Source organism: Vitis vinifera, chromosome 8 (genome assembly GCF_030704535.1).
Source record: "Vitis vinifera cultivar Pinot Noir 40024 chromosome 8, ASM3070453v1".
Classification (NCBI taxonomy): Eukaryota; Viridiplantae; Streptophyta; class Magnoliopsida; order Vitales; family Vitaceae; genus Vitis; species Vitis vinifera.
Genome location: NC_081812.1, coordinates 671,324 through 732,271, shown reverse-complemented (window position 1 = coordinate 732,271; position 60,948 = coordinate 671,324). Strand labels below are relative to the sequence as shown.

Sequence of the window (60,948 nt, the reverse complement as noted above, 5' to 3'; positions counted from 1 at the left end):
AAAAAAATAGGAAACAATAGAAAACCTAAAATATTAAAAAAATATTTTAAAATTGGTTGATTTGGTTGGTTTTGTCGATTGGATTGATTCTTTCCACTACTCTAATCCAAATAATTTTGTTTGGTTTGTTGTGAAGAGTATGAATGAAGATAAAATATAATAAAAGTTATTTGAAAACTTAAATTTAATTTAAATTTTTTTTCTTTATACAAGAAAGGAAATGAGACAAATAGATATGGATAAAAATTTATTAAATTTAAACTTATTTGTTTTTTTTTTCCATTGTAAAAAAGAAAAAAAAAATCAAAGGAAAATAAAAATAGGTCTAAACTCAATAAATTTTGTTTACATGCTTATCCAAATTTATGTCTCAATCTAATGGTCTATTTGACAATGTTTTCAAAAATAATGATTAAAAATAATATATTTAAAAATTTTTTTAATTACTTTTATAAATAAAATTTTGTTTAAAAACTTAAATATGAAAAATAGTTTTTTTGGCTTTATTCTCATAGAGCATGAACACTACAAAAACGCCTCAAATTTTTTTTTAAGTAACTTAATGTCATACAAATTCTCAAAAATTTGTTTTCAATAAAAAATTTTGCAGGCCTAAAAGTTTAAAAATTATTAAATAATTTCTATTGTACTTAATTTCTATTTATAGTTTCTTAAATTATATAAGAAATTTGAATTTCTTTTTATTTATTTTTCTTTTCTGGCTACTTTTGTATGATCCAAAAAAATTCTCCTTACACTAATAGAAGTAAAGATTATAAAGGAGACAAGTATTTCTATCGGACAAAACTATCTTGTCTTTCTTTTTTTTTTTTTAAATTTATTTTTTGGCTTTTCATTCAACTATTTATAGAGTTCATAGTCAAATTATTACATAAAAATGAATTTAGTTTCTAAACAACTTTAGACATGATAAGTGTCATCCTTATAAAATTGCATCATCGTAAATGGTCTTTAGGCACGATATGTGTCATCCTTACCAGAAAACATCACACTTAACTTTTCTATATATTTATAACATGGATCTTGTTTGCACACCCGTTAGGCTAGTTTTTGTTTTTTGTCATAATCATGAATAATGGTTATCACGCTTTTTATGATGCAAACAATCTAATAGTCATTGTGGTAACCATCATAACTAGGGTGTTGGCTGGTTATGTTACGTTGTGCTTGCCAACTATGGTACATTGTATTTGCCAGCAATGCTATGTCATGTTTACCAACTATACCATGTTGTGTTTGCCAACTATGCCACCCCGTGCATTGCTAGGATTCTAAGAAACTTGATGCTTCATCCGTGTTTTCATCAAGTGGAAACTACACATTATATATGAATAAGGACCGTAATTGAAAAAGGGTATATAATGAAATGATGCATGTTCTCCTTAGAGAAACTTAATGAAATGGGAAAATTTGCTCACATTACATAAAAGAGAATTTGATCATAATCATCTATGATTTTGGTTATGAAGGGTATATTTATCTATTTCTAATATATATATATTTTTAAATTTTTTTGTTAGGAGGAGTTTTTGCTCCTACTTTTTAAGAAAGATGAGCAAAAAGTCATCTTCATGAGAGTGTAGAACAATGCAAGGGCTTATGTTGATAGTTGGAGTGCAAAGGAGTCCACTCTTAATCTCACATAGTAAAAACTAAAAACAATATATCATTCCTCTAAAGGGGTAGTTGTGTTGCAACCACCATAAACAGGATGAACCCTTCATCTTTGAAACTCTATTCGCTAATTATGCCATGCTCTGTTTGTCAACTACATCTCACAACACTTGAGTTTTGAACTTCCCCTTTTCATGTGACAAGGAAAAAAAAATTCTTATATGAAGAAGAATCTTGCAAGAACTCGAGAGAGGGGGTGGGTGACCCCTATGCTCTATAACTCTGGTCATGAAAGGATATTTATCCACTTCTAATATTTTTTTTCTTTTCTTTAATTATTATTTGGACATTTTGCTCCTAGAGTAATCATTCAACAACATGATATGTCCTATAAATAACTAAAAATAAAATAAAATCAGAAACCCTCTCTATATTTTCATAATTCCAAAAATAGAAATATTTAAAAACTAAAATCGATTAGAAAAAATGAGGGGGATGGTGCTTCTCTTTTGTATCGGAGGGTAGACCCAAAAAATAATTATATCATTGTAAATGATAATATATTGGGTGTTTATGGGTGTGGTTGGTGGGTATCGTTTGTCAGATAGTGGAAAAAGCAATACGCCAAAAAGTAAAAGGGAGGCTGTGAGAGCTCTGCAGACGACACTCTCATTCCCAACCATCCCATTTCTCTATTTATGACTCTTTCTCTCTTTTTCTTCTCCTGTCATTGATTTTTGGACTGGAATCCCCTAAACGACGCGTTTTGGTCACCCAGGAATTCCCCCAAACGACGCGTTTTGATCGGCCCCAGGGTTCAATTGCTGTCCCTCAGTCCATCCCGGATGAATTGATCGATTGATTTGGGGCCGGGAAGGAAGTGGGGCGCAGCTGCTTTCTTCTTCTTCTTCTTCTTTTTCTTCTGTTTCTTGGAGTTGTTGATTTGGTAAAAGGTTCTCGGAACGACGCGTTTTGGACAGGGTCGTCGTGAGCGTGGGGTTCTGAAATAGTGGATCGGTTTGGGGTTTTGGTGGGATGAGTAATTTGAAGAACAGCGACAAGGGGTTTTGTTTTGGTTCTAATGCGACTCTCTGTATTGACTTTTCCGCAATCGGTTCGTGGGTTTGATGATTTTAGGGGTGTTTAGGGTTTTTCTAGGATGAATAATCGGTCCTGATTTGGAGGGCTTGGACGGAGATTCGTGAGATTTTGGATGACCCATTTGTGTTTTCTCAAATGGGTTTCTATTGTTCTTAGGGATTAAGGAATTTGAGATTAGGGTTTTGTTGGTTGATTCTCGGTGGGGTAGGGTTAAGGCATTAGTGCAAATGGAAGCTCCCGGTGGAAATTACAGGGGGTCTTCGGAGATAGGGAATGGTAATTCGAGAAGATACGGTATGCAGCTATCGGCTTCGAATATCATACAGGCGCCATTGTCGGCGTTGTTGGAGTATTCAGGTCTGCTGCGTGGCCGCTCAAGCCATCAAGAAACGGAGAGTTTGATCTATGGAAGTGGTTTTCGGGATCGGGTAGAGGAGTCAGCGCCAGTGAGCAATGGTGGGGAGGTATCAATTAGGATAATTGGTGCAGGCGAGCAAGAAAATGAGAGGGTGGGGGCTGGATTGGCATCGTTGGCGGTTGGTCCAGTGCGGGATAATGAGGCTTCTGTACAGCAGATTGCGGGGCAGGGGTCGGGGACGGTGACATTGGAGGGTCATGGTCAGGGTCAGGGGGAGTCTAGGGCGGGAGAGGGCATCTCTCAATCGGGAAATGGGAATGGGGATGGGGAAGCTGCTGATGGGGCTGGGGCCAATGGGAGGGATTCGTCTTATCAGAGATACGATATTCAGCAGGCTGCCAGGTGGATTGAGCAGGTGCTTCCTTTCACTTTGCTGCTGTTGGTGGTTTTCATCCGGCAACATTTGCAAGGTATTATTCCTTATTTATTTCAATGTAGCAGTAGTTTTTAGCATCTATAAATTTGTGCTATGCGAAAGCAACAACTAGTTATGGTTCTTTGATTTTGACAATTGTTCGTTTTGCGTGGATTTCTTGGGATTGAGTATATGATTTTTTTTCATATGCATTAGTTAGAAGTATGCACCCCTCCAACCTCCTTTTAGAAAATGCTAAAACTTATGTGGAATTATTTGGGAATCTAATTAATATTGAAATGTAATTCAGTGTGTTTCCATGCATACTTTTGAGATAGAGTTATCGTCATTCTGATTATTTCCAGCTATTTGCTTTTGGTTTTAAAGCTCATTAAAGGCTCATGTTAAAGGGATGATGTATATGCGTCTTACTGTAGGCAGTTGTAGTAAATATTAGTTTGCAAAGGCAATTAAGCTGGCTTGAAGGAAGCTTTTTCAGAGCAAAGATTGATGAAAATTATTAAATTCTTAAGAGTGTGATTTCAATGTGAATGAACCTTATGGAGCTAATGGTGTTGCATAGCTGCTGTTTTGTGGATGTGTCTGAGGATCTTCTATATCGAGTATTTGTTTTATCTCATTGCGTTTTCATTATTTTCATTTATTCTCTTCTTTTAAGTTTCTAGGGGAAATCAAATGCCCTCTAAGGTAATTTTTTCCCCTTCTTTCTCAGTTGGCATGTCACTGTCAGTGAGTTGATTAATCAGCCAGAATAATCTTTTACTGCTATTAGTATGTACAACTTCATAATAAAATTATGGTTGCAAAGAATGGGTGATGAAACTGTTGAGTTGATTTTTTTTTTTGTTATTTTTTCTTATGTCAAGAGTTATTTTATTCATTGGTTTTCGGGGGTATTATTGTAGTCGTGGTTAATACCACAAATATATGAGATGTATAGGGAAGTCTATTTAGACAAAACTAAATCATTTCCATACTATTTTTTTTTCCTTCTCCTTCCTGATCTCACAAGTTCTACTTCTAACTAGGTATCAAGGGATTGATTGATCATAGAGATAATTTTAGATTGGCAAGATCAAACCAATATATAAATAAATAAAATACAATAAACTCTCACAAAACCTTTTTCTTCCTTTACTTTTCGGGAAATTTCTGTTAGTTCTTAGTTCTTACCAAGTTTTACTGGTTTAATGAAGCTTGTATATGGCTCCTTAGACCATGTCTTGGTCCATTTGACGCTGAATCATTGAGTTGGCTTTTCATCCTAATGATTAATATGTTGTGCGCCATTGAATTTTTGTTCTCCTCTCTTATATGCATGTGTGCGTGCATGCGTGTGTATGAGGATTCTATTACTTCTTACAGAATGTTGGAAAAAACAGAAATGATAAAACAAATAATATTACACATGTTGAAGTGATAATACATAAAAAAACAATATATATGGGGTAAAATTTGTAAAGTTGGGTGCCCTTGAGGCTTGGTTCAAGTGGTGAAGGGACGGGGAGGGTTTGTGGGAGGTTCCAGGTTCAAGTCTTATGGGGACAAAAATTTACCTATAAAAAAAAAGGAAAATTGGGTAATAATGTGATGGGGATTTGATTAAAGGAGGGAGTATTTTTTTTATTTTTTTATTTGTTTTTTGCAATGTTTTAAACTTGGATCGGACTGGTAGGTTGGACTGGTTCAACCGCCGATTGGACCACTTTTTGGTTTGAGTCATTAATTGGCTTGGTTTTGTATTGAACCAGTATTGAATTGACCAACTTGACGATTAAACCCAGGATGTGCTAGATGACTTTTAGGAAATCAATTGAGCTAAAATTTAGTTCAAAAGGAGGGGTTTTAGTGAGGCCCAAACCATTGGCTACCTTCTTAGTGGTCGAGTGCCTTGTATGATAAGAGGAATGTCTTGAGATTTAGACCTCCACATTGTCCTTGGTTTTCAATGTGAGATGAGATAGTTAGAGAAATGCCAAAAATATCCTATTGCAATGGTTAGGCTCCAGCTTGGGTCTCCAAGGTGAACAAGTAAAGTGATAACCATTAGGCCACTAAAGTGATAACCATTAGGCCACTTACACTTTCTGTTAAAAATTGTTGCAAAATCATATATAAAGTTATCTATTTTTTTTTTCAAACTTTCGATTACTTTAGTGATACCTTTAAATAAACATAAATATTTAACTCATCATTTATTTTCATTGTAATAAATATGTAAACAATGTAAGTTAAATAATATAATAATTTTTAAAATTATAAAATAATAGGATATATAATTTTTTACAAGTAAAATTAAATAATAAAATTTCTCTTCAATGTTAAATATATATTTATTCTTAAATATTACACAAGTTTAATTTGATAAAATTAAAAATATTAATACATTTATATTTATCCTTATCATGATTTAGTTTGATAATATAAAAAATAAACAATGAAATATTATTAAGATTTTTAATTATTTATTTATATTTTAAATTTCTTATAATTATTTTTTAAATTTAATAAGATATAAATTATATATTTATGAAGTTATACTGATGTCATAATTCAATGACCATTGAACAAGAAAAGTTAATTCATTAGTCATATGAACCATGATATTAGTATGATTTTATAAATATATAATTTATATCTTATTAAATTTAAAAAATAATTATAAGAAATTTAAAATATAAATAAAAAGTTAAAAATCTTAATAATATTTTATTATTTATTTTTTATAATATCAAACTAAATCATGGTAAGGATAAATATTAATGTATTATTATTTTTAATTTTATTAAATAAAACATATATAATATTTGAGTGTGAAGATATATGCAAGATGGAAGGAAAATTCTATTGTTTAATTTTATTTACATGCCAAAAGATATATATATATATATATATATCCAAAACAAAGAAGAGGAATTAGAAAATACAAAAGATATCCAACAGGAAATTTAAAGAGAAGGAACCAAAAAACTTGTTAGTTCATGATAAGCTTAAAACCGGCCATGATAGGCGGTACAAGAATAAAAAACATAAAATTAAAAACAAAGCTTAATTAAAACCATCCATGTAGGAGGTACAAGAACATAAAATGAAATGAAAACAAAACTTAATTAAAAACCATCCATATAGGAGGTAGTTAAAACATATTTATTTTATACATAAGGAGAAATATCTTACAATGGACGAGGGTAGGAAAGCTTGAAGAAAGCTTGAAGGCTTGAGAGCTTACATGATGAGAGAGAAAGAAGAGAGAAGGAGGAACATATGGAATGGAAAAATTACATTCTACTCACAAATGAGGACCGAGCCCCCTTAAATAGGCAAAATGGAATCTTAAATAGTAAAAATGAACAGTAGACCCGTGCTTGAATAGTAAAAGTGAACAGTAAAAGGGAACTGTAGCACTTTTGATTTTTGACCCGGAATCTTGCTTTCGGCTGAAATGACGTCTGAGAGGCTAAAAACCTTGAACTGTAAATTCGAATGCTGGAAAACACTGCAGTAGAGGATAATCTGGCAGGTGGAGAATCATTATTTGTATTTTCTTATTGGTGGGAGAATACCTTCACAGTCATCACCATTGTCAGGAAGGTAACTTGTTGAATCATCAGATTCTGCATATGAGTTGTCTTATGAAAAGCTTGAGCTTCCTTCATCCAGGATTTTTTGGAATTCTTGAGGGGTTTTTGCTGCAGCTAGCATGGCTTGGAGCTGTTGCTTCTTAAGCAAAAATTGTGACATTTCATCATTAGTTGAGGCTTGTGTGGGGTGCTTGAGAAAGTACTGCTTAACTGCATTAAGAGATGCATCATTTTTTAATGCGTCCCACCATTTTGTCTTAAAAGTCCTTCTGAGGGTTGGAAAGACTGCTGATTCATCTGCTATGATTAAATAATCCCACTGGACAATCCAAGCTAGACCAAAATTGCTGAAGAAGAATAATAAAGGTGGAAAGGCTGAAAGTTCTTTTGGGATAATAAAAGAGCTGCTAAATAGTTCAAACCCCTCCAAAACAGGCTTAGGGAGAATCTTAATAGAGGGATCAAAGTATGTCCACCAATTGTGAAACCAAAATGGGAAAGAGGAAAGCTGATTTTTAGAGGGGAAGTAGAACATCCATGAATGATGGAAGTCCCTGTTCTGGATTAAAAAAGTATTAAACCAGGCTTTCTGATAATCCTAATAGTTAAAAAACCTTGGCTTTGATGGTTCAGAAAATTCTCTTGAAAAATTAGGATTTCCACCCCACTGCTTGATAGTGAGAATCTTATAGATATGGCAGGTGGAAAATGCCAAATCTAAATTGCTGAATTTATTTGCATTATGCTTGATCTTAACAGATCCAGTCTCAATGAGAACTGCTTCATAAAATTCCCTTGTTTTTGAAAGATCACTAGAGGGATAATGAAAATTTTCATGAAAAGCTTTTGCTGCAATCTCTCTAAGATTTTCAGAAAAAAATTCTCTTTCAATAGCCAAAAGAGGTTGATTTAAATCCTTTTGCCAATATCTAGATTTTATTGAAAGAGGTGTGGGGTTGGCTGCCACCACAATTTGTTTGCTTGTAGAAGAAATTGTTGCTAATTCCTTTTGAGAGGGATTAGCCATAGTAACCTGCTTAAAGGTCTGAGACCCTGAGATAGCTGGATGTTGGGTTGCCTTGACTGGTTTAGAATGATCCGAATGATCATAGTACAAAGTCAACATCTTGTTAGGCATATAAATAGATTCATGCATAGGTTTAGAAGAATGAAGCTTTGCCAAAAAGAAAATACAAATAATGATTCTCCACCTACCAGATTATCCTCTACTGCAGTGTTTTCCAGCATTCGAATTTACAGTTCAAGGTTTTTAGCCTCTTAGACGTCATTTCAGCCGAAAGCAAGATTCCGGGTCAAAAGTCAAAAGTGCTATAGTTCCCTTTTACTGTTCACTTTTACTATTCAAGCACGGGTCTACTGTTCATTTTTACTATTTAAGATTCCATTTTGCCTATTTAAGGGGGCTCGGTCCTCATTTGTGATTAGAATGTAATTTTTCCATTCCATATGTTCCTCCTTCTCTCTTCTTTCTCTCTCATCATGTAAGCTCTCAAGCCTTCAAGCTTTCTTCAAGCTTTCCTACCCTCGTCCATTGTAAGATATTTCTCCTTATGTATAAAATAAATATGTTTTAATTACCTCCTATATGGATGGTTTTTAATTAAGTTTTGTTTTCATTTCATTTTATGTTCTTGTACCTCCTACATGGATGGTTTTAATTAAACTTTGTTTTTAATTTTATGTTTTTTATTCTTGTACCGCCTATCATGGTCGGTTTTAAGCTTATCATGAACTATCAAGTTTTTTGGTTCCTTCTCTTTAAATTTCTTGTTGGATATCTTTTGTATTTTCTAATTCCTCTTCTTTGTTTTGAATTTTAAGATAATTCATGTCTCCATTGCATATGACCTTGTCCTGGGTGTTGTTGGTATCAGAGCCATGGGAAGGGAAGTCGGGTTTGTTTTGGTAAGTTTTGACCTACCCTAGGAGAAGTAGCAGTGTGCCTAGGAGCGCGAGCCCTGCCGGGTTGAGCCGTTGTTAGCCGTGGATAGGCGTTTGTTAGGCTGTAAAGTGGTTGGGGTGATGTCTCATCAGGTCTGTTAATTTGCTATTAGGCTCTAGTTCAAAACCCTAAAATGAATTCTATTTTCAGAACCATGTCTAGGAGATCCAGTGATTCTCAAGATACTGTTGTAAACAGTGAAGAGATCAATTATCCTAAGATCCAAAATGATCTAGATGATTGGAAGCTACCTAAGGTATCTACCCAAGAAATTTACAAGAAAGGAACCTTTAAGTTTTTCACAGACTACACCATTAGAACCTCTGAAATGTCAGTAAGCTTAGAACAAGATAATCAAATTATAAGACTCTTAGATGGTAATTCCATTGATAAGCATAAGAAAGATGGGTATAATTTCATACACTTGGGTATGATCCAAGTAGCAGTTTAGCCTTTGAGAAGATTAGGTTTAAACACCTCTATTGTCATGTGTTTATAAGAGATAATAGGCATCTCGATTATTGAGATTCTATTATTGGAGCAGTCCAAGCTGGATTAAATGATGACCCAGTTTATTTCCAGTGTTTCCATAACTTCACTGTTAGATTAAGAGACGCAGACATCTTAGATACTGTTGTCCTGCACGTTAAGACTCATGGTTTTAAGTTTAAGGAAGGAAACAGTCCTGTTTCCATCATTACCAGGTTTGCCTATAAGAGTATGACTACAAGCGTTGGATCTGGGGCTTTATGCACCAGTCCTAAGGGAGAAACTACTCTCTTTCATTCAGACGACATAAATAAGTCCAACATCATCATCCCCATGAAAATAAGATGGGATGAAGTTGAATTCCCAGAAAGCTGGCATTTCTCTAATGCCGTTCCAACCATAGAGCAGAGATCTGAAAGGATTGAACAAATTGTTCAATATCCTGATGGGGGTGGAGATCTTATTTTCTCCAATTCTTTTCGCCATTCTAGTAACCCTAGAGTTTCAGGTTATGAACCAGCTAAATCTTCAAGCTCATCTATCCCAGTAAAGATCACTAGGGAAGATGAAGGTACCAGTTCAAATCCTAAGAACATCAAGCTAACAGGTGTTAGAAGTCACACCAATTTGGCCAGACCCTTTTACATTGAGGAAAAAGATTCTACTCATGAATCTCAACAGGATGAGTCTCCTCAAATGTCTCCTACATATTCTCAGATGATCAACACCATAAGTTATGGTGATGATAACTTTAAGATCAACAAGGAACTCTTAAGGAAGGACTTCTATTCTGAAGTCAATAAGGAAAAGAAAGATTGGTTTTTTTAGAACTATTCCTAAAGTTTTTAGAACCATTCTCCAAGAGGAATTTTATTCCTACTTAAGACAAGAAAAGAAAAATATTAAGTTCTGGATTTGGTTTGAACTCTTCAAACAAGAGGAATATCCAGATTATCCCTTTAAGAGTATAAAGGTTACCAACACTAATAAAGAGAATAAGATATATGAATTCTCTAAGGAATTCCAGAAAAAACCCCAAGTCAACCAAACCTTTATGAATAGAATTAACCAGATGGTTAAGGATAATATTACTGTCTCAATCTAGCCTCATAAGCAAATTAATATGGTTAAAGGTGATATTAGTTCAAAAGAAGAAGCTGATGAACTAATTAAAATGTTTAAAGAACCTCATAATCAAACTGTTTTAAGCAATATTAACAACTTAGAAACTTTTAAGACTAGGAATTATTATCCTAGACCTACCTTTCCTGACATGCAGTTTGAGGAAAGAAACCAATATACTCAAGCTTCGTATACCAGTGGCACTATTTATGAATGGAACATAGATGGTATGATCGAGTATAACATTCTCACTAAGCTCCAAGAAATGACCATGGTAAGTACAGCCTATAAGTTAAACAATAGGTTACCTGACCATGCTGTAGCCCAAACAATTGTTGCTGGGTTTATAGGTCAACTTAAAGGATGGTGGGATAATTATCTCACTTTTGAGGATAGAAATGGTATCCTAAAAGCCTACAGGATTAATGAGAAAAATGAAGTGGTTAAGGACGAAGATGGTCATGATATAGAGGATGCAGTGGCTACTCTTATATATTCAATCTCAAAACACTTCATTGGCGATCCTGCAAAAATTAAGGATAAGACTGCAGATCTTTTAACCAACCTTAAGTGTCCAAAGCTTCATGACTTTAGGTGGTATAAGGAAGTTTTTCTAACCAAAGTCATGTTAAGATCAGACTGTAACCAATCCTTTTGGAAAGAGAAATTCATCTCTGGATTGCCTAGACTTTTCTCTGAAAGAATTAGGATTAAGATAAGGGAACGGTTTAATGGTCAAATCTCTTATGATAAGCTCACCTATGGTGAAATTATAAGCATTGTCACTGCTGAAGGAATTAAACTATGTAATGATTTTAAGCTAAAACAACAAATGAAGAATGAATAAAAAATCTACAAGAATGAATTTGGGTCATTCTGTAGCCAGTTTGGTTTCAGCCAGAAAGAAACTAAGCCCCCCTCTAAGAATTTAAATTCTTAAAATATCATTGATGAAATTATGCATGAGCAAGATTTCATTAAGGTTATAAGGGTTTATAGTCTTCTTGACTTCTGGCTTAACAACTGATTTCTTAAAAACTTCATAAAGATCTTGCTTAGTCTTATCATCTTCAATTTTTCTCAAAATATCTAAGACTAATTCTTGGTCTTGACTTATGACATTTATGGTTTTAGGTCGGGAATTACAATTTCCCTTAATACAAACATCTTGGTCATTAGAAGATTGGCTAGAAACATCGCCACTACTATCTAGTTGATTAATATCATCTTCATTATCTGAATCAGTCCTTGATTCAGATTCTGAGGTTTTTAATAAAACTTCACATAACATGTCTTTTAAGTCTTTTGACACATCAAGATTGTTAATTTTTTGCTTAACTCTACAATCTTTCTTTAAGTGACCAAGCCTGCCACACTTATAGCAAATGATTGGCTTAGCTTCTAAAGGAGCACTATCTTTTTTCTGGGCATCCTTGCTCATTCTCCTTTGGACGTGTCTTGAATGCTTGGTTTCATTCATCCTATAATTACCATGAGTACCTCTTTTACTATGGTAAAATTTATCCTTGCTAGGTTTCCTGTTGGTTTGTTGCTTAGAGGGGGGCTTAGTTTCTTTCAGCCTATATCTTGTTATTTTATAATTTTAAAAATCATTGCATTATTTAACTTATATTATTTTCATCATTTCATGCTTATCATTATAAAATAAATGTGGAGTTAAATATTTATATTTATTTAAGGGTTTTAAATAATGAAAAAAAAAAACCAACATTTTATAATTTTTCGTAGCATTTTTTAACAAAAGCATAAGTGACCTAGTGGTCACCCATTGGCTTGCTCACAACAGAGGCCAAAACTTGGGCCTGCACCACAACAATAGGCATTTTTTGGCAATTATCTAAGTCTAAGCTATTCCATCCCAATTTGAAAACAAATGGAAATGATGAGGTCTTAAAATCTGAAGTCTAATGATTTGGGCTTGTTGTTCATTAGAAGGCATCAAGTGAGACTGAGACTGGCCCAGTGGTTTGGGCCCTCCCCACCCTAATACCCGTTTCAGATGGAATTAAAAATCTGGTCGTTTTCTAGAAAACCTGCTGGTCCACCCGATTTGGCGGTTTGACTGCCGAGTTGGTCGGTTCAATGGAAAAATGAGTCACTTACATGAATCAAACCTAAAAGTGGTCTGGTCAGTGGTTGAACTGGTCCCACTGGCTGGTACGGTCTGAGTTTGAAAATACTGCTATTTACACTCTTGAGTCGTCTATTTTATTAGGGCAGTATGCATTCCCCTCTATTTTTTTTTTGTTTATATTTTGAATCTAATAATTATTGTTTTCTTTGAGTTAGTTGACTTTTGCCTTTTTGTAAGCACTTGCAGGATTCTTTGTTACTATTTGGATATCCGCTGTAATGTTCAAGTCCAATGAAATTCTTCGGAAGCAAACAGCATTGAAGGTGTTTTATTTTATTTCAAAAGACTTGGTTTGTTGAATCAGAATTTTGAATATCTACTGTTGCTTTTCATTATTAAGCATAGAAACTGTTGGTGTCTGCAGGGAGAGAGGAAAATATCTGTTCTGGTTGGGATCTCTCTTGTGTTCACACTTCACGTTGCTGGTGTTTACTGGTGGTATCATAATGGTGATCTTTTATATCCTTTGATCATGCTGCCTCCAAAAGCTATTCCACCTTTCTGGCATGCTATTTTCATCATCATGGTGAATGGTTTGTTCTTTTACCTTATTAATCTGTCTTTTTCATTTCATACAGTTTACACTGTGGTGTGGTAGGAAAATCTATTGTAGCAAATCTCATCTAACTTGCTTTGGATGACATCTTTCTCTAGATAATTGCAAAAATGTGTCAGGGTTTAATGATTCACATGATAGCTTTTCAATTTTCTGGTAGTTTGGGAATATTACTTGTGCACAATTTTTGAGCTTCTTGTTGTCTCATGTTAACTAGTTGTATCCCTTCATTCATTTTCAAACAAATCGAGGAGATATGTACATTCATAAACTTATACATGTGTTTGTATTTATCAAGTTATTGAGCATATTAAGTGTTGCAACTATTTTCCTCTCAAAATTTATTTATTTATTTAAGTGCTGAGAGTGCATGTTGAAGTGCCAAAAGGGGGGTGAAACATGCTATATAGGAAGTATACAGAGAGTCACCCAACCTAATGCAGCTGAGAAAAAAGGAGAAAACAAGATTAATGGAAAAAAGAAACTGCAGAAAACAGTAACTCCACAACCCACTCCCACTTTATCCTCAAAATCACTAAGAGACACCCTTCTGTCTCCAGCATATCTGCAGACCACAAAAAACTGAGCTTCGCGAAACACATCTTTGAGATCAAAATAGGATGCTTCTCCTTGAAAAACAGTCCTATTCATTTCTTTGAAATGGCACCAAAAGAAGAATAAAAAAATAAAAAAAACCAACAAAGTGGATATAATATATATATATTTTTTCCCCACGAAACACTTTCCAAAACCATGGAGCGTTATTGATTGAAGAGTCAGGAGCCAAGAAACTCCAAATGAACAAAATACCAGAGAGCAAAGATATCAGACCACCAAAATGCTTTTGCCTTTTTCTTTTTCTCTTTTAGAAACCTCCATTTTGTTTACATCTTTTAAAAATTACTCGATGGATGTAATTTCCTATGTTAAATAGATAAATGGATGTATGTTAATGTTTCACTGCCTTGGGAAGTCTCTTAGGATTGGTTTTCTTTCAGATACTTTGGTGAGGCAGGCAGCAATGGTTTTCAAGTGTATTCTATTGATGTACTACAAGAACAGCAGAGGCAGAAATTATCGTAAACAGGTAAGGTAATATGAAATTATGTGTTAAAGTAGATTTATTTAGGTTAGTATCATTTGCATTTATATTCTTTTTGTCTGCCATTACACACTGACTCCAGACATTTATTTTCCAGGGTCAACTGCTAACTTTGGTTGAATATACATTACTGTTGTATCGTGCCTTGTTGCCAGCACCTGTCTGGTATCGTTTTTTCTTGAACAAAGAATATGGGAGCCTATTTTCATCACTAATGACAGGGTTGTATTTAACTTTCAAGCTCACCTCTGTTGTTGAGAAGGTATGATGTTCTCTTGATGTAAATATTCTATGGATTGATGCCTCTGTTTCTGCTTTTGCTTTGGGTCTTTTTTTCTTCCTAATTTTTAATCCTCCTCATGAAGATTAACTTCTTGGTTCTGTGGATCTTATGCTTATTTTTTTCCTCCCTCTCTACCTTGATTGGTGATGTTCAGGTCCAGTCTTTCTTTGCTGCATTGAAGGCATTGTCACGGAAAGAGGTTCATTATGGAGCTTATGCTACGTCAGAGCAGGTAGTGTGGGTATTGTAAAAGAAAAAAAAAATAATGGACTTGAGATAAATAGTTGTCATAATATTAAATTCCATGCCTACAAATAACATCCTCCATCTTGGAATGACATACAACATAGTGTTTCACTTGCTTTTATCTGATAATGATAACTAGAAGATATCCTAAGATATCTCAATTAGTTTATGAATGCAAAGGCTAAGGAAAAGAGAATGTGGGGAATGGTTTATTTCTTATATCAAACTTTATAATCATTATAAAATGAAAACTATAAGAAGATTATGCTAGGTATTTGAGTTGAGATACTGTCTGCAGAGAGTTACAAAGTTTGGAATTGGTGCAATGGACTGTTTTTTGTTTAAAAGGAAAATCAAATATGAAATAAAGAATGCTATTAATTTCTGCTAAGCTATTCTGAAAATTCCTGAAATGATGAGGACTTCATATTGGCATTTTTGTCCCTCATGCATTATGCAATTGTGGCATAATCTGTCATCACTAGTGCTGCATGCCTGCTTGCCATATCACAGCCTTACTGTTATTTGCTAGGGCAAGGGATTAGTATATTCTAAGATGTCAATGGTCTAATGTAGGTCAATGCAGCTGGGGATCTGTGCGCTATTTGCCAGGAGAAGATGCATGCTCCAATCTTACTTCGTTGTAAACACATCTTTTGTGAAGACTGTGTATCTGAGTGGTTAGTTTCTTGCCTCTTCCTCCTGCTGTGACTGGGTTGTCCTCCTGTTTGCTGTATGAAATTGGAGTTGGTAGTGATGCAAAAGTCATTTGTTCTTTTTATAAATAGAATTTAATTTTATTGCATGGGGAGGATAGGTGGCTGAAGAACCATTTAGAAGTAAATAACAATCTTAATAAAGCTTGCAATAAAAAAACCTAGTTTCCCATCTCATCACAATCAAAATGTCTTATCATAAAAAAAAAAAAGATCCAATTCTAATCCTTCCGAGTTTATGTTGTTTGGGACATTATATTTCTGTACGGTGGTGTATATTTTCATATGAGTGGTGTGTCCTGTAGGTCTTAAGCTCCTGTAAGGACTGTTAGAAAATGGCCATGGCTTTTGGCATGTGTATTGTCCTTTGTTGTTCCGTGCATTGGAGTCGATATCTGCATTAAGATAGTAAGAAGGGAATGAATACGTGTGTTTCTCGCATGCAATTTTTATGTATGCCACGATTCTGTGTTGGATAATTGATAGTCCACTTGGCTCCAGGTTTGAGAGGGAAAGGACGTGCCCGTTGTGCAGGGCTTTGGTCAAGCCTGCAGATCTAAGATCATATGGCGATGGATCAACTAGTCTCTTTTTCCAGCTATTCTAAGAATCAGTTGCTGCAAAAACCATGCAGTTTTTCCACTTTGAAGAAGAAGCTCTAAATCCTCATTGGAGAGGACGGGAACCTACCTACCTCTCATGGTCTCATCCACAGGTAAAACTTGAACTGTATTTTTGTCACCCTCTCTTGTTCATGGGGCTGCTGCTAGAAATCACACCTGAAGTGCGTGGATAACATACTGGTTTCACCATCTGTTCATAGCTTGTATTGAAAAATGTTGAATGTAATCCCAATGGAATGTATGTAATGGGTCATTTAAGCTACAGACACAGTTGATCTTAAGCTCTAACCATATACACAACTGTTCATTTATCGGAAATGAAAGTTATTTTTTTTCCTCTCAAAGTTATTTTCTCAGTTCTCAGAAAGGTCACTTCAATCCTCTATGCCTTCCCATATGTATATGTTCCACCCTAAAAATCAAACATTTAGGGGGCTGAAATTTCACATTTTCCAAATATAGGATTTGTATGTTGATGAGGGTTTCTCTCTCTCTCTCTCTCAACTTTAGGTTTGAATTTGTCTGGAAAATTGTCATTAAGATTTGAAGTTTACTAAGATTTCAGAGTATGGAAAATTTGGAAGAAACTTTGGTAAATGATAAAATAATTGATATGGTAATATTAGACAATATACAAATGTATTCTTGTATTAGTAAACATGATTCCTCTATCATGAATGCAAAATTGTTTGGATTTTATCTTTCCATTTCAATGGAAATATACACAAAATATTCATAAAAACTTTTATTGATCTTATTTTCAACAGGAACCAATTAGCTCAATATTATATATATCATATTTTATTGGCGAAAATTTTGGTTAATTTTTAAAATGATGTCATTTTGATCACAAAATGTTACATATGGGGACTTTTTACATGTGAATGTTTTAGAAAAATCTTAATAAAGAGAGGAGATGGTTTAAAAGTTTCAATTATAAAAACTTATATAATTATTTTTAAATTTAATAACATATAATCCTATAAATTATATACTTGTGATACAATACTGGGATGAAAGTTGAGTCTACTGTCCAATCTCTTAGCAAATTGAAGAACCAAAAACTACTCAATCCACTCTTCTAAACAACCAATTGTAAACCCAAAAAAGAAAACAATCAAAGATGATTCATGTTTTAAGCTTTCAAAACTTGATGTCTATATACCTATTACAATTACAGATCAACAAGCATTGGAAAACCTGCATTCTGGCAATTATTCAATGACAAATCCAGAACGGTTATACACAAAACCACAACAAATTTAGGAACCAAAAAGAATTCCCTTCCCACACCCCCATCCGAAAAAAGGGACAAAGGTGAAAAAAATGAACTAATGTTACACAATAACAATAGACCTTGGCTGGAAACAGAACAGAGGACTCAAGTTTTAGGCAGAGGTTAGCTGTCTGGTTGAGTCCTCTGCTGAAGAACTGGGGAGAGTGGAATTCGATGGGGCCTGGCTCCCTGCAGTGGTCGCAGTTTCTTCTGATGGGGTGTGGGGAGGTGATGCCTCATTTGTCACCGGTGGGCTGAGAGGAGGGTCCATGTCAAGAGGTGAGGGTGGGGATGTAGGTGAGGGTGGAGAAATTGACAGCATCTTGGAGATGGGGTATACTTCTGTGACCTCTTCAACTCCCTCGTCTAAATAGACAACATCCTGCATGGTGAGTTGGTGGTATTCGACAATTTCCCTTAGGAAGCGATTCTCACGGGCATAAACAGAGTTCTCATGGGCTAAACGAGCCTTCTCAGCCAAAAGTGTCTCAAGTTGAAGGCGAATCTAAGGTCACAAATATTTATATCAGAAACTGTCACTGATGAACAATTACATATAGACGAGCAAATAAAAGTACATTATTTGAAAGTATATTGTGAATGGAAATGCATATAGGAATAGTAAATTAATAAAAACCGAGCCTTTGAATTACCAGCTTGCATGCTTTTCATATACGAAAAATAGATACATACAAGTAGGAATAAATAAGTACAATGCCCTGATCTATTTAAGGGGGAAGTATGAATACCAGATCATCATCTGCAGGGTTGTCTCCCTTTTCACGACTCTCTCTAAGGATTTTATTTTCTTCTTCTAGCTGAGCACATCGCTCCTTTGCAAAAGCCAGATCTGCTTTAACAGTTTTCAGCTCCCGAAGAAGAAGCTTTGCCTTGGCAGCCGTTGCCATTGCCACCTGTGACACAAAGCAAAGGCCAATGATGCATTCACCAGCTAAGAGATCCAAGAAACCCTTAAAGTCTCCCATCTATAAATAATATAAAATGCAACAAACAGATTTGAGTAACCAAAATCTCGTGCTCTTAACCACACAAATGAACTCCAAATATCAGGGATTATATCAAGTAACTTAATCCATACTGAGTTGTGTGTGGACATGCTCTTTTTCATTTTTCTATTTCTTTTCCATAAACCTCATTCATGCACTGAAGTCAGATTTGTGTATATATATTAATAACTTTGTATCACTTAAGTTGAAGTTGAGAGAAGTGACAAAACACGGTATTCATGTCCTGCTGAGTAACTCTAAGTGGTTTGAAAACTTCTGAATACAGTATATTGGTTTAGATTAAAAACCCGACACAATTACACATTTGCCACCTTACGTCGCGAGATGCCTTGATTTGATTTTCTTGGTTGGGTCGTAGCTGCAGTTGTGCAGGTGGTTGCCATTGGCCTTGTAGACCAGAAGCCTGATTTGCTTCCTCAGAATTGCCTTTTCTCCTGATTTGTAGTCTGCGAGTTTCTTGGATGATGTCTGCAGTCTTGTTCTCCACAATATTTCTACCTTCCTGAAAAATAACAGTAAGTGTTGAGCAACACAATTCCCATTTCTATACTCATCAACTGTTTTATGAGGGAAACATATGGAGGTTCAGCCCTGCTGCAATCTACCTTAATTTTTTCTGTTGCAGGTTCTGTAATTGTTCAAAGTAAGAAAAATTGCAATGCCAAGAGCATATATCATGTTGGTAAGAACCAATTAAACATGAGGAGGAACGCATAAGGAATCATGAATGGATACCTACCTAAGTTCAGAACTCAATCCTCTGTAAAAACCAAAAAAATCCTGAGCACAACATTGGGGTCTGAACCTAAATTACAGTATGGAGGTTGACTTCTATAACCAACTACTAAGATTAGAGACCATTAACATATTCCAAGTAACAGATAATCATACAAAAAACAAAGATAAGAAATATAATCATGTTAAGAAATTAGTGCAGGCAAGGCCAATGAACATCACAATTTGAGCATTTTATTGTATTCCCTCAAGTAGTCAGACAAGCATAAAAATCAAGATTTCAAAAGCATACTCTGCTAACAAGACAAGGTCCAAAGCTTTTTACCTCGAAAGCATTCCCAAGGGTGTCACCGATATGATTAAGAGAGGATGTGATTGCATCCAAGCCCTTCCGTAATCTCGGATTCTCTATTTTTCTGTTGTTCTCAGATGATTGATATGGTTGGTGGTTCTGTGATGATGGAAGGACATAAAGAGGAAAGAGAATAGAGCTCAGTAAATGAACACAGAATAAGATAATGAAAGGGAAACTATGAGAACACCAACAATGGTTTTAAACGTTGAATTCAAAGTGTAATAAACATCTATCTATACTTAAAGCTATATGTTAGAGACAATATTGAAAGTTGATATTCACCTGGCTGCCTGTTGATGTATCTGGGGTCTGTGTCCTCATTCTGCCTTGGGTTTCAAGGTTTTGGAATCCATTATCCTCCTCAAGAATGGCTTTAGCTTTCCGAGCAAGAACACCCCAAAACCCATATTTAGACTCGTTTGAAATGTTCATTGATGTGTACTCATAGCGGCCAGGGCCCTATATTATCACACATCAAATCAGCAAAAAAAAAAAAAAAAGGTTAAACAACTCTGAAACTTTAGTTGATAAACACATCAAGGCACTAAAAAAACACAAATGATCCAAATAACCAGAAAGGAAGAACCGAAAAAAACTGATTAGCCACCTCCAAAACTACACAGTTAGCTACAATCTTTGACACACTAGTGGTGGGGCTTAATGAGAGAATGTCTGCAACACTTAAGGGACTTTGAAAGACAGTTGGGTACCATGCATAAGGAGACAGATTAAAGAGAAGTTTAGTTAGCCAAAATACAAATACTACTGAAAAATGTTCTTGTTCTTGAAAATGAACACAACCAATATGTTCACAATCTTTATCATGTTTAGATTGTTGAAACATGAAAAGCAAAACTTCCCAGGGTTATAAGCTTCAGAGAAAGAAAATGTTGAGGAAAATTAGAAGGAAAAAAAAAAAATGTAAAGAGTACTTTTTTTTCCCTCTTTTCTTAGTACTTTCCCAACTTAAAAGCAAATCATTGCTAATTCTTGAATAATGCTTCTGCTACTTTGCAACAAAAAATCCCCTTGTTACAGGAAAAAGACCCTTATCAATAGTTTTGATTTTTTACATACAGACAATTCCACCAGGTATCTAGCTACAAATCTTTCCATTTTCCAATTCGATTGCATGACTCATCGGAATTGAATTGCATATCTTCTGTTTTCTAAAACAATTCCCATTTTCACTACCACATTGATCCTAAAATTCTATGGAGGGATTTCACTGCATCATCCCAATTTCTTCTTCATTACTAGTAACATTAAAGGTTTTCTTAGGAGGATCAAAATCTAGAATCCTTCAAACATTGTTCTAAATTTCTACAACTTCCACGAAATCAAAGAATCCACAACCAATCATTTCCCAAATTCGAATTCCATAACATCCCATTCAGATGATCATACCAATAAATCAAAACCTCAAAAATCAGAGAAAAGAACCTTGGATTTGCTAGGATTGGCGGTGGAGAAAGCGGAGTCGCCGTAGGCGGAGGAGAGGGAGGAGTCGCGGTGGGCGGCGGAGGCTCGGATGGCCTGGGAGGCGAGGGAGGAGGATCCGGAGAAGGAAGAGGAAGATGAAAAGAAAGATGAGGAAGATGAAAGATCATCGCCGTCATGGCGAACCTCCTCCTTGAAGGTGGAGGCTCTGGTGATTCCCTGCCTTCTCCTGTAGGCCATGGTGGATTTGGAGGATGATGAAAAGAGAGGGTCTTTCTTTCTTTCTTTCTTTTTTTTTTTTGTTTACAGAAGAGGGACCGACCACCACCTCCGCCGAAAATGGCTGCCTCACAGGGACGCTTAACGAACTCCAACCTTTTTTCAAACGCGGAAATAACAGCTGGTATGACGACAGGGTTGGTTCAACGGTTTTGGTGGGCCGGGCTGGCTGTCATGGGCCTTCAAGGATTGATTTTCGCGGTTTATATCCATAACTCTTTGATGTGTAAAACCTTTGAGGAAAGATAACTTTAAAAAAATATATATATATGGGTTGAATCTTTATTCTCCTATACCACCATGTATTTGTGAATCTAACAAAACTATAGAAGCTAGTAAAGACAAAGATCTTACCATACAATTTTTAATGGGTCTAAATGAAACATATATGGGTGTATATGATCAAGTATTGTTAATGGGCCCAATTCCGATTGTTGGAAAAGTCTCCTCTTTGTTGCTTTAAGAAGAAAGGCAATGAGGAATCTTAGGGGCACCACCATTAGCACAAGACAACAAGACTTTCAATGTGAAAAGAAATAACTATTGGAAAATCCGAGAAGCAAAACGACTTGGGTAGCTCAAAACCAAGCTGTGATATTTGTGGGAGGCAAAGACATGTTAAAGAAAAATGTTACAATCCTACATAAGTATCCTTCAAGCCACAAGCTCTACAAGAGAGCGAACCAACAAAATCAGCCCCTTCCAAATCAAGCATCAACCAACTAAGTTCTGTTTTCATGTCCATCATTCAGGTTTTTCCCTTGACTCCAGAGTAATGCTAACAAATTTTGGTCCTCATTGGTTCATAACCAAGTTCAAACTTTGTAGGTAACACCCTTCCACAAAGTAATCTATTTGGTATTGCTTTAAATGTCATCTCTTCTCCAAACTCTATTTGGATTGTTGATTCCAGTGAAACTGAACATAGTGTCTTCTCTTTCATTACTTTTTCGTATCACCTTACTTTTTCGTACTACTAAATGGTTCACAAGCATCCATAACTCACATTGGAATCGTTCATTTAACTTCCAATATTGTTTTAAAAATGTGTTATGTGTGCTAAGTTTTAATGTCAACTTGATATCTGTTGTGAAAATTGTCCAAGATGCTAATTGTGTGGTTGTTTTTGATGTTGATTGTTGTCTTTTATAAAACCAGTCCTTGAAGAAGGCAATTGAAGCGGGTAGATTACATAATGGCTTGTTTGTTGTGAAACCATTTCTTGATACACCCAAATGTTCTCAAGTCACATTTTCTTCAAATCCTACCTTTTGGCATCAATGTTTAGGACACCCTAGTTAGTTTTACTTGTTTCAAATTATTTTCCAAATATATTTTTGGTCTAAATCCTTTTGTTGAAACTTGAATATGTGAAATTTGTCCTCTTGCTAAATAAACCCGTTTTTGTTTTCCTTTTCCTTTGAGTAATAAAAAATTTGTTGCTTCTTTTGATTTGATTCATTATGACATTTGAGGACAATATCATACAACTTTTAGTGGGGCTCGTTATTTTCTTACTATTGTGGATGATTATACAATGAGTACTTGGACTTCATGAAAAATAAAAATGAAACTGATCACCTACTTTTACAATCATTTCATGCTTACGTTGAAACTCGATTTTTCAAGAAAATTAAAATCATTAGTTTTGATAATAGGTTCGAATTTGACATGAAAGAATTTTATGAAAACAAGGGAATTATCTATGAAACAAGTTGCACCAACACCCCTTAAAAAAAAGGAGTCGTGGAGAAGAAACATGACCATTTTTTAAATGTTGCTAAAGACTTGCATTTCTAAGTTAACCTGCCAATTCATTCTTGGGGAGAGTGACTACCAAATACTTAATAAACAGAACTCCTACCCTTCTCATTTAAGAAAAAACACTTCATAAGTTGTTTTTTTGGATTTATTCCCTCTTATAATCATTTAAGAGTGTTTGGTTGTTTGTGATTCGCAACCAATAATAGTGCTACAAAAACCAAGTTTGATACAAGCGCCTCTCATTGTGCTTTCCTTGTTTATTTATACGGTAAGAAGGGGTATAAGCTATATGATTTTAACACCAAAAAATTCTTTATTTCAAGAGATGCTCGATTTCATGAAATTGTTTTTTTGTTAACCAAGACCATTAACATGTCTCCAAATTCACCCATTATACTTTTTCCTTTGGAAGAACAAGAACCAATTCTAGGTTTACTGAAAATGCGAACTCCACAGATTATGGTGTTCACAAATCTTTTTCGGAATCCACTTGTACTTAACTACCAGTTAGGTAAGTCAATCTGTGAGACACACCTTCCATCTTACCTTAGTGACTATCACTGTGAAATGGCCACTTGTGCTCTACCGTCTCTGAAGTTCTCTTCTTGTTAAGTAAACACTTCTCATTCATTAAATAAATATTTGTCATATGATAAATTCTTTGCTTCATATCGATCTTTTTTAGTATCCATTTTTTCTATAATAGAACCTAAACGTTTTAAACAGGTTATTCTTGATGAGAATTAGAAAAAAAACAATGGTAGAGGATATCAAAGCCTTGGAGGCCAACCAAACATGGATTCTTATACCTTTGTCTCCAAATAAAAAGACTGATGTAAGTAGGTCTACAAAATTAAATACAAACAAGATGACTCAATTGAACGTTACAAGGTTTGTTTAATGGCAAAAGGATATAACCAACAGGAGGGGTTGATTATAAGGAAACCTTTACACTAGTTGCAAAGCTCACAACCATGCGTAGTTCTCTTGCTATAGCTGTAACTCCTAATTGGCACTTTCACCAACTTAGCATCAGTAATACGTTCCTTAATGGAGATCATCTACATGAAGAATTATATATGCAACTTCCACCAGGATTCAAGCAGTTGGAAATAAAGAACTTAGTTTGCCAACTGCAAAAATCCCTTTATGGTCTTAAGCATGTATCACATCAATGGTTTGCCAAGCTTCAACTACTTTGAAGAATGTAGGATATACACAATCCAAGGTAGATTATTCTTTATTTACCAAAGCCATGAATGATTCCCTTATAGCCATCCTTGTTTATGTTGACAATATTCTCATTACGGGCAATGACATCATAAGGATCATGACAATAATAGAAATTTTGCAAAATTATTGTAAGTTGAGAGACCTTGGAAGTTGAAATATTTCCTTAATATTAAGGTTGCAAGCTCCAAGAAGGGGATCTATCTAAGTCAGAGAAAATATGCATTAAAGTTTCTTGAGGAATTTGACCACCTCCTTGACCTTCAAAAATCCCCATGGAATAAAATTTGAAGCTCAACCAAACAAACTAAGAATCTTTGACTGATGCCACTCAATATAGACATTTAGTGGGTTGTTCACTATACTTAACAATTACTGACTAGACATTACTTACTTATAGTGTGCAAATCCTTATCAATTTCTTGACAAGCCTAGGCAATCCTATTATGCGGCTGCCACATAAATTTTGTGGTATCTAAAGAATAGTCTGGCCAATGCATACTACTTTCTGATTCTAGTTGAATTCAGTTACATGTTTATCGTGATTCTAATTAGGGACGGTGTTATGATACTAGACGGTCCATTACAAGGTATGACATTTTACTTGGGAACTCACCAATCTCTTGGAAATCTAAAAAACAATCAATAGAGTCATGCTTATTAGCTGAAGCTGAATATCGAGTAATCACAACTACCTACTATGAGGTTACATGAATATGCTATCTACTTGTAGACTTGGGGGTGTCTCATTTGCAGCCAGTCCTACTTTATTGTGATAACAAATCAGCTCTTCATATAGCAATCAATCCAACTTTTCATGAACGAATAAAACATATTGAGATTGGTTGCCACATAGTTCGTGAAAAGCTTCAACAAAGTTTGATTTTCACCAAGTACATCTAAAAAACACATTGTTTTTTTTTTTTTTGTTTTTTTTTTTGTTTTTTAAAGATTTCTTCCTTCCATGAACCTCATTTTCTTCTTAACATGTTTTGTTCTTCTCCTGAATTGGGACACCTCACCATCCATTTAGCCAATCTCCTTTTATGTTTCCAAGCATATGTCTCACATAGATCTAATTTTTTCTTTTTCTATTTTCACAAATAAAAATAGTTCTCACTTTTGCAAATTCAACATGCTTAATTTTGTAAGATGATAATATATAATTATTCTTTTGAAAAATCCATTTCACAAGGGCAAACTTGTTTCTTGTCATAATTTATTATCATCATATAAAGTAAGCATAGAAGAGCTCAAAACCAAAAATCATATAAAGTCAAACATATGGATTGTAATGGGACATGGAGACCCCATGTATCATGTTTCCCCACTCACTCACTCACCCACTTTCTCTCTCTTTATATATACCTACTTTATATTATTTAATTTGACTAGACTTTTAATTTTAGCTATTATTTTCGTAAAGAACTTTGTTGATTAAGAGTGTGATTTGACTCATAAGCATCTTTCCATAAATTCAACCTTACTACATGGAATGAGAGTTTGACCTCAAACTTTAGAATCACATTACAAATATTATAATACAAGTGTAATATCAAAAAAAGTTTAAGAATTTCTTCTTTGTTGTTGTTACTATGATAAGAGTTTATTTTAAATTTTTAAGCAATTCTAAAAAATACGGCCTAATTTTTAATTATAAATCAATTCAATCACAATATTTTAGTCACTATAAATGGCATATTTTAATGAAGCTAATTGCAAAGAAACCAAAAATCCATGGGTATTGATTTCATAACGTTTAAAATTTTCAGTGGTTTTGCCATCCATTTGTTATGATTTACAAATTAGTTATTCATGAGGAACCAAATACTCTCAAAGTTTAATATGCATGATATTTCTTCATAAATGATTCCTTTCATGGTAATTGGAATTAAATATTTATATTAAGTTTCTACCATAATAAACTTGCAATTAAGTTTAAATATTTATATTAAGTTAAATATTTATATTAAGTTTAAAACATAATAAATATTTTTTTTGGAAATGTGTGTTACATTGGGCATACAAATGAGATATTGGGGGATACTAAATCTTGGAAATGTGTGTTACATTGGGCATACAAATGAGATATTGGGGGATACTAAATCAAATCATTCTTTGGTGCCAAGTAGAACTTGCAAATCAACTTTGATAGTAAGGAGAATAAAACAATAGCAACGAGTTTCAGATTAATGGAGTATGACACCATTATATTTCATTTGTCAGGTGAGAGAATTGGGAATGATTCTCAATAAGAATCAATTCTTCAAATCTTGTGGCATATTTGTTTTCCTTAATTTATTATCCTTCGGTGAGGTAGGATATTAGGGTTTCAAATTGTTCTCTTTACTTTTTATTAATATGTAGTGATCGTGTCCTACAACATTTAGGCAATTTGATTTTCGGTGTGTATAGCAGAGGTCCTAGAAATGGTTTTCAAAAGATGGGCAATCAAAACATCAAATCACCGTGTCTGTTGGTAGTCTGTCTTTGTGGTTGAGTCCCCTGTTAACAGACTCCTTTTCATGTTGTATGTTGTATTAATGGGAAGCATATAATGCAGCAAACTCCTTTTGATGTTGTATTAATGGGAAGAATCCAGTTCAAATCAGATTTTCCTGGAACTTAAAATGATGTGACCAACTAGTTCAAATTAGATTGTCATTGAACTTAAATTTATCAAATAAAAATAATTTTTTTTTAAAAAAAGGGTAGGTTGTATGCTCCATTTTGATTAATTAAAAGATTAACTCTTCATGATAAATAGATAGCTCCCACCACAAACATGATTTATTTATTTATTTTTAAATCTAATAAAAGAGGGTTCTTTCTTGTTTTCTCAATTTTAATATTTATTATAGGTTGAAAAGCTTTAGAAAGTTTAAACTCATGGAGAGTAAATAATTTTGTATTTTACTAGTGGTGTCATGTGTGTAGGAAGGATTCTATGCTTTGTACAATGTCTCATTGCTATGTATGGTGTCTTTGCTTTATGCCTTGGTCCTATTATTTTATACCTTAGTCTCATTTTGCTTTATGCCTTGGTCCTATTATTTTATACCTTAGTCTCATTATTTTTGTACTTCAAATTTTTTTTTTTTTTTTTGTATTCTGGTTTCATATATTTATATAATTGTTTAATGACTTAGATTTCATCATACGCTTTGAACAATTAAGATAAAAAAGTTTGGTATGTATTGATTTTGTACCATAAATTGTTTTATATTTCATATATATGGTTTCATTGCTTTATGCCTAGGTCTCATTGTTTTATACAATGGTTTCATTTTTTTGTACTTTTATTTTATTTTATCATGAACTCCTATATTTATATCCTTGTTCAATGACTTAGATAAAAGAGTTTGATATATATTGATTTAGTGCCATAGATAAAATTTCCTTGATTTTATGTTGGGGATTTTTTTTTTTTAAAGAAATAAGGATAATTTTTATATTTTTAAAAATTTAATTAAATGAAAATGTGCTTCATGTAACAACTGTAGGGGGGGAATATTATTTTCTAAAATGTAGATAATTATTTTCGGAAAAAATGATCTCATGTTGGAGAGTTCACTTCAAATACTATTTTAACTATTAATAAACCCTCCTAAGAGGATATCTCAAATAATGATTTGGTTGCATAATTAAAGATGCAAAACATCTTACGAACCTCTATTTAATTAAAGATGCAATGGCATAACATTGAGATACTTCATGTTTGTATGAGTTAAAAGCAAGGAGATAGAACTTGATTAGGTTGGTGCATTTTGGTGGTGGGTTTAGCCTATTATGCCAGCAAGCATATGGGATGGTTAGGGAATTTTGGTTTCATGGTTAGAATTGGAGACTTGTTGAGACAAGATTGAACATATATTGAGAGGGAGATGGGTCGCTTAGTAGGACATGCTAGCTATTATCGTATGTTTTTCTAATGAGTCAATTACGTGCATGCGTTAGGTTACTTTGTTAGTTTATTTACATTGTATACATAATACTATCTCATTAGTTTGTGCTAAGAGATATTTTAATTTAATTGGATATCTAATTATTTTATTGATATATTTATTTCAAAAATCGAAAAAAAAATCATATCTAAAAATCTGGGATGTTATAAGTTAACTATGAGATAGATGAAGTGAAGATAAATCACAATTTTTTTAGATTATGTTTGGTTCTCGGAAAGTACAAAGGAAAGAAAAAAAACTGTTAAGAATAATGATTTTCTCATGTTTGGTTGTTCTATAAAATATTCCAAAGAAAATTAAATATAATTAAAATTAGTTAAAAACTTATGCATTTTAAAATTATTTAATCTTTATATTAATGAGTTAAAATAAATAAAATGAGTTTGAAGTAGCAAATAAAAATAATTTATCATCTTTAACTCTATTTTTTATTTTCCTTTCACTTTTTCTTCATTTTACTTTTCCTCTCTATTTTCTTTCCTTTGCATTTTCCCCAAATTTTCCGAGAACCAAACATATTAAGGAATGTGGTTGAGTTTATATGGGTAACATGGTTGAGTTTATACATAAATATATTTACCCAACATCAAATAAAATCCATTATTGAGTAGCTTTGAGAAAGCAAAAACCCATTTGTCCCTTAGTTATATTATCAAATTATTATCATTTTTCTATTATCTTTATTTTAGATTAAAAAGTTTAAAGACAAAACAATTGGGGAGTTCGAACAGCAACAGGATTGAAAATTTTGAAGAAAAAATGGTTGAAGACTTCAATAAAGATAATGTTACTTGGTACCCTAACATTGGTATCAGAGCCAGAATAATCTTCTACCTGCTATGGAAGACTGTTTTGGTTTGGCTTGGCTCATGTAACATAAACATTAGTTAGTGGTCTTGGATTTACACTATCAGGTCAATTTTTTCTAATTATTAGATTAAATATTAAAATGAAGATGATGATTTTGTAGGTGATCAAGATGATAGAAAATCCACCTCTGACTATATATTTATTTGAAGAGAAGCTATATCTTGTGCCAATAAGAAACAAACTTGTGTGGTCCATTATACAATGTAAGCTAAATTTATAGTACATAGTACTATTGCCACAAAAACTGTATGGGTGAAACGTTTTTTAGAAAATCCTAAGCTTGATAAAATAATTGATAGCAAAGTTAAGTTGTTATATGATAGCCAAGTTACTATTGCAACTATTAAAAATAGTGAAGTAGGACCAAAAGGAAAAGATATAGAATTTCAACATCATTATATTCTAGATATGATTCTTTAACTAAGGCCATAAATTTTGAAAATTTTATGCTTTGGGCTTGACAGCATATTAAAATAATATTTGGTTTCTAGACCAAGTGGGAGATGCTAGAAATTGGAGTAAAAAAAACCCCTCTTTCAATGCTCACATATTATGGTGCATTATATACATATGCACACAAAATTACACACATATTGCATGTACATGTGCTAGATTAGTTTGTTCTTGGAATATTTGATTTACTTGACTTGGTACTTACTTGACTTAGTTAATTATTTGATTTGGTTAATTACAAGATGGATGTGGTAAAGATATGATGTCAATTTTTAAGGAACGTGGTTGAGTTTATATAAAAAGATATTTACATGGCATCAAAGATAATCCATTGTTGAAAAGCTTTGAGAAAGCAAAAACCCATTTGTCTTTTAGTTATATCATCAAATTATTATTATTATTATTTAATTATAATTATTTTAGTTAAAGAATTTAAAGACAAAGCAACTGAGGTTTTTGAAAAGGACTAAGATTGAAGAGTTTGAAGAAGAAAAAGATTAAATACTTCAATTAGGATAAGGTTACTTGGTAACCTAACAGTTCTTATACTAGATTGTTATGTATGGAGTGATGATAGCCCATAAAACGCAAAGAAGAATATTAATGAAGATTGAGAATTTATTGAAATAACACAATATACAAACAATTTACATAGCGCGTGAAACCCCTATATTCACAAGCATGACTAAATCACTTGTTATTAATGAACAAGAATTGTACAAAGTTTTTCTTTGTTCACAGTATTTCCTATTTTTTCTCGAAAATTAAAAATAAACATTAATAATCTCTTTTGTAATGTGTATGTGAAGTTACAAAACATTAACATTGCAACTGAATTCAAGTAACTTCTAAATTAGAATTTATTCCCTCTAACTTCTATACCAACATTGCAACCGACTTTCATGTCATCATTAGATTCATTTAAAATTGTTTCAATAAAAAAAATATGTAATAGATACCACATATGATTCATTTGAAATGAGCTTTTCTGTCATATTCCATGATTTTTTTTTTCAAATATTCCTTCTATTTTGAATACAATTCCTCACCACATCTAAATAGAACAAGAAACTAGAGTTTATCCAATATTGGCGAGTATTGGCACATCTAACTGTTGTCAAGTACCATTTAGAAAGGGTGTGCATGCACACACAAATACGTTCCAATGTCAATAAGTTCCTTAATTTGAGTTAGTTGGAAAGTTTGTGTTGTTACAACTCCTAATGCTAACAATAGACCCCTTGAAAGCTAATTGATCTAAATTTTCAAAATTGCAATGAAATAGATGAAAGAAATTGAAAACTGAAATCTACAATTGAAAAAACTAAGATTAAAAAAAAAAAAAATAGAATAGTAGAGACAAAGCCAAGAATAGAAAAAAAAAAAAAAACGAAAAATCTACATTGTCTTCCTTTTGTGTGAGGGCATGTGACACTTGTCACAATTTGATTTGGTAGCATTATTGTCAACAACCAATATGGATCATATTTTGAAATTACTAAACTTTAGTATGCGTATGAACAAAATGTTGTAAGATAAGTATAATAACAAAAATTATCAATACCTTTGTCATGATATATGCAATAATTATTACAAAATCATATGCCTCAAATATAATGCAAAATATATGACAAATTAAAGGACATTCGTCTCTCTATATGGCTCTTTGATCATCATAACATTCCTCATTTATTATCTACATTAATCAAAACTAAAACTTCCATTTTGATTATTAAATGTAACATACAACATTTAAGGTATTAATTCACCTTTCTTTCCCATCCCTCATTTCTCTCTCTATATATATACACACATGTATACCTACCTCCATAGATCTATTCTCAAATCATTGGAAAAATCAATTAAGGAAGGGAATATTGAGTTGAAATATTTGCAACATGGCAAGGCTAACATATGTGATTCCAACAATGGTGGCTTTATTTCTTTGCAGTGCCATGGCCATAGATCCAAGGAAGATCAATGATAAGAATGTTCCATGGTATGGCCAAGTCATACCTCCTGAGCCCTTTCAAGGTTTCTATGGCAAAATAGTTCAATGCATGTGGAATCTAGACCCAGGTTGTGGCAAACAAATCTACGCACATATATTCAATCCGTCTAACAACGTGGATGATTATTGTTGTCGCAACATTGCAAAAGTAGGTGTAACATGCAATAGATACCTTGGTTGGGCCCTCAGTTTGTTTGAAAAATTCAAACGTTATGCGGGGTTGATTGATAGGAGGAGTAAAATAACATTTATTGAATGTATTAAGCGAAAACTATAAGTAGGTAATTTATGGTTGAATATGTACTTGTTTCGATTCTACTCTTGTAATAAGACATGTTTTTATGAAAGTTAAAATAAATTTTTTAGTTGTCAACAACATATATAATCATCATTTCTTCTCAAATCCTGCTACTATAAAATTAATTTAGGTTGTTCAAAAATAGAAAAACATGTTTTGTTATGACCTAAAGTCCAAGTGATGTGAAATTCAACTCATTACCCCAAGTCAAAGGTTTGACTCTAAGGGTTATACTATATATAGGTTGGCCACCTATGTTTGCCCTTAAATACTCACCTAAGCTAGGCAACTAAGGTGAAGTCAAACATCAATATCACCTAAGGCCTTTATCGCTTAAGTCGATCCTCAAAGGTGAATTTAAACCTTAACCCAACCAACCCACATCTCACCCCCTTATACTTGAGCTAGGCCTAAGGGGTAAAGTCAAGCCTCATCCTACATCAAGCCTTTGCCACTTGTCTTAAGTCTCAAAGTTTCGCTAGAGCCTTATCCCCACCTCAAACCTTTGCCACTTAACTTAATTAGATCTTGAATCCTATTCTCGCCTTTGACCATCCAAGTCTAGTTTGAGAAGTGAAATCAATCCTTATCCCACCTAAATCCCCTTGCCATTTGAGTAAGACATCAAACTAGAAGCCTATCCCTACCACAAATCTTACAAACCTAACAAATACATGTAAACAAATTTCTAATATAATTCATACACCATCATAACTTGTTAAAAAAATGTGTGTCACCACACAAATAACTTTACACCTTATACAAATAAACAACACAAAGATAGATTATTACAGTAAGAAGGCTCAAGCAATAACAAAACTTTGCTTGAATCTTAGTGTCAAAGTCTAGCACTCCTAAAAGGTTAAAACTTAGAGCAAGCTTGACTTGCATGTTTTAGGATACAAGCTACAATAATTAAGTAAAAACCAGTTGGTGAGATCCATAGCCATTCAAAAGAACACAATAGTTTTTGTTTTTGTTTGTAGAAAGAAGGGAACAAGACATGATCTATCATGAGTATGTATGCACACATGAATGATGAAGTATTATTTATGTTTAAGTAACAATTATTTTTTAAACAAATTAAACTACATCAATTTCATATGATTTGGACGAGAAATGAATTTATTATAAATTAGTAAAGGTAACATGAAAAAACTAAATGTGATTCATATATATATATATATATATATATATACTTCTAAATTTTCTTATTTCATGAATTGTTACTAATCAAATGAAACCAATGATATCAAAATAACTTAATTTGGATAAGAAATTAATATAAAATAGATTTATAAAATTTCAAAATCAAAATTCTACTATATGCAAATACCATTTTTGATTCATAACTCATTCCATTCCTAACAAAATTAAACTTATTAAAGTTTTCATAAATTCCTTGTTTAAATATAAAAATAATAATAAAAAAATACTAAAATAATAAAATTTAGAACTAATATAAATTTACTACAAAATTTCAAAATTCAACCTCTTATGATATAACAAAGTGTAGACCCTCCATTTTGTCCCTCTAGCACATGTCTTATTGAGTATTTGTTCGGTACTTTCAACAATTCCTTGGTGGCCCATTATTACTCATGTAGCCTATCTTTTCTAAGCCACCTTGGGGACTTTGGTTGAGGGATTTATCTAACTCTATTGTGACACTTAGCAACCCTATTTTAGACTTAGGCACCTTAGGCCCATTTAGATACACTTGGCCCATTAGGCGTCACCTTAGGCCCACTTAGGCACCCTAGACCCATTTAAATACACTTGGCCCATTAGGCACCACCTTAGGCCCACTTAGGCACCTTAGACCCATTTAGATACAATTGGCCCACCTTAGGTCCACTTAGGCACCCTAGGCCCATTTAGATACACTTGGCCCATTAGGCATCACCTTAGGCCTACTTAGACATCCTAGGCCTATTTAGATATACTTGGCCCATTAGGCACCACCTTGGCCCACTTAGGCACCTTAGGCCCATTTAAATACACTTGGCCCATTAGGCATCACCTTAGGCCGACTTAGACACCCTAGCTCCATTTAGATATGTGAAACCAAGGTTTGGTTAATCTTGATTTTGATGATAACAAAACAAGGTTTAGAACTAATGATCATATTTCAAGTGTGATTAGGTAAGACGATTTTCAAAGTGGCAATCACAAAGACAAATCAAGCCAAGGAGAAATCATGAAGAAGAAGACCACCTCAAAGAGAAGAGTTTTCAAGACCAAAGCTTCATAAGATCTCTTTGTAAGGTTGTTGGTGCACTAGGACTTTCATGCATTTCATTCTTTATTTATGCACCAAAATCATCCAAGAGTAATATTGTTTTAAATATCTTAAGAATTGGATGATTTCATGTTTTCAACTAAAACCTTGTGTTAAATGATTTTCAAACTTGTGTTAAAAGGTTTTAAGTTGAAAAAGGTTGGGTGTTGAGCCAAAAAATGGGTCAACCGGTTCAACCGGTCGACCGGTTGTGCTCGTCCAGTCGATGACCAGTTGAGAAAGGCCAAAAAGTTTCTCTCTCTCCCAGTGGCCTTCTCTTCCCGGTCAAGGTTGAACCTCAACCAGTTGAGGTCCGGTTGAGGCCCAACGGTCACTTATCAAGCATTAAATGCTAATGGCTAGTCAACCGGTCGACCCCTAGCTCGACCGGATGAACCCCCAACGACTAGTTTGACTTTTTTCTTCTATAAAAAGGCTCCAAACTTCATTGTTTAATAAGTTTAACCTTCCCAAATCATTCTTGATTATATTTGAGCCTTGGAAGAGTGTTTTTGAGTGCACCATTCAATCCTAGTTTTTCTTGTATCTTTGAGCCTAAAGTTCTATTACTAGGATTTTTGTGAGATCATTATTTGTATATCTTTGTGAGGAATTTTCTCAAGTGAGGTGTATCACTTGAGAGGTTGTTCAAGAGAGGAATATCTCTTGAAGAAGTGTAAAGGGTGCTTGGAGCCAAAAGTCCAAGAGGGTGAATTGGAACCATAATCCAATTGTAAAGAGATTGGAAGCTTGGTTGAAGCTTCAAGATAGTGGAACTCTTACTTGGTTAGGAGGTTGAAGAGAGTGGACATAGGCAAAGAAGTGCCGAACCACAATAAACTCTCGTGTTTGCACTCTCTCTTCCCTAACTCTTTTAAATTATATGCAATTGTCTTTATTTTGTTTATTATATACTTGCATATAATTCTCTCTTATTTTTGCATAGTTTAAATTCATCAAAAAGAGACCATCACCCTATTTACCCCCCCTCTAGGGTGATTACCATAGTTTGGATTAGCCTCAAATTCCTAACAAGATACACATGGCCCATCAGGCACCACCTTAGGTCCACTTAGGCACCCTAGGCCCATTTAGATACACATAGCCCATTAGGCATCACCTTAACCTATTTAGGCACACCCTTACCCACCTAGGCTTACTTGAGCTTACCTAAGTCACCTTCTACATAATTTTTGCATGGTTGCATGGCTTGTATGGCTTGTATGTGCTTGATTTTGTTTTTTTTTTAGAAAATTGTATGAGCTTAATAATCATATTCATTTCATTTTTATTTATCTATTTATTAATTTATTTTGATGGAGAATTTCTTGAGTTGATAATTCATTTTAGTTATGCATGTGATCTATATTTTTAATTTCATTTAAAATTACATATTTTGGATTTTTAATTCTTAGTTACATGTTTATTATTATTATTATTATTCTAACCCTTAGTTTTCTTTTATTTGTATTTTTATTATCCTTTTATTTTTTATTATTATTTGTTTTGCATGGGATTCCACGTGCTCCATATCAGGGAAGGAGGATATTTATGCCATTTTTGGGCTCAAAAGATTAAATTTGGGCTGAAATTGGAGAGAGAGACATTTTCCTTATGAAAGAAAAAACAAACTTCCATAATTGGTTTTGGCAAGTGGAAAGAAATGACTTCAACATGTACATAGACGGGGTGTGGGGCCATGTCCAAGGTAATAGAAGGGACACACTTTTAAGAGAACAACCACACCGGTGAAGAAGAAAAAGGAAAATCATGCATAGGGAAAAGGAAAGGAGGGGACCATTAGAGAAAGAAAAATTTTGACAACTGACTGGTGAGGGGAGAGAGAGGAAGAGAGAAAAAGGAAGAGAGAAAGAGCTAAAAGGGAAGGATGCATGAGAAAGGGGGTGGCCGGACCATTGAGAAGCAGGATCGACAGTCGCACCAAGGAAAAAAAACGAGAGATGTGATAAAAAATGTGGGTTTTCTTCTATCGGTAGATGAGTGCAAGATTGGTAGCCACACCATTGAGAAGGAAGGTTCCAACTCCACTGCACCATTGGAGGAGAGGAAGGTTCCAATTGAGCCGCACCATTGGAGGATAGGAAAGTTCCAACTCAACCGCACCATTGGAGGAGAGGAATGTTCCAACTCAGCCACACCATCGGATGAGAGGAAGATTCCAACTCAGCTGTACCATTGAAGCCTCTGTAACGCCCAAGGATTTTCTTTTAAGGGTAATTTAGGAAATTGTTATTAATAATTAAATTAGTTAATTAATTAATTTAATAAAAAAAGAAGAGGGGTAAAAGAGTAATTTTACGATTAACACCCTAGGTATAAATAGAAAAATTTCTTCTTCCTGTTCTTTTTTGAATCGTATTCCTGTTCGCAGAGAGTTTCCATAGAACGTGAAGTTGAGGTCAGATTTTAAGGTTTGAAGAACAAACCTCTATAGGTAAGTTTCTAATCCCTAGATTATTATTTTAGATTCATTAGTTAATTTCAAGCATATTAGATATATTTTTTTTGAAAAACCCCAAATCTAGATTAGGGTTAGATTTTTTTTTTTTTTAATTTGTTTTAATATCAAATAGTGAAAATTTAAGATTTTGATTTATTATTGGAATTGGGGAGATCTTAAGTTTTTTTTATTAGAAAAAAAAAAAAAATTCCTGTGAAGATTTTGATTTACATTAGGGTTAGTTTATTATTATTATTATTATTATTTTTATTTCGTTTTAATATCAAATAGTGAAAATTTAATATTTTGATTTTAGTATTGGAATTTGGGAGATCTTAAGTTTTATTAGATAAAAAAAAAAAATTCCTTGGAATGTTTCGATTTTAGGTTAGGGTTAATTTTATTATATATAAAAAAAAAGAGAACGCGTGTGCACAACACTAGAAGGAAGGAAGGAAGGAAAAAAAAAAAGGGAGGGAGGGAGGGGGGGGGGGGGGGGGGGGGGGGGGGGCGTACGTGTACTGTGCTGGAAGCAAAAAAAAAAAAAAAAAAAACTTGTTTTTTGGTTTGGTTTGGTGTACCCGAGACAGGGTGAGTGGCTTTGGAATTGGTTAATTAAAATAATAATATTTAGTTTTAGATTTATAATTAAGATAATAGTAATAATAGTTTTTTTTTGTAATAAATAGAATGAGAGATTTAGCAATATATAGAATTTTATAATGAAATAAAGTTATAATTTAATTAAATTAGTAATGTGTTATTAGAAACAAATTGGGAATTTATTAGTTTTATTTAAATAAGGAATAGATTAGTTAAATTATAAATAAATAGTAATAATTGTTTCTCTTATGTTATATTAGGTGAAGAGTAGATTATATTTTTTTTTCAGAATTATTCTTCTCCCAAGCTTTCAAGGACTTCTTTTGAGGTAAGGGAAGTTAATGCAATATTTATAAATTTAACTTATTTTATATGTTATTTTGAATTGTGGAAAAGAAAATGATATTTTGTTATCATGCATGGATCAAACTGTTTTGCACTAAATATTATGTTGGAATATTTTGTTTTATTTATGACACAAAATATGGAGATATTATGTTGTGTAAATTTGAACACTTGAACAAAAACATTACTCTAGTTTATTTGGCCCTTGTCAACGGGATATAATAGTTGACTATTCGGCCTTATCAACGGGATATAATAGTTGACCTTTACATTTCATGGTGGGGATGTAATTGATTTGGACCCCAGCCTTTAGGGGTTTGGTTAGAGGTTAATAGTACTAGTAGTGTTTGGTTCCGTCCACCAGGAACAATTTGAGGCTAGCCACCCATTTGAAAAGTCCCACCTAACTGGGCATTTGATATTTGATAACCAGAGTAATGAAAAATTGAATGGATTTGATTGAATCTTATGTGAAAGTGTTTGAATTTGATATGAAATTGGTTGGTTGAATTTTGAATATATTGGTATTTTTGAAACTCTGATATTTGATGAGAAAAAAAATGATATCTCCTATTTGAAATGAAAATATTTGATCCATGAACTGCATTAATATTCCTTATTGGGCTGTGAGCTCATTCCCAATTGTTGAAAATTTTTTAGGTACTCTTAGTTCGGGTGAGGAGTGATGGCTAGGCTAAGGAATGGTCATCATTAGGATTTGACTTAGGATTTTATGTTGGATTTTGCATAACTGTTAGTTATGTTCATTTGGATCATTTGATATTTGGAAGTTATTTGGAAATTGAATTTTGAGGATTTTAGATTTTGTTCCGCTACTCTGAACAGGTATTTGGTAATTGGTAACATCCAATTACAATATGATTGTTTGGGTTAGATTATACTTTAAGCCTTCGGGTTTGAGGTGTGAAATGACCGTCACGCCCTTGGAGTGGGTCTTGGGGCGTGACGACCTCGCCAAGCACCAACTTCTCATTGAGATCAGTCCACGGATAGTAGACTGAAACTTCATCCTCATATCATTTCAACGCGGATGGTTCCGTACCTTCATCATGTAATTTGATTCGAAAACCGTAGCGGAGGACCGCCAAAGCTGTCATGAAAATCGATGTCGGAGTGTCTCAAAGGAGTCTTGGTCTACAAAACAAAGGTCACAAGTGATCTCTGATGCTTGTAGCCCAGCACAGTATCCACCGACAACATCATTTCCATCTTTGAAAGAAGAACATGCCACCGCCATCGAAGATCTGCACCAACACACCAGTTCCATCCTTTGATCTTTGTACCCACACCTTCACCTCACTGGTCTTCAAACAATCAACTCCACGCCACAACCAGTTGACATCTACTCGCGCCTCACCACACTAGCTGCATGCCATCCAGGTTGCTTTATAGCACCACAACTGGTTAGGTAAGTTTATTTTTTTTATATGGGCTTTATCCGGAGAATTTAAAGTTTAGTTTATTTTCAATTTGGATTCATTATGTCGGGTTGAGTGGTTTTGATTTATTTTATTAGTTTCAGTTTAGATTTGTTTTATCAAGGTGTGGAAGCATGAATTTCATTTATATTTAATTTTGATCTATTACTTAAAGGTTAGAACTTTGTTTAAATTTAGTTTTGGTTTATCATATTAAATTCAAAAAATAATATTTTATATAATTTTAGCTTTGAGAAAAAAATAATTTGATCTCTATTTAATTTAGTTTTGATTCATTTAATTATTTGGTACTAATTTAATTATTGGTTATTTATTTATTTATTAATATGATTGATCCTATAGGTTGAAGATTCAATTTAAAAAAAAAAAAAAATCTCTTTTGGTTAGTTTTGATTCGACTTTAGGTTTAAGTAAAATTTTAGTTTGTCAAAATAATTGATTTTATGTGTTAAATATTTGACTTTAGACTTGCCTTAAATAGTGTTAAAAACATTTTTTTAAAGCTTAGATTTCATTTTAGTAATGAAAGTTTATTAAAAAAAATAATTTCGTGGGTTCGTATTTTGTTTTAGTATATTTATTTATTTATGAGTTATCTATTTATTCATTTGTTAATAAGATTGATTTTATAGGTGAGAGATTTAGTTTTAAAATTTGTTTTGGATAGTTTTTAATTTAATTTTAGGTTTAGATGCTCTTATGAAGTTTTAGTTGGTTAAAATAATTAATCTACGTGTTAAATATTTGATTTTAGACTCGCCTTAATTAGTGTTAAAAACATTTTTTTTAAGCCTAGATTTCATTTTAATAATGTAAGTTTATTTAGAAAGTAGATTCCCTAAATTCATATTTTGTTTTTAGTTTGCTTTCATTTAAATTATTTTAGGTGTTTATATAATTATTAATAAAAATCAATTTTATATTTGAAGGTGCTTGTCCTTAGTTTATTTTGATTTAGCTTCACTCATCTATTCAGTTTAGGTATTTTCTATAATATTAGTTCATTAATAAAATTAATTTTATGATTGAAAATTACTGTTTGCCTTGATTTGATTTGGTTCAGTTTAATTAGTCGGGATGTGTTTGTGGGTTTAATTGATCATGTGCTAATTCTTGATTATTACTCTTAATTGATATGTTTCTTGAGTATTAGTCATTAATTTATTTGATTTAAGTTTGAATAGTTTATTGCTTTGGTAGTCTCTGGTAATTGTTATTCTCAATTGACGTGTTTCTTGAATATTAGTCATTAATTCTTGGTGGGTATCTCATTAGCTTATTTGATCTGAGTTTGAATAGTTTATTACTTAGGTAGTCTCTGGTAAAATTTAATTTTCGGAGGCTGTCAAAAAATAGTGAAGACCATTTTCACCACTTTAGTTTGCTCAGTTGTCAAAAATTTCATTTTGTGAATTCGTTTTCTATTGTTTTGCTCGGTATTTTATTTCTTATGTTTTGATTGTTTTCAAATTAATTTATTTTATTTTAAAATAAAATACTTTCTCAAAAGATCCTTTTGAAAATTCTATTTTAAAAGTAATTCATTTAAAGTCCTTAGAATCAAAATCTCATTTTTTTTTTATAAATAATATGCAACCATGTCTTGATCGATTTGCATCTTTCTTAGTTTTCAATAAAAACTACGGTTTTGAATAAAATACGAATCCAAGCTTGTGGTCCAAAATAAATGGGATAATTCTAGACAAAATTTGTGTATATCAATTGGGGAATTGGTGAAACCCCTACATAAAAGAATCTTTTCAAAACTCATCTTTACTACTACCTTTGCTACTTGTTGTAATCATATCTATATATTTTTTAAGAATTATACACAAGATGTATGAGATAATTGATGATTTCGTTTATATTAATTAGATAACAAGTATCCTAGGATTTCTTTATATTATTATTTAATATCTAAATCCTCTTGTCTTGTGGAAGTGCATTATAAGTTATCTATGCTATCTAGGTACGCCCCCTATCATCCACCTTCTAAATTCTGTAAATATGCTTGTCACTTTGAACTGCACCTATATTTGATAGTGCTTGGGAGTCTTGATATATATGTTTCATTGCTCTATTATTTTTGATAAAGCACATGCTAGATGATATATTATTCGAACTAACTTTGATGTCTTGTGATAACGTTTAAGAAACAGTCCAAGTATGCACCCTAAATCTCTTTTATGATCATGATTTGACTTTTCTTGTTTAGCATGTTATTTTTTTTTAATCACCTCAGTCTACCTAGGTACCCTCAATCAATCAATTAATTGTGCCATTCCCCTCAACTTAGTTAGTAGGGACCTCTTTAAGGCTTAGAGGGATGTTATCTTTTAAAGGTACCTTCCCAATAGGTAACCTGATCCCCGGACCTAGACTTAGGTTTTTCAAAGACACGTTTTTCCCAAAAACTATGGAGTCACTTCTTTAGAGTTTTCCTTCTTGTTTTATTTTTCATTTAAAATAAAAATAAAATAAGTGGCGACTTTGACTTTTCCAAAAACCAATTTTTCACGAAATAAAAGTGAGTCTTACTGATCGAGTGGGGATGCACATGAAAAATGCGGGTCCACAAATTGGAGACTCCACTGGGGAGTTTGAGGATCAAGCTTGAACACTAGTTGAGGAAAATGTGGCGTTTAATTGGTCGATTAGAGGGTATCTCATCATTTTTAGGCAATGTGATTTAGTTAGCTTGCTTGATTGCTTCGCTATCTTAGCATGTCTTTATATTTGATTATCTTGCATGATTACTTGCCTGCCTTGTTCACTTTAGCATGATTCACTCTCACATATGTTAGATAGGACTTTGTTTGTATGATACCTATCTACTTGGTATGATTGCTTGGTATGATTGCTTGTTGCTTGATAACTCTTGCTCTTGCATGATTGTATGATTGCTTGTCTTAATTTGTTCACTATCTCACTTTAGATCTTAGGTTTTTCGGATGCACTCACATATTTCACTGTGCACTTTAGATTATCCTTGAGTATTGAGATATGAGAGAGCCTTCACCATTAAGAAACCCCCTGGGAAAGCGAGGAAGTGCATGTGTGGAGGTGATGACCACCTTGCATGGAAGCACCTCGTCTTCTTAGAGGCGTGCAAAGGGTTGCGTATCATTGGAGGGTACAATCGCTTTTACTAGGGATCCTTTAACCTACCCATTTTATCTTATAGAGCCACCTCCACCTTGTAGATTAGCCTAGACCCAATTAGGGTTTCATTCTTACATGTGGGTGCATTTATGGACTTTCAGAGATGCCTTGGTCATAGTTGGGTTCAGTTACCCTCTCCATAGTCTCATTTTGGTGTGATCAGATACGAGTATCAGTTTGAGTATACCTGGGCTATATGCTTGAATATCTTTTAGTCGGTTCCTACAGAGTTACCCCTATACAGCATCTCATCCATTGTTTTCATGTTTATAGGAGTATTTTCGTGCCTAATCTGGATTCGCCTTCGTGGACTAGAGTTAGAGGCAGGTTGACCAGAGTATCATATAAACCAGACTACAGATTAGATCAGAGAGATATGGACTCATAGGTAGTCACTATTGACCAATTTGCCACGACCATGGCTTCGATTCAAGAGGTTATAGTAGGCCTTGACTAGAGGATAGATAGGCAGCAGGCCCCGTTTCAGGATATTGCACAATATGACCCTGCGGTACCACCGCCCCTTCCACTCAGTTAGTCGGTTCCACACCCTACATCGTATGTTTTGCATAGTCAGATTGATGCTACCCCATTTCTTGTAGTAGCATCCATTCCGGCCTCAAAGGATTCACATGCTCGTATGGATAGACTTGAGTAGAGGATGAGAAAAATGAGGGTTTCAAATGGAGCTATCAGTTGGGATGATTTTGATGGAGCACCGGTGGCCAGTTTATCGGCCCAGTTCAGGATGCCAAAGATTGAGAGGTATACGGGCATAGGTTGCCCTAAGATTCATTTGAGGCTATACAGTAGTGTGATAAAGGCCCACGGGTTGGATGAGGTCCAATTGATTATGCTTTTCCCCATGTCCTTGAGTGGTGCAACACAGCATTGGTTTGCTTCCTTAGATGTTTCATGCCATAGGACTTAGGATGACTTGGCCCAAGAGTTGTTGAGACAATTTGGGTTTAACACTGTCATTGATGTCTCGAGGAGAGAGTTAGAGGCCTTGATACAAGGCTCAGAGGAGTTGGTGACTTCGTTTGTCTCTTGATGGAGGGAGAAGATCGCCCAGATTGTTGATTGTATTTCAGAGAGATATTAGATTAATATGATTTTGAGGAGCTTACAACCTAGATTTGCCAGATATTTGATGGGATTTTCTCATATGGATTTTGGATCCTTGGTACAGGCTTTGTATGGTATAGAAGAGGGCATTGATAGAGGGTTGTGGCCCAAGTCTTCCCCTTTTGATCCAAATGGGAAGAAACCCTCAGGAGGACAAAGACTAGGAGATATGGGTACTATCAGTTCAGTAGGATCCGGATCTCCTAGGTGCTATTAGACATTTGACCAGAATTCAAAAGCTTATTACCCACAATGTTATGTTCAGTATAGACCGACCAGGCCTATGGCTCCTACAAACCTACACCAGATCCGAGAGCCTGTTTTTGCTGCACAGGTCTTAGAGAGGCCTCCTACCTTATACCCTTGGTCTCGAGCCCCACAGATTACTATTCCTCTTGTATAGAGGCTGACATGACGGTTCTCCTAGCTAGGTATGCCCTTGAGCCGAGCTTTCCAGAAGCTCATGGAGGCTGGCTTGTTGACTCAGTTAGCTCCTAGACTTATACTCCAACTCGTGCCACCTCACTTCAGGATGGATTTGCATTGTTCCTACCATCAGGGTCTAGGGCATGACACGGACCATTGCGCTGCTTTGAGACATGCTATACAAGATTTGATAAAATAGGGTTTAGTTAACTTGGGGCAACCAAGTGTAACCACGAACCCTCTATCGGCTCACTCTACGCATGCAGTGCCACCACCCTTGGGCGATATCCATCACATAGATTTTGTAAATGATGACAACATACACATGATGAGTTGGGATGATGTATTTCCAGAGTTGATTGTTTTGGATGATGGTTATGAGGTTGACACAGTGGGTTCTCAGACTTCTACACCGTTCAGTTTGATTTCAGATTGAGTACTGTTTGAGTTGACTCCTACTACATCGTCGACTACAACACATTAGGGCCCATTCGTTCCATTTATCCTATGGCCAGAGGATGATGATTCAGAGGGGAGAGATATATAGATTGTGATCGATAGTGGGAGGGTAGCTCAACCCTCACCTCTAGTAGCCAGGCCATTTGATGGTGCAGTCTCTCATGAAGAGGTCAGGAGAGAGGATGATGTGCTATTGAGGCAGTTATACAGTACATAGGCCCGCATATCCATTTGGAGTTTGCTAGCATCTTCTAGTGCTCATAGAGATGCATTGATTCTGGCTTTGAGGCAAATCCACATTGAGACCACCACTACGCAGAAAGGGTTGATTCATATGATGACGATCGACAAGGCCACATGTATTGTGTTTTCAGATGATGACTTACCACCTGAGGGTTCAGACTATACACGCCATCTATATATCACAGTTGGTTGTTTAGGCCACAGAGTACCATCCAGCTTATTGGACAATGGCTTGACCTTGAACGTTTGCCCATTGGCTACTGCTATTGCCCTTGGTTATTCACCTTTAGACTTTGGTCTCTCTACACAGACAGTCAGAGCATATGACAGTACTAAGAGGGAGGTCATGGGTACCTTGAGGATGAGTTGTTGATTAGTCTGACTACATTCCCTACGCTATTCCAGGTTTTGAGGATTCCCACATTTTTTAACCTATTACTAGGTCGACCATGAATTCATAGGGCCGGGGCTATTCCGTTTTCCCTTCATCAGAAGGTGAAGTTTATATATGATAGGCAGGTCATCACGGTACAGTCTCCTGAAGATATGTTTGCCTCTTTCGAGCCAGTGTTTCAGATTAGTCATAGTGAGGATGACCTATTTTTTTTATGGGTTTACGTTTGATGAGGTGTAGACTCTTGAGGTTGAGGACTTCTATAGAGATTTTATAACTATGTCATTTGATCAGCATAGCAGTACGGTGGTACTTGACATGATGAGGGGTATGTCTTTTATGCTTGGCATGGGGTTATGACGATGACAACATGGGCGTATGGAGTTTGTAGCTACTGTCGATCGTGATACATTGTTTGGGCTTGGGTTTGTTCCCACAGAGACTGACTATAGGTATATGGTGTGACTGCATAGGGAAAGAGTGAGAGCCCGTCTGACTTGCACACCATTCGATTATCCAGTTTGTCCTTATAGAATGTGTTTGGCAGACTATTTCGTCAGAGGATCAGAGGTTCATCCTCATATGGGGGATTTTGGCACTATGACTGATACAGAGGGAGTGGATGAGTTTCAACATCAGTTTCAGCATTTACAGTTAGGAGATGAGACTTCTGGCACACTAGTTTCAGTGATGATTTCTCATTCATCACTAGATCGAGCCAACCTCTTATTTTTGTGCTTTCTAGAGGAGACTATTGATTGTGGAGTAGATGTTGAGCCTACTAGGGTGACTGATGGAGTTGTTTCTCGTGATGAGTGTCGGGATGAGATGAATATGATGAGTATAAGTTAGATTGTCGAGATGGTTCAGCTTGAGCCTACTTCACTATTCGACCTATTCGGGGTGCCTGCTATCGAGGTTGTCGAGGAAATCCAGACAGTTCTTGTTCCAGATCTTATGGAGGATGTTATAGTTGGTGATGATTTGTTTAAGAACACTTTTAGATGTATTGAGGGAGCGTCCAAATTTGTGGACCCACCTCTTTCATTTGACATTTTATCGGGATTTATTTCCTATTCTGACGATGTTTGTGATTCCACATCTATGGATTTGAGTATTTTCGAGTATTTTCTCATCTTTTGTGATAGTATTTGTATATTTGCACCCCACTCACCCACTCCATAGATATTTGATGTAGATGATGAGATTGCGTAGCTTGATTCAGATAGAGACTCTTTTGATCATGACTCAGATCCCATAGATGAAAGAGTTTCACCTACTATAGGGGATGTTGAGACTATTGATTTTGACATAGAGGATCAGCCTAGAGAGCTGAAGATTGGTTCACCCTTATCTACAGATGAGAGTGGTACACTTATTCATTTACTCAGGTGATATTTGGATGTCTTTGCATGATCTTATGAGGACATGCCGGCTCTCGATTCCTCTATAGTCCAACACCATTTGCCTATATTGCCACATATCAAACCAGTTAAACAGAAACTGAGGCGATTGCACCCATGTTAGAGTCTATAGGTGAAGTAGGAGATTAAAAAACAACTCAGTGTTGGATTTATATCAGTGGTTGAGTATCCAAAGTGGCTGGCTAATGTCGTCCATGTTCCCAAAAAGGATGGCAAAGTTAGAGTTTGTGTTGATTTTAGAGACCTTAATAAAGCCAGCCCTAAGGATGACTTTCCTCTCTCACATATTGATTTGTTGGTCGATAACACTGCAGACCATTCGATGTTGTCTTTCATGGATGGATTTTCAGGGTATAATAAGATTTTGATGGCTCTAGAGGATATGGAGAAGACAACCTTCATTACCGAGTGGGGTACCTACTGTTACAGTATTATGCCATTTGGGTTGAAGAATGCAAGAGCCACTTATCAAAGGGCTGCTACTACTTTATTTCATGATATGATGCATAAGGATGTGGAAGTTAATGTGGAGGATATGATTGTGAAGAGAGATTTTTTGAGAAGATTAGAAAATTCAGATTGAGACTAAACCCCAAGAAATACATATTTGGAGTGACTTTTGGGAAATTGTTGGGGCATATGGTCGATGAGCGGGGCATAGAGGTTGACTTAGATAAGATCAAAGCCATACTTGACGTGCCTGTGTCGAAGACTGAGAAAAATATTAGGGGTTTTCTAGGCAGGTTACAGTACATCAGTCGTTTCATAGCCAAATTGACGGACATATGTGAGCCAATCTTTCATCTTTTGAGGAAGAAGCAACCAACAGTTTGGAATGATGATTGCTAGATTGCATTCGAGAAGATCAAGGAGTACTTGCTTTCTCCTCATATTTTAGTGCCCCTTATGTCGGGATGTCCACTTTTTCTGTATTTGTTAGTTTCAGACATGGCCTTGGGATGTATGCTAGCTCAGCTTGATGACTCTGGGAAGGAATGAGCTATTTATTATCTGAGTAAAAGGATGCTGGAGTATGAGATGAGATATGTTATGATTGAGCGCCTCTGCTTAGTGTTAGTTTAGGCTACCCGGAGATTAAGGCATTACATGATAGAATATTCAGTGCACTTGATTTCTTGCCTAGATCCATTGAGATATTTGTTTGATAGACCTGCATTGACTGGCAGATTGATGAGATGGCTTGTACTTTTGACAAAATTTGATATTTAGTATATTTCTCAGAAGTCTATTAAGGGAAGCATTGTTGCCGATTACTTAGCCTCATTACCAATATCTGAGGGTCAATCGGTTAATGATGATTTCCCAGATGAGGAGTTCATTGCTATGACTAGCTTATTAGGTTGGCACATGTACTTCGATGGTGTAGCCAACCATTCAAGGTTTGGGATAGGCGTTTTGTTGATATCACCCTAGGAGACCATATTCCAAGGTTAGTTTGTTTGGTGTTCTCAAATCGACATCCCGCCACGAACAACATAGAGTCTAGAGACTGCATTGGAACTTGGCATTAGATAGATGGAGGTATTTGGTGACTCCAATTTGGTACTTAGATAGATTCAGGGCGATTGGAGAACTAGAGATGTAAAACTTAGGCCGTATCATGCTTATTTAGAGTTACTGGTTAGGAGATTTGATGACTTGAGATACACTCGTCTACCTATAGCACAAAACCAGTTTGCTGATGCCTTAGCTACCTTAGCTTCTTCCGTGAACTTTCCAACTGATGTGGTTATACGTCCATTGCTGATTGAGTCGAGGTTTGCACCCACTTACTGTTATCTAATTGGAGAGATAGAGGTCCAGGATGATCTAACTTGGTATTATGACATTTATCAGGTCCTTAGATCTGGTACATACCCAAATGCTGCCACAACAAAGGATCGGAGGGCATTGAGGCAGTTGGCTACTAGATTTATGATTTGTGGAGAGACTCTATATAGGCGATCAACTGATGGTATGCTTTTATTATGCTTAGATCGAGCCTCTGTAGATCGAGTGATGAGAGAGGTTCATGCGGGAGTTTGTGGTCCACACATGCGAGGACACATGCTAGCCTGTAAGATTATGAGGACAAGTTACTTATGGTTAACTGTGGAGACAGATTGTTGTCAGTTTGTTCAGAAATGTCTAGAGTGCCAGATTCATGGTGATCTCATTCATGCACCGCCATCAGAGTTACATGCCTTGACCTCGCCATGGCCGTTTTCAATATGGGGTATTGATATTATTGGGAAGATTTCACTAAAATCTTCCAGTGGTCATGATTTTATCCTAGTTGCCATAGATTATTTCACCAAGTGGGTGGAAGCTGCATCATATGCGAGGTTGACATCTGTTAAAGTTTCCAATTTCATCAGATCACACATCATATGCCGTTATGGGGTGCCGCATGAGTTGATTTCAGATAGAGGGGTACACTTTCGAGCTGAGGTTGACACTTTGTTGCAAAAATATGGCATCCAACATCATAGATCTTCTGCATATAGGCCACAGACTAATGGGACAATAGAGGCCACAAATAAGAACATTAAGAATATTTTGAGGAAGATGGTTGAGATTTCTCAAGATTGATCAGAGAAACTCCTTTTTGCGTTGTGGCCATATCGTACCTCTTTTCGCACCTCTACAGGAGCTACACCTTACTCCCTAGTGTATGGTATGGAGGCCGTTTTGCCTATCGAGACAGAGATGGGTTCATTGAGAGTAGCTCTCGAATAGTAGATTTCTGAGAGAGAGTGGGCCCAGGCTCGATTTGATCAGCTTAACCTTTGGATGAGAGAAGATTGAGAGCAAGGGATCATGTTCAAGCCTATCAGAGAAAGATGGCATGAGCCTTCAGGAAACGGGTTATGCCTAGACCATTATAGAAAGGAAATTTGGTTTTGAGGACTCTTAGAGGCTTAGTTGGAGACCCCATAGGGAAGTTTAGACCTAGTTGGAGTGGACCTTATGTTATTCGAGAGTTGACTCCAGAAGGAGCTGCATGGTTGATCGACTTAGATGGAAACCATTTTTCAGAGCCTACCAATGTGGATCAGCTGAAGAAGTATTATGTTTGAGATTATGGTCACAGGATAGGTGGCCATCATTTTGGTTAGCCTTACACCTTTATTGATATATTAGACCGTTGCTAGCCCATTGAGCCTCACGTGGTATGCTATAGCCTTTCTTTTTCTATAGCCTTGCTTATCATTTCTACACTTGGGTTGAGACCCTTTGTTGTATAATTTTGCTTTGCTAGCAAATTCTCATGAGCTTTGGACCTATAGACTTATTTTTCTCATCCTTGATATTATCACCTCACCACCCCGTCTGTTACGTTCCACTATTTTCACATTTTTGTCTCTATCTTGGCTTGCATTATTGGTTGTTACACTTCATATTCTCTTCACTTGGAATGTTGATTCTTCACATATTGATGCATAGAGGTCAGTCGTATCACCCCTTTCGTTCCATCATTTGACATAGGTTCAGAGATTTTAGCTTGAGAGTTTGTTTCATGGGATAGGGTTTCATGTGTTTGTTAGTAATTTGAGGGGGGTTTATTCATTCCTTTTAGTTTCTCATTGGAGTAAGATTTATTGATGAATAGGGTATACGCACGCAAAAAAAATAAAAGAAAAAAAACGCAGTGATATGTTTGCACTTGATATTCTATTCTATTGAGCATGTGTTGTTATTTAAGGGTTTATTGGGTTTATCATCGAGGGTTTGTGCGAGTTTTCCATGAGGACTTTTCTCTCCTTGAGTCACTTTCATTATACAGTTGGAGGGATGAAAGTTTTTCGAGAGAGTCTTGAGTTTTGTGAGATCCTTGTCCCTTGGATCGGAGTTTTTGTACTTTATAGGTATGAGAGTTGAGTAATCTTTTCACTAAGATCTCCTAATTAGTGTCTTCTTTACTACTCCATCATGGGTGATACAATTTACCTTGTTGTACTGATATGCGTTGCTCATTATTCCTTTTTACTTTCTCACTACCTTAATTCGATTTCCCATCATTTTTATTTATTTATAATTATTCCATATTTTGTCCCATTCCGACATTTATACACCTTCCCGATTTAACACCTTTCTTCATGATCTACTGATGGCTTGACCACTTCTTCTCCTTTCTCCTTTCACCATCGACATTTTCATGGACCTCTCTTAAGTTCCATGGCTCATGAGATTTTTTCTATGCATTACATCTTATACACGAGGGTATGGGTTTGATCATTGGGTGTTTGAGCTTAGTTTCTTTTCATTTTTTTCACCTTATCACCCTGGCCTATGTTACGTCCTGTGTCTTAAGACCACCCTAAGACCACAAGATCAGATGTTATCTTTGATAGTTTTCAGGATGGGCTTGTGTAGATTGGTTGAAGTATAGTTGTTACTATGTTTTCTCTTATGGGAAATACTTTTGGAAGCATTTGGTTTCTCTCTCCAGCTTGGTATGTCAAAATTTGATGGATTTTTGAGTTGGAGACAGTCCATTGATGATGTTGGATTCATCCTTTTGTTGGGCATCAGATATCCACAATGGGGCATATTTCCCCTTTGCTTTGAGATCCTTAGTCGTCGTTGGGTTGTGTGGCTATCCTTGACCTTGATTATTGAGATGCTTGATTGATGTTATTAGGTGATTGATTAACGTTGACAGATGTTGGGTTGACGATGTCATATTCTTTATTGTGTACCATATGTCCATACTGGGGCATATTCCACTCTCCTTGATGAGATTGTGCATAGTGGATGATTATTATTGGTTGTCTACCTCATGATTTCGACAATAGATATCCATACTAGGGAAAATTCCCCTCCTCTTAATGAGATTGTGTTTGGGGCAGCGGTACATAGATGGATGATCATTGTTGGTTGTTTATCTCATGACTTCGACATCAAATCTTATACTGGGGCATATTTCCCCATTTTCTTTGAATATCCTTGAGATTGGGACAACGACCGACTTGGTTTTAGATTGAGTACTAGTTTGGGACTTCCGATGATCTATGATATCATGACTTTCCTATATGGTCTTGTTGAGATAAAGATGGATCGCATCAGGTTTCACCTGAGGAGCATTGATGGGTTCTTCAATCGGGTGTTTATGTGATATTTTGTATCCGTCATATTTACATTGTAGATCGAGTTATCCAGATGAGCAATATCTTGTGTAATTTGAAATTTGTTCTCAGATGAGTGGTGATGTACGCACTTTGAGATTCAGTCTATGAAATTTTCTGATATATCATCTTTCTCGATGTAGAGTCATTTTTCATTTATGACCCAGAGTAATTTCTTTTCCATTTAGTGCCCGGAGCTCTCGACCTAGAGTCGTTTTTCATTTATGACCCAAAGTCATTTCTTTTCCATTTAGAGCCCAGAGTTCACAACCCAAAGTCATTTTTCATTTATGACCCAGAGTCATTTCTTCTTCATTTAGAGCCCAGATCTCTCGACCCAGAGTCGTTTTTCATTTATGACCTAGAGTAATTTCTTTTACATTTAGAGCCCAAAGCTCACAACCTAGAGTCGTTTTTCATTTATGACCCAGATTCATTTCTTCTCCATTTAAAGCCCGGAGCTCTCGACCTAGAGTCATTTTTCATTTATTACCTAGATTTATTTCTTTTCCATTTAGTGCCTAGAGCTCTCGACCCAGAGTCGATTTTCATTTATGACCTAGAGTCATTTTTTTTCTATTTAGAGCCCAGAGCTTACAACTCAAAGTTGTTTTTCATTTATGACCCAAAGTCATTTCTTCTCCATTTAGAGCTCACAGCTCTCAACCCAAAGTCGTTTTTCATTTATGACCCAAAACCATTTCTTCTCCATTTAGAGCTCGGAGCTCTTGACCCAGAGTCATTTTTCATTTATGACCTAGAGTCATTTCTTTTCCATTTAGAGCCTAGAGCTCTCGACCTAGATTCGTTTTTCATTTATGACCTAGAGTAATTTCTTTTCCATTAAGAGCCCAGAGCTCTTGACCTAGAGTAGTTTTTCATTTATGACCCAGAGTCATTTCTTTTCCATTTAGAGCTCGGAGCTCTCGACTTAGAATCGTTTTTCATTTATGACCCAAAGTCATTTCTTTTCCATTTAGAACCCAGAGCTTACGACCCAGAGTCGTTTTTCATTTATGACCTAGAGTAATTTCTTCTCCATTTAGAGCCCGGAGCTCTCGACCTAGAGTCGTTTTTCATTTATGACCCAGAGTCATTTCTTTTCCATTTAGAGCCCAAAGCTCTCGACTTAGAGTCGTTTTTCATTTATGACCCAAAGTAATTTCTTTTCCATTTAGAGCCTAGAGCTCTTGACCTAGAGTAGTTTTTCATTTATGACCCAGAGTCATTTCTTTTCCATTTAGAGCCCGGAGCTCTCGACCCAGAGTCATTTTTCATTTATGACCCAGAGTCATTTCTTTTCCATTTAGAGCCCAGAGCTCTTGACCCAGAGTCATTTTTCATTTATGACCCAAAGTCATTTCTTTTCCATTTAGAGCCCGGAGCTCTCAACCCAGAGTCGTTTTTCATTTATGACACAGAATAATTTCTTTTCCACTTAGAGCCCAAAGCTTTCGACTTAGAGTCATTTTTCATTTAAGACCCAGAGTCATTTCTTTTCCATTTAAATCCTAGAGCTCTCAACCTAGATTCATTTTTCATTTTGACTCTGAGTCATTTCTTTTCCATTTAAAGATTGGAGCTCTCGACTTAGAATCGTTTTTCATTTATGACCCAAAGTCATTTCTTTTCCATTTAGAGCCTAGAGCTCACGACCCAAAGTCATTTTTTATTTATGACCTAGAGTAATTTCTTCTCCATTTAGAGCCCGGAGCTCTCGACCCAGAGTCATTTTTCATTTTGACCCTGAGTCATTTCTTTTCCATTTGGAGCCTGGAGCTTTTGACCTAGAGTTTTTTTTCATTTATGACCCAAAGTCATTGCTTATCCCTTTAGATCCTGGAGCTCTCGACCTAGAGTCGTTTTTCATTTATGACCCAGAGTCATTTCTTTTCCATTTAGAGCCCAAAGCTCACGACCTAGAGTCGTTTTTCATTTATGACCCAGATTCATTTCTTCTCCATTTAGAGCCCGGAGCTCTCAACCTAGAGTTGTTTTTCATTTATGACCCAGATTCATTTCTTTTCCATTTAGTGCCCAGAGCTCTCGACCCAGAGTCGATTTTCATTTATAACCCAGAGTCATTTCTTTTCCATTTAGAGCCCAGAGCTTACAACTCAGAGTTGTTTTTCATTTATGACCCAAAGTCATTTCTTCTCCATTTAGAACTCATAGCTCTTGATCTAGAGTCGTTTTTTATTTATGACCTAGAGTAATTTCTTTTCCATTTAGAGTCCGGAGCTCTCGACCCATAGTCATTTTTCATTTATGACCTAGAGTCATTTATTTTCCATTTAGAGCCCAAAGCTCTCGACCAAGATTTGTTTTTCATTTATTAGCTAGAGTCATTTGTTTTCAATTTAGAGCCTAGAGCTCTGACCTAAAGTCGTTTTTCATTTCTGACCCAGAGTAATTTCTTTTCCATTTAGAGCCCAGAGCTTTCGACTTAGAGTTGTTTTCATTTATGACCCGTAGTCATTTCTTTTCCATTTAGAGCCCAAAGCTCTTGATCTAGAGTCGTTTTTTCATTTATGACCCAGAGTTGTTTCTTTTCCATTTAGAGCCTAATGCTTTCGACCCAGAGTCGTTTTTCATTTATGACCTAGAGTCATTTCTTTTCCATTTAGTGCCTAAAGCTCTCGACCGAGAGTTGTGTTTCATTTATGACCTAGAGTCATTTCTTTTCCATTTAGAGCCTAGAGCTCTCGACCCAGAGTCGTTTTTCATTTATAACCTATAGTCATTTCTTTTCCATTTGAAGCCTTGAGCTCTTGACCCAGAGTCGTTTTTCATTTATGACCTAGAGTCATTTCTTTTTCATTTAGAGTTTGGAGCTCTTAACCCATAGTCGTTTTTTCATTTATGACTTAGAGTTATCCTTTTTCACGTAGAGCCTTGAGCTCACTTCATAGAGTTGTTCCATTGTTGTGATTACGACCCCGTGTTCCGAGTTTACTCTCGTCCTGTGTTAGGACAAAATCTCTGGTCCTTTTCTTTTAGTTCTTCAATATAGTTCACTTCGTTCCACTCATTATTCGTATTTTTACTCACATTCCCTACACTCATGATCTGTACTGAAGAGGGGCATATTTGTAGACCCTCCATTTTGTTCTCCTAGCATATATCCTATTAGGTATTTGTTCGGTACTTTACAACAATTCCCTGGTGGCCCATTACTGCTCATGTAGCCTATCTTTTCTAAGCCACCTTGGGGACTTTGGTTGATGAATTTATCTAACTCCATTGTGACACTTGGCTGCCCTATTTTAGACTTAGGCATCCTAGGCCCATTAGGCATCACCTTAGGCCCACTTAGGCACCCTAGGCCCATTTAGATACACTTGGGCCATTAAGCAACACCTTAGGCCCACTTAGGCATCTTAGGCCTATTTAGATACACTTGGTCCATAGGCAACACCTTTGACCCACTTAGACACCCTAGGCCCATTTAGATACACTTGGCTCATTAGGCACCACTTTAGGCCCACTTAGGCATCCTAGGCTCATTTAGATACACTTGGCCCATTAGGCATCATCTTAGGCCCACTTAGACACCCTAGGCCCATTTAGATACACATGGCCCATCAAGCACCACCTTAGGCCCACTTAGGCACCCTAGGCCCATTTAGATACACATAGCCCATTAGGCATCACCTTAATCTATTTAGGCACACTATGACCTATTTAGGCACACCCTGACCCACCTAGGCTTACCTGAGCTTACCTAAGTCACTTTCTAGATAATTTTTGCATGGTTGCATGACTTGTATGGCTTGCATGTGCTTGATTTTGTTTTTTTTTTTGTTTTTTTTTTTTGTTTTTTTCCCCTATTTATTAGTTTTATTCATTTATTTATTTTTTTTAGAAAATTGCATGAGTTTAATAATCATATTCATTTAGTTTTTATTTATCTATTTATTAATTTATTTTGATAGAGAATTGCTTGAGTTGATAATTCATTTTAGTCATGCATGTGATCTATATTTTTAATTTCGTTTAAAATTACATATTTTGGATTTTTAATTCTTAGTTACATGTTTTTATTTTATTTTATTATTTTAACCTTTAGTTTCCTTTTATTTGTATTTTTATTTATTTATTATTATTTGTTTTGCATGGGATTCTTCTTGCTCTATATCAGGGAAGGAGGATATTCATACCATTTTTGGGCTCAAAAGATTAAATCTTGGCTAATATTGAAGAGATGGGCATTTTCCTTATGAAAGAAAAAATAAACTTCCATAACCTGTTATGGCAAGTGGAAAGAAATGGCTTCAGCATGTACATAGACGGGGTGTGGGGCTGTGTTCAAGGTAATAGAGGGGGCACGCTTTGAAGAAAGCAGCCGCACCAGTGAAGAAGAAAAAAGAAAAGCACGTATAGGAAAAAGGAAAGAAGGAGACCATTAGAGAAAGAAAAATTTTGACAGTTGGCTAGTGAGGAAAGAGAGAGGAAGAGAGAAAATGAAAGAAATGAGAGAAAAAGGAAGAGAGAAAGAGTTAAAAGAGAATGACGCATATGACCGGACCATTGAGAAGCAGGATCGACACCTGCACCAAGGGAAAAAATGAGAGAGGTGATCGGAAAGGTGGGTTTTCTTCTGTCGGTAGATGGGTGCAAGATTAGCAGCCGCACCATTGAGAAGGAAGGTTCCAACTCTGCTGCACCATTGGAGGAGAGGAAAGTTCCAATTGAGCCGCACCATTGGAGGATAGGAAGGTTCCAACTCAGCCGCACCATTGGAGGAGATGAAGGTTCCAACTTAGCCACACCATTAGATGAGAGGAAGGTTCCAACGCAGCCGCACCATTGAGAAGGAAGGTTCCAACTCCGCTGCACCATTGGAGGAGAGGAAGGTTCCAACTGAGCTGCACCATTGGAGGATAGGAAGGTTCCAACTCAGCCGCACCATTGAAGCCTCGCCAAAGACCAACTTCTCACTGAGATCAGTCCATGGATAGTAGACTGAAACTCCATCCTCATTTCTTCTCAACACGGATAGTTTCGTACCTTCATTATGTAATATGATTCGAAAACCGCAGCGGAGGATCGCCAAAGACGTCATGAAAATCGATGTCGGAGTGTAATGACCGGGTATTTTATGCCACGTTAGCAATTTTAGTTTGAAAAGTCTTATTTTATGTGATGGTTGAAAAGTAAAAAAGAAAAGTGTTTGGAGAACACATGTCAATTTCGGATTGGTGAATTTCGTTTTATTGCGTCGGTCAATTAAACGAGTTGAAATTTTATGCCATGTCAGCCTTAGGATAGAAAATTCTTAGGATTTTAGAAATTGGAAATTTCCGGGAACGAAAAACAAAAACGAAAATGAAAAATAAATAAATTAAGATTAATTAGAATTAATTAAGAAAAATTAATTAATTAATTAAATTAAATTGATGAATAATAATATTGAGAAAATTAGTCTTTATTTGGTGTTAATAAATAAAATTGTGTGTTAAAATGAAAAAAAAAATGAATTGGAAATCAAATAAAAAATTAGAATAAAGAAAAGAAAAAAAAAATATTCATTGGGCTTTGAATATTGGCCGGTTGTAAAAGAAAAATAATAACAATAATAATGGATTGGGCTTAGATTTTGAGTTGGGCTTGACTTAAGTGGGCTTAAGTGGCTGCCATGTGAAGTGGGCTGTTAAAAAAAAAACAAAAAGGAAAAAAGAGGAGAAGTGGGAAAATTGGCAGCAGCACACACGTGGGAGAGAGAGAGAGAAAAGGGCACTGTGCATAAATTAGGGCACTCGCCGGAATTTTGATCGGCCGTTTGGATGGCCAAACGATCTCCGTTTCGGCCCAAATTCGAAGGAAGTACTCTATTCGACTAGACGAACAAGCCTGCGGTGGCTGATTTTGTTTTTAACAGCCAAATTTTCAGATCTGAGGTAGGGGACCCTAACCCTAAAACTTAAATTTAATATATTTTTCATTGGAAAAAAAATATAAATCTGATAATTATGAGTTAAATAGGTAATTTTGATGTTGTATGAATTTTCTGGAATGATTTGGGATTTTTTTGGATTTTTTTGTAATTTTCAGAAATTTTTATGATTGATAAATAATTGTTTTAGGTGGTAAAAAAATTATTAGAAATGTAGGAAAATTCTGGAATTAGGGTAAGATTTCAAATCTAGTAATTTATGAATTTTTGAAAATTGATTGGAATATTTGCGTAATTTTATTGTGAAAAATTAGTTATTTTCAAATATTAGGAATTATTAGAATTATTGAAAAATTCTAAAAATGTGATATAAATTCATGTATATTGATGTGTGAATTGTCGAAAATTTTTTGGTATATTTTCGGGAATTTTAATATGAAAATTTTATTTTATTGAGTTATTGAGAATGTTGGAATTATTGGGATTGTTGAAATTGTTGAGGAATTTTAGAAATTGTGGCATTCATTGCATCATGGTTGTATGAAAAAAAAAATACTCTGTGAAAAGTGTATGAAATGGAAAAAAAAATATAGTGATGAAAAGTGAAAGCCCGTGTGAGGCAAACTAAGAAGGGAGAGAGATCCCTAGGGTGAAAGACCCAAAAGTTTACCCCGGGAAGACTCCGAATGGGGAGTATATTTGGGTGCGGACGCGTATCCTTCGGTGAAAGCCCGAGAACGATAGTGCATTGTATGACTGTGTGTCACATGCTCATATGCATTCATTTAATGATTGGATGTTGTGGAATTAAGTATAACATTATACTGTTAAATGGTGTGACTTGATTTATATTGGTGATCTGTTGCGTTTGGGTTCTTGAAATTTAGTAATTCCCCATTAATCCTTTGGGTGTTAGGCACCCTACTGAGCAAATTGGAAATGCTCACCCCTTTCTTTTTATATATTTTTAGATGCAGATATCACTCCTGAGGATCCATAGATGGGACAGGGAGGACTTCAGGATGCCCCTGGAGCGGTTTAGTGGAAGGGTTTTATTTTTTTTATTGTGTTTATGGTATTGAGATCTTGTAATAAGTGAATTATGGATAATGTAATAAGACCTTAATTTGATTAAGGGGATTTTATGAAATTTTAATTTTGGGATGCAATGATGTTTATTAAATCTTGATGTGTTTGAGTAAGGTTTAAAATATTGTTAGTTGGTGAGAACCCTAGTGGGATTTATATGTGAAAAAAAAAAAAAAATCAGAGTGTTTTAGTTGACTGCCAACGTGGAATAGGAGAAACCCTTAGGGTCAAACCTTTGACCTGGGGTCACGGGTCAAATTTTGGGTCGCCCGGAATTTGGGTCGTGACACGGAGTGTCTCAAAGGAGTCTTGGGCGATGAAACAAAGGTCACGAGTGATCTCTGATGCTTGTACCCCAATACAATATCCACCGACAACATCATCTCCATATCTGAAAGGAGAACGTACCACCGCCATTGGAGATATGCACCAACACTCCAGTTCCATCCTTTGATCACTGTACCCACGCTTTCACCTCACTAGTATTCAAACAATCAACTCCATTCCACAACCAGTTGACATTTGCTCGCGCCTCACCACACCAACTGCACGCCATCCAGGTTGCTTTATAGCACCACAACTGGCTAGGTAAGTCGATATTTTTATATGGGCTTTATTTGGAGAATTTAAATTTTAGTTTATTTTCAATTTGGATTCATTATATCGGGTTGAGTAGTTTTGATTTATTTTATTATTTTCAGTTTAGATTTGTTTTATCAAGGTGTGGAAGCATGAATTTCATTTATATTTAATTTTGATCTATTACTTAAAGGTTAGAACTTTGTTTAAATTTAGTTTTGGTTTATCATATTAAATTCAAAAAATATGATGTTATATAATTTTAGCTTTGAGAAAAAAAATAATTTGATCTCTATTTAATTTAGTTTTGATTCATTTAATTTTTTGTTATTTATTTATTTATTTGGTACTAATTTAATTATTGGTTATTTATTTATTTATTTATTAATAAGATTGATCCTATAGGTTAAAGATCCAGTTTAAAAAAAAAAAAAAAAATCTGTTTTGGTTAGTTTGATTCGACTTTGGGTTTAAGTAAAATTTTAGTTTGTCAAATAATTGATTTTATGTGTTAAATATTTGACTTTAGACTTCCCTTAATTAGTGTTAAAAACTTTTTTTTAAGCTTAGATTTCATTTTAGTAATGTAAGTTTATTAAAAAAAATTAATTCCGCTTAATTTAATTTAATTGGATAGTTTTTAATTTAATTTTAGGTTTAGATGCTCTTATGAAGTTTTAGTTTGTTAAAATAATTAATCTACATGTTAAATATTTGATTTTAGACTTGCCTTAATTAGTGTTAAAACATTTTTTTAAACCTAGATTTCATTTTAATAATGTAAGTTTATTTAGAAAGTAGATTCCTTGAATTCATATTTTGTTTTTAGTTTGCTTTCATTTAAATTGATTCATTTTAATTATTTTAGGTATTTTTATAATTATTAATAAAAATCAATTTTATATTTGAAGGTGCCTATCCTTAGTTTATTCTGATTTAGCTTCACTCATCGATTCAATTTTGGTATTTTCTATAATATTAGTTCATTAATAAAATTAATTTTATGATTGAAAATTATTGTTTGCCTTGATTTGATTTGGTTCAATTTAATTAGTCGGGATGTGTTTGTGGGTTTAATTGATCATGTACTAATTCTTGATTATTACTCTTAATTGATATGTTTATTGAGTATTAGTCATTAATTTATTTGATTTAAGTTTGAATAGTTTATTGCTTTGGTAGTCTCTAGTAATTGTTATTCTCAATTGACGGGTGTCTTGAATATTAGTCATTAATTTGGTGGGTATCTCGTTAGCTTATTTGATATGAGTTTGAATAGTTTATTGCTTAGGTAGTCTCTGGTAAAATTTACTTTTTGGAGGCCGTCAGAAAATAGTGAAGATTGGCCTCCATTCTCACCACTTTAGTTTGCTCGGTTGTGAAAAATTTCACTTTGTGAATTCGTTTTCTTTTGTTTTGCTCGATATTTTGTTTATTATGTTTTGATTGTTTTCAAATTAATTTCTTTTATTTTAAAATAAAATACTTTTCTCAAAAGATCCCTTTGAAAATTCTATTTTAAAAGTAATTCATTTAGAGTCTTTAGAATCAAAATCTCATTTTTAAAATAACATGCAACCATGTCTTGATTGGTTTGCATCTTTCTCAGTTTTCAATAAAAACTACGGTTTTAAATAAAATAGGAATCCAAGCTTGTGGTCCCAAATAAATGAGATAATTCTAGGCAAGATTTGTATATATCAATTGGGGAATTGGTAAAACCCCTACATAAAAGAATCTTTTCAAAACTCATCTTTACTACCACCTTTGCTACTTGTTGTAATCATATCTATATATTT

General features: G+C 34.8%; 2 protein-coding genes across 3 annotated transcripts; one reads left to right on the top strand and one right to left on the bottom strand.

Annotated features, from left to right (window-relative positions):
* Positions 1-2,223: 2,223 nt before the first annotated feature.
* LOC100250131 (uncharacterized) lies at positions 2,224-16,710 on the top strand. Of its 2 annotated transcripts, none has more exons than XM_002265708.4 (8): positions 2,224-3,564; positions 13,027-13,103; positions 13,205-13,373; positions 14,395-14,483; positions 14,596-14,760; positions 14,936-15,013; positions 15,604-15,707; positions 16,245-16,710. In XM_002265708.4, the coding sequence occupies exons 1-8, from the start codon at positions 2,964-2,966 to the stop codon at positions 16,348-16,350; spliced, it is 1,389 nt and encodes a 462-aa protein (XP_002265744.1). In that variant the 5' UTR covers positions 2,224-2,963; the 3' UTR covers positions 16,351-16,710. The 2 variants fall into 2 exon arrangements, with proteins under 2 accessions (XP_002265744.1, XP_019077287.1); XM_019221742.2 differs by having other exon boundaries at positions 2,243-3,564; positions 13,205-13,289.
* A 765-nt stretch (positions 16,711-17,475) lies between these two features.
* Positions 17,476-21,639, bottom strand: LOC100255300 (uncharacterized). Its single transcript, XM_002265669.4, has 6 exons — positions 21,204-21,639; positions 20,043-20,219; positions 19,731-19,856; positions 18,987-19,172; positions 18,392-18,556; positions 17,476-18,147 (listed from the first exon to the last, which is right to left on the bottom strand). Exons 1-6 carry the CDS (start codon positions 21,438-21,440, stop codon positions 17,755-17,757), a joined length of 1,284 nt encoding a protein of 427 aa, XP_002265705.1. The 5' UTR covers positions 21,441-21,639; the 3' UTR covers positions 17,476-17,754.
* Between the last annotated feature and the right edge of the window lie 39,309 nt (positions 21,640-60,948).

Excerpts from the sequence above, each read along its gene's own strand:
- LOC100250131 (XM_002265708.4), top strand. The coding sequence starts at position 2,964 with ATGGAAGCTCCCGGTGGAAATTACAGGGGGTCTTCGGAGATAGGGAAT. Across the intron at positions 14,484-14,595 it reads GCAGAAATTATCGTAAACAG|GGTCAACTGCTAACTTTGGT; the intron begins GTAAGGTAATAT and ends TTTATTTTCCAG. Across the intron at positions 15,014-15,603 it reads CTTATGCTACGTCAGAGCAG|GTCAATGCAGCTGGGGATCT; the intron begins GTAGTGTGGGTA and ends GGTCTAATGTAG.
- LOC100255300 (XM_002265669.4), bottom strand. The coding sequence starts at position 21,440 with ATGGCCTACAGGAGAAGGCAGGGAATCACCAGAGCCTCCACCTTCAAG. Across the intron at positions 19,857-20,042 it reads ATACATCAACAGGCAGCCAG|AACCACCAACCATATCAATC; the intron begins GTGAATATCAAC and ends CCATCATCACAG. Across the intron at positions 19,173-19,730 it reads CCCTTGGGAATGCTTTCGAG|GAAGGTAGAAATATTGTGGA; the intron begins GTAAAAAGCTTT and ends GTTATTTTTCAG.